Source organism: Magnolia sinica, chromosome 2 (assembly GCF_029962835.1).
Source record: "Magnolia sinica isolate HGM2019 chromosome 2, MsV1, whole genome shotgun sequence".
Lineage (NCBI taxonomy): Eukaryota > Viridiplantae > Streptophyta > Magnoliopsida > Magnoliales > Magnoliaceae > Magnolia > Magnolia sinica.
The window spans coordinates 6,057,438-6,129,526 of NC_080574.1; the positions used below are offsets into that span (position 1 = coordinate 6,057,438).

Below are 72,089 nucleotides of genomic sequence, written 5' to 3' on the forward strand. Positions count from 1 at the left end.
AACACCAACCCAATAATTAGGTAATCAAATTGACGCAGAGAAGGACGTGAGGTCGAGCACCGTCTTCCTCAAGAGGACATGTAACGCCCTGAAATTCGGGGGTCGAGCAATGCTCTACTCCGAGTTCCAACGCATCACTTAAGCAACATGGATAATGATGTTTAGATATAGTCTATTAGCAATGCAGTAAACATGAGTGAGATAATACTAAAACAGCATATCATACTCTAGAGTTAATGTAATTTGGCAAGCGGAAGACTGAAATATATGTATTTAATTATGAAAACGTTTCAAAAATTTCAGAGTATGAGTATGAAACCGGGTTAAATATATACATATGTTGTTTCTAACCATATAAATGTAGGAAGTAAATGTGTTCAACTAAATAAGTATCCCAGTAGTCCCTGCGCATTGGTATGAGATCCACATAGATCCGCCCGATAGTTGAACGTAGGAGAACTCTTCTTCCTCGCCTACGAATTCCAACTCTGCTGTATAGACCTCACCATCACCTGCATCTAAACCAGAGTCTGGGTGGTGTTTAAAACACCGTTCCAGGTGGGAATGAGTAGCAAATTCAGTGAAACTATAAAGTAAAGGATAACATGTTATTAATTCAGTCAAGTAGTAATGATAAAGCAGTACAACAATCATGTCCTAAGTATTCTTGTTAATGCAGGGATGATATTTTATAATGATTTATGCCCTCGCCTGTACTCCCTCAGCGACATCATCCCACGGTCGCGTATACAACACTCCCACCTGTGCTCAACACCATCGCCAAAGGCACATGCTGTAAGACCCGTATCCTAGTCTGTACTGTTCCATCGACTGCTGCGATCCTTCCTGTCGAATTCCGGTAACTTGTGACGTATAATCGACGTTTGCGCACGACCGTAAGTCGAATCCTGTAGATTTGAGTCGGCTTAATTCGAGACTTGTACCATTGTAACCGCACCGTCACCGCGGTTCAACGCCACGACTCTCGCACTAATCTGATACCCTGGCTAAGAGATGTGAGCCGGTGTTTATTTCGAAGAAAACGCCGCGCGTTTGCAATCCCAAGATAATCTCTATAATATGTCTCATCAATCAATCAATCACTTCATGTCAAGTACACATCACCTTTCACCCCATCCCCAAGTAACCACCAAGTCAACTTTCTCACCCTCTCTCTCTCTTGCACAACCATACATGTTAAGTACACATCACACATCACTCACCCTTTCACCCATCCATCACCTCTCTTTCAACCAACTCCTTCTCTCTCTCTTTCTCAACACTCTATTCCAAGCAACAAAAAAATCACACGTCCAAGCATTCCATGTGAGAAAGATTGATTTTGTGTGGTCCACTTTTCCATCCCAAATATATCATCCTAGCCATTCAAACCTCATCTTCTACTATCAAAGTGAGACACAAGGAGATTGGCTTTCCAATGAACCAAGAAGATCGAAGGTGGGTGCTTTATAGGATAGATTTTTTTTTCATGTTTTGATGATGGGCCAAGTGAGGCCTACCGATTGATGGTATGGATCTCACTTTAGACCCTAGATGTGGTCGATGGCCCACCTTGATTCTCATGATCATTCCATGATGGGGCCATTCTCCATGGACCCTATCATGATGTTTACTTTCCTAGCTTGAATAGGGGTCATCTGGACCGTCTATTTTAGTGGAGAAGAAATTTCCACCGTTGAATTTTGATTTAATGGGCCCACATGTATTGGGACCCACTTGATGTATGATCGATTTCAAGGGAGGGCTCATAGTGTCGGGGTCCCTCCATCACGCGTGTCCCACTCTCTTTCTCTCTCTCTCCCTCTTTTTCATTTTCTTTTTATGTGATGATGATGTGGTTGTGTGGCTCGTCAGGATGAATCCCACCATGAGGCATGACTTTTATCCAAGCCATCTATAAGTGGGGCCCACTTTATATGCGTTGTACTGACACCATCCATCATGTGGTGGCCCACCTAAGCAGGGCCCACCTCATCTACTTATGTACCCAACCCGTCCAGCATCCAGGGACGCTAGACGTGAACCAGAGAAAAAAACAAATATTAGCTTGTTTCAAGCCTATGGGGTGGCCCACTCATATAGGCCCCACCTTGATGTATGTATTCCATCCACGCCGTCTATCCTTTCCCTCAGGCCATTTTAGGCGTTGAGCCAAAAAATGAAGCTGATTCGAATTTCTGGTGGGCCATAACATAGCAAACGGTGGTTTTCACCGTTAAAAATTCACCTGACTCTTCTGTACCCCAAAATATATTGAATATTGGGCTTGTCCTGCTTGTCTTAAGCTATGGGGATCAATGGCGGGGTCGGATTTCCCTGATGTGGGCCCCACCTGTGAAAAACCACAGGAAACAAAATAAATAAATAAATAAAACATGCAGCAGCATTGCTGCTGCTGCTGTCAGAGGCGCAGGCAGTGCTTGCGCCAGGCGGGTGGGTGGACGGTAGGCAGGGACCCACGGCTCCAATTGTGGGCCCCACCATGATGTATATTTGTCATCCAACCCGTGGGCCCCCTCCAAAGTTCAGCCACATCCAAGACTTAGGTGGCCCACATCATAGGAAACAATGGTGATTTAATGGCTGCCATTGAACCCCTTCTAGGTTTCACAGAAGTTTTGGATTCAATACTTGTTTTACTCTTCATCCAGGTCTACGTGACCTTATCATTAGGTTGGATGGAAAACAAACGTTATGGTGAGCCCCACGTGGGACCCACGATGATACATGTGTTTTATTCCCACTGTCCAAGTGGACGGTGGAACCCTTAATGATGTATGTGTTTTATTCACACTGTCCAATGACAGTGGGAGCCACCATGATGCATGTGTTGCATCAAAACCTTCCAACCATTTTAAAGCTCATTTTTATAGCATGTGCTAAAGAATGGGGCAGATCTAAAGTTCAAGTGGACCCCACCATTTTAAGTAGTGGTCAATGACGCCCACCGTTCAAAAACCTCTAAGGGCCATAGTAGCTTCCCATTAAGTTGATATTTGTTTTCCACTTCATCTATCACTATGTTAATTTATGATTAGGTTGGATGGAAAACATATTTTATGGTGGGCTTTAGGAACTTTAAGTGGTGGAAATCATTATCACCACTCTTATTTGGGTTGTGGCCCATTTAATGTACATATGGGGCCCAATTGGTGTGACCCATCTGATATACATAAGGCCCATGTGAATAGGCCCATTCGATGTATTTGTGGCCCGTTGTTGAGGCCCACTTTGATATATATATATATATATATATATATATGAGGCCCATGTTACGAGGCCTATTGTGATGTATTTCAAGGCCCAGGGGTTATGACCCATTGCAATGTACATAAGGCCCATTGATGTAGCCCACTTGATTATATAAGGCCCATATGATACGGTCCATTTGATGTATTTGAGACCTATGGGTCGAGGCCCAATGAAATGTATATAGGTCCATTACAATATGTGATTCCTCCATGGTTTGTGTAATGATGTTTTATGGCGGGCCTTGCCTTGGGAGCAATGTTGGTTTGACGTCCACATTGTAAGAATAATGTTGGTTAAAATTCCACATTATAACTCTCCCTAGGGCCCATTGGTAGGCCCATACTTGTTGATGGTTCACCACTTTGTAACATGCTTAGTATATCTCTATGATTCATGCCCATACGCATCATATGTATGCTTGATATGAGGAATGTTTGATCATAGCATAAGTTGTTAGGTTGAGATATTTACGGGACTCCTTATGAGACGGAGTGCCCCACATGATCGCGTGGTACACGCAGGATTGTTGCATGACTGACAGTGTGACTCATGTATTTCGCATTGTGTGTCATGATCACTGCACGCCCTAGCGACATCAGGGTCATGGCTCCACAGACACATCGTGGATGGCCGTATCGGATACCGAAAATACTTGGTTCTAGTACTGTGAGTACTTAGGATGTCCTTGAGTGAAAGTCCTAGAACCTTTTTGGTACCAGGAGATGCTCCAATGTCTAGACCGAGTGGATATATGAGCGCCCGAGTGCCGAATACCAGTAGGTCGCGTCTCCCACTGTGTCGTGGTCGGTTGGAAGGGGGTGTGGCCTTATCCGCCCGAGTGAGGGGGCTATCAACTAGGCTGAGTTTGACCAGCCCGCAAATGAGTCCGCTATCAACAAGTCGGGTAGGTATTGGCAGACTACTGGTCAAGCAGATAGTGTGGTCTCTTCCACTTGCTTGACTGTGCAGCTAGGGAGGAGGCAGTCAGTGTGAGGTGTATTAGACCCCGGTAATATCCAGAGAGAAACTGTACTGATATGTGTACTTGATGAGTACTGACTTGCTTGTATTGCATCTCGCATGTGACATTCGGCTACGTAGGCCTCGCATTGCATCGGTTTGGCTGATAACATTCATGTCTCGCATCGCATGGCCTTGGTATGGCCGATAGCATTCATGCCCTGCATCACTTAGCCTTGGTACGGCTGGTTGTATTTATAGACTTACCACATATTTTTGCATTACTCTGATATCATACACTTGGCGCTTACCTTGCACACACACTTACACCACCCTCTAAGCTTTTGTAAGCTTATGCACGACAGTTGCGTGCAGGTAGCGTTGGACAGCAGCAGCGCTGAGGCAGGAGTGCGCATCGGTTTATTTTGAAGCCTTTTGATCATCTTGTATTTTTTCTTTCCGCACTTTACTTAAAGTTTTTGATATAGTGGATATGTGGTGATGTTGTTTTGTGACTTGGTTATGCTCCATTACAAAAAAAATTCATACTGAAAATCCTCCTTATAGGATCTCAGGATCGGAATCTGGCATGTGAGTGCCAGAATCCGAGAATGGGGCACTACGGAGGCTGTCGGCGCCAGATTCGGCGATCGAGAATTTCGTGAGCCCGTTTTTCGAGTTTGGAGAGTGACACATGCAATGCGGTGCATGTGCGTGTTAGCCAAGTTCTTAATTAGACCTATTCATACAACAAGTTTGGGAAGCTAAGGTACCTCCCTTTATATCATTTACCCAAACAATGATCCATTTATGGTTGTCAATCCTATTTAATCACATATAATATGCAAGTTCGAGAGTTTACACTCTAGGTCGCTACGAGAGGCTCGTCACCGTCAGCGTACGCTTATTTTGTACTTGAGGTCATATTACCAACGCCCTACCAACTGGCGGTATATTTTCGAAGGCTCGTCACCAACCCGTCTGGAGACCACAGCCAGGCTGCGCCGAGGTAGGCCAACAACTCGAATACAGTGTCCCATACCACCGTATTCAGCTCACGAGTTTTGCGTTGCTCACTAGTCACTACGGGGAGGCTCGTCACCCCAGTGTGTCGACTACGGTGTCCCATACCACCATGTCCGGCTCATGAGTCGTAACGGATCATGGTACTATAGTTGAAACGGGCTTTTATATTAGTAAGTGGTACCTTAAATTCAAGCAGTAGCATTCATACATTGTAAACACACAATACGCCCATCAGTTTATTAGACAAGTTCGATTGGTATGAGCGTACGCTGAATTAATCGACATGGTACCACTGTCGACAATTATCGTATGTCTCGGATTTACCGAACGCATCAAATGTGGCGAGACTAATTTTGCCACTCAAACGGGAATTGTTACCGATTGCCTGGACTACGTAGTAGTCCCTATCATACTCAAATGTAGCATGTGGAGACATGTGATAATCATATAGGCATTTAATAAACAATCCAAGTACAACACTCATTCAAGCATTTTATCGTCATATTGAACATGTTACTGAATATTTCAATTCATCCATAAATTGCATACTTAAAATTAAGATTACGTGAAGGAAATTATACATATAGATAAGGTAATTGAGAATTCTATCTCAATACCCTTATTAAATACAAGTTATCAAACAATATCTTATTCAAGCATTTTATCAAACACTTAGCCTACACATTATACATAGACTAAATTAGTTATGTCATGAACTATAGCAATTTCCTACACAACATAGGCTAAAACACATATAACAAACATGGATCTTAGATTAGAAATCATGACAAGCACAATTCACCATTTCATGTTCAGTCAAACATTTTAACAAACACATGGAATGCATTTTGTATTATACATAAACTAAATTAATTACGACATACATTATGGCAAGTCCTGTCACAAGGGGATTTTCATACATACAACAAACATGAATCCCATGTTAATAGTCATGGCAAGCTCAAATCATGATTTTATATTCATTCAAACATTTCAACAAACACATGAAATGCATTTTGTATACAACCTAGTTTACACATATATGATATATTGAAAACGTTGTAAGTAAGATCATATGGCAGTAATCAAGTTAGACATAAATCATTAGCTGACATTGAAAGTCTTAAAAATCATAACCTAAACGTTTATAGTCTACACCTTTCGCCGATACGCTGATTACGAACTCGGTTCGAACCTTACATCTTTGTCTACGGCACAATGGCTACCTAAATCACGAAAGAGGTTAGCTATTTTGCTGATTATTCTACTTGGATTCTTAAAACAAGATTAGGGTTAGGATTCCTTACCCAAATCAAAGTTAGAGATGATCGTGAAGTAATGTGAAAGGGTGAATTAAGGCGTGATGTTGTGGGAGAGAATCTCAGTAACGATCTCCCACTCTTTCTCCTCTCCTCACACTTTTCTCCTCTTTTCTCTCTTCTCTCTCCTAGGGTTTGGAGCAAATTTATATGTGAGATAGATGGGGTGGGTTAAGGGTCTTATATAGGCCTAGAACTGGTTCAAATGGCCCTAGGGTCATGGTATACTAGGTTATAGCCAAAAGACGTTAGTTTCGGGTCAACAAGACTCATCTAGAGGTCCATTACCTGTCCATGTCAAGGAGTAAGTTCCTTGACAATGGATCTAGGCCAGGATATGATTTCGGTTCGATCGGATTAGCAGATCGACCGTGGAGGACCCGTTTCAGTTCAACGGTCATCGGCACTCGAGTAGGGCCAGAAGTATACTGACATGTGTAGGAAATTTTTCCTGATCCAAGGGTATAGTTGGGTCAGAATCTAATGGTCTGAAACCTTAAATTTGACCTGCAAATGAACAACCCAATTTACTTAAGTTTGAGTTCATTTTTTAAAGATACTCGCGTTTCTCACACACTTTGCACCAGGCTCAAGTTGTGTGTTTCTGGATACTGTTTGGATTCGATTCCTACGATGGTTTTCAAGCCCAATAACGCAGTCATAACCTTATAGTTTCGCGGTAATCGGACTTTTAACGCACGGTCCGGGCCCGATATGGAGTTTCAATGTGCTCCTAAGAGCAACTGGGTTTTGAGATTGCCCCTAGGTCTTTAGGTAATGTTGATTTAGTGATTTGAATGGTTTTGGATGTTGTAGTTTGTATAGAAAGTGATTCAAGCCAAATCCATTGATCATTTAGTTTAGTACTTAACTAAATTCTGCCCTAATTACGACCGAATAAGGTCCTAGGGTAGTTCTATGCCCCTTTTTGGAGTTTTTAATTAGCATATTATTTTAATTATTTTTATAATAGTTCATCATCAATTCTACTCCATATTTACCAAATTTCATTAGATTTTATATTGTAGAAAAATTTTAAAAATTCTAGGAGTAGCAGCTGTCTGGACCAATAATTTTTGGACAGTTGTCACACCAACCTAGATTTAACTATATTAAAATTTTTATTATATTTTTTTACTTATTTTTATATGAAACTAAACTTATCAAGCTTTAATCTAACTTTTGAATCACCTAAATCGGAGTTATAACGAGGGAGATATAACTTTTTGAAGTCAGTCAAAAAACTGTAAAAATTCGCAGCTAGGGTCCACCAAAACTTGGTGCACTGGCGAGGCATCGTGGTCGGCGCGATGCCATCGCGGTCCGCTGGACCTAGGGCGATGTCATCACTGCCTGGGCGAGGCCTCGCACTCGCCCGGTAGTGGTTCTGCAACTCGCCTTCTTGAAACGGGCATATCTTTCAATCTGGAATGAGTTACGCGACGTGCCATATATGAATTTGGGGTAGAAGAAGTTGTTCTATCCAAATAACATATTTGTTTTGGGAGATTCCATAAGGTTAATGGTCAAACACCCATTTTATTTATAAATTTACTATTTATAGTAAAATGTAGTTTAAGTATTGTTCTTCATCATTTATACTTTAAGATTAATGTTTAATATGAGAGTACTAAGAAAAATTTGAAGAATAAGGTAGTGAAAGGTGAGATTTTGAAGGAAATGGGTTGAAAAGGAGATTTGTAACTTTGGGATTGAGTTCTGAGAAGTAAATAAGGTGTTATGATAGACCCATTGTCCAAGAACGTCTAACTCCAAGTTGGCAAAAATCCGGGACGTTACAGGATAACTATTCCGAATCCACAGAACTTCTCTGAACTCCTCACAGAGACTTCTCGAATCCACGAGGAAAGAAAGTGAAAAATATAAATAAATTCTAATAAATTCGAAATTGATTAATAAATAATTGATAATTGTCTAATGTGTCTTCTTAGACCATTAATAAAGAAAAAATAAACTAAAATTCGTAATTACCAAAAATAAAAAAATTCTAACTCTAATACAAATCCTAATTCTAATAAAACTCTTCTAAAACCTAATTTCTAAAAATAAAAATTCTAAATAAACTTTCTCTAAAAGAATCCTAGTATAATTACAAGTTATTTTTAGAAGGGAAAAAAAAAACTAAAACTCTAAAAATAGAAGAATATTGAAAAATTCGGAATTACTAAAAATAGTAATTTTTTTTTCTATAAGTTCATTTTTGAGCTGAAAGTATGCGTTTTCTGATGAAACGGACAGATGCGACCCACTTTGCAAGTTGGTTCACCTTGGATGACCCGTTTCAATAAAGATTGATAGGTTGTGCACCCCATAATGAAACCTAGATCAAAAGTTACGGTCAATCTACGATCCAACTTCTTTTGGCCCAACCATGCTGGGAATATATCTATGACACGTTTTACATCACAAATAAGCTTAATCTTTGATTAGTGACTTCTTCAAGCTAATCACCCACAGCCTAATTTGAGTTAATAATTGTATTCCACGTATGCAATTTCTAAATATTTTATTAGCTCCCCTGTGTCATCTTTCACACTTTTCCATAGTATCTAATTTCTCTTTTTATTTTGGTTTGGGAATATTTGGAAGTCCTTGCACCAAGCATACCTGCGGTTGTGCTAAACGTGTGAGAGACTTGAGCCGTCTATGTGATTGGCCACCCAATTTAGAGCTTGTTGCCTGAAATCAGGCCGTTTCACTTCTCAGGTGGGTCATAGTGTGCGAAAACCAAAAGGATGGTTAGATAATAATAAAATATGTTTTTAGCCGTTAATTAATTTTTACCGTGTGGTTCATTGATATGAAAAGGCCCATGATTTCGTGGATTGGCATTTTCGTTTCTTTGTTGGGTTGGTAGACAGGAAAATCTGGAGGAATGATCACACACAACTACACATCTCAAATGCGTGGGACATCCAAGCCGTGGAAAAGGTGGGAACCATGATGAAGGTCACCTGGCAAAAGAGTAAGGCCAATCCGCTCGTCGGGAGGAACCCTTCGTTGAAACCAATGGACAGAGAGATCTGACACAGCTAGAGGTGGGGCCCACCTGATGCGTGGATTGGTCTGATTTTCGGTGGGTGCGGATTGGGTATAAATCCATCTATTTTGACGGATGATTTTAGAGCATTAGCCCCATAACCAGGAAAATCGAAGGTTTAAGTGAACCACACCACAGGAAGCAGTGGGAATTAAACTCCTACCGTTGAAAACTTTATGGGCCCACCGTGCTGTATATTTTCCATCCAAACAGTTCATAAGGTCCCGTAGACCGCGGTGAAGGGAAACATAAATATTAGCTTGATCCAAAAAATTGTGCCCCAGATAGTTCTCAACGGTAGGCTTTCAATCCCCACTGTTTCATGTGGTGTAGTCCACTTGAGCCTTCAATATCCCTCTTTTTGGGACTCATGCCTTAGAATTATTTGTCAAAATGGATGGACGGCGTGGATGAAGTACATGAGCCCCACGGAACCCCTGACAGGACCTTCCATCTCTAGCTGGGTCCTGGTGAGGGGTGAGGATTAGGTGAGACCGCGGACTAAGCCTAGACGGTGCGTCCCTTATCGTAGGTCCCACCTTTATATAGATATTCTGTATCCACACCGTCCATCCGTTTTTACAGATCATTTTATTAATTCATCCAAAAAATGAAGTATATCTAAATCTCAAGTGGACCATACCATAAGAAAAAGTGGCGATTGACCATTAATGGGCCATAGAAGCTTTGGATCAAGATGATATTTATTTTTTCCCATTCATCCAGGATTATGTAACCTTATAAACAGATTAGATGGAAGATAAACACTACAGAGACAATAATTTTCGCCTGAAGAATTTTTTTTTACGTGGGACGTTCAATAACCACTGTTTCCTATTGTATGGTACAGCTGATAATTTTATCTAATTCATTTTTTGTATAATACCCTAAAATTGTTTGGAAAAACGTATGGACGGTGTGGATACATAATAAATCTATTAAGGTGGGCCTCACGGTAAGGACCGCACCGTCCTGAGTGAGGCCGGGGTCTCACCTAATCCGCTCCCCTCGTTAGGATAGTTACCAATCCGAGTCCATTTTCGGCAAGGTTATCTCCATGATGGTTACAACCTTTTTGTACGGCGGGAATGTCATGCACCTGCGTCACGTGACATGTGGGCGCCTAGCATGGCTCCACGTTATCATTCATGGATTAGTGTGCGTCCATTACCACTTAACAAATGGAATAACTCAGCAAAGCCTTTGTGGCAGCACTCTTGGAGATTGATCTGGACTGTCCAAATCAGTGAACTACCACTTGGACAAACCACAGCTCAAAAAACAACGCTGATCGGGAGTTAGTAGCTTAACCAATTCATCTCTAAGTTTTGTACGGTCAAGAAAAGTTTATAGAAACAGTCCAGATAAAAACCTAAAGATCTAATGGGTAGAAAGAGCTGATGACTCAGATTTTTGAAAGTTAGCCCATCCATAAGGTGGACCATCATTTGGTCGGTCCGGATCCATCTATTACACACTCCCCCATTCTTAAAATGAGGCAGCCCAATCTCGCTACTCCTCAACCACTCATAAAGGGTTTCTTTGGATGCCTTAGATTAAGAGATCACATGGAAGAATGATTCCACGGTCATGAAGTGCTTGGACGTGACTTCATAATATCTGCTCCAACATGATTAAAATTTGAATTAGCAGTGGCAAAAGTACATTTTCTGATGAGTGGTTCACATTGATTAGGGTCAATAAAGCTGACTTCATAGTTTGCATCGATGCATGACAGGTGTACTTACTCGTGTTAGATGCCAGCTTGGTACACGAGAGCTTGACCCACTGTTCATAGTATTGGGCAGATGGGGATCATGCGCTGGCCCAGAAATCAGACAGATGGGCTCATTAGGCAGGTGAACTTGTATTAGAAAACTGGACGGTTATAGATAAAATAATCAGTGGTCTGTATCCAACGTACATGTGTGTGCTCCAATTTGAGTAGAACGGCCTGATCTTTGGTTCGTGCATGGTCACCATTCACCCTACCCGACTGATGAATGGCACAGATCTTGTACAGCTGTGCCATGTTGGCACGTGTCGAGAAGTTCCTTGTCCATCTCACGTGAGGGAGTATACCAACCGAATTTCGATACCTTTTGAGATAGTAGCATCTTAGGGATGTGGTTTGAACGGTGCCGTCAATGACTTTGAAAACGTGCGGTCGTTGGTCCATCTATCGAACAAAAGATACTCATGCCTGTGTGGGTCCCTTGCTTACGTGGACATGCTAGGATGCGCCTGGATTACCTTTTTACCAGGCGTGCAATCGTGCCGGGCAATCCTATGATTCATGAGGAGTTGCAGGATCCCCAGCCCAACGGTGCATGGTGTACGCGACTTTTCAGTTATGACAGGTGAGGCCATTCTTCAGTAATCCGGGCCGTTGGACTCTTACGTTCATCGTGGATGTACTATTATCTGAAAATTCATCAGATTGGAATATCATAAAGTTTCATTTTGTTTGTCCAAAAAGTAGAGGGTTGAGAAGAGATCTTGCCAATGGTCCACATTTGATATAACATGAGAATATTTTTTATACAGTCCATCAACATTTCTGCAGAATATATTAGTGGTCTGGATTTGTGAGACCTGAGCCCCACTCATCAGTATTTAAAATCAGAGCACATGTGCCAAGTTTTCACCAGCATGCATGGAGAGCATCATTTGGCACCATTCATTTAGCTCTCAAAGCATGAGCTATGCTCACCCATTTATGCACACTCTACTTGAAAACTTTAATTTTCAATGTCGTTTGATAATATGGTTTTATAAATCTAAAATTTAAAATTTTTATATATTTACATCTAAGTTTTAAATTATTTTATAATATATTCACAAAATAATAAATGTTATGAAATATTTTTATTCAAAATATGACATGCATACCGCGTAAAGACACCATTGTACTAAGTTTATCATATCACAACATTAGTTAAGAATAAAGTTTATTCTAAGTTTTAAATGACCTTAAAAAATAGGCTTACTAATTCATAATTGAAACAAAGTTTTATATTACATTTTGGATGATTGTTAATTTTCCTATGGTGTAACCCACAAAAAATTATATATGTTTAATTTTTTATATCACGTCATTATTATACTGTAAATGCAACTAAAAAATAAAATAAAAATTCAATGGTGTAAATCAATATATACTATTACCTAAAAATGCACCAGATTGGAATATCATAAAGTTTCATTTTGTTTGTCCAAAAAATAGAAGGTTGAGAAGAGAATTCGCCAATGGTCCACATTTGATATAAAATGGGGATATTTTTTATGAAGTCCATCCACGTTTCTACATAATATATTAGTGGTCTGGATTTGTGAGACCTGAGCCCCACTCATTGGTATTTAAAACCAGAGTACATGTGCAAAGTTAAGAGGCTGCCAGAGTTCCTCCATATTCATCAGCATGCATGGAGAGCATCATTTAGCACCATTCATTTAGCTGTCAAAGCATGAGCTCTGCTGGCCGTTTCTGCACAATCTACTAGGAAACTTTAATGATATTTAGGGCTCATTTGGGAGCATAGAATTGAAATTTTAAAATTAAAACTTGAATTTTCAATCTCGTTTGGTAATATAGTTTTATAAATATAAATTTTAAAATTTTTTTATATAAAAGTTGAATTTTCACATTTAACTTTTTAATTTTATTTTATAATATATTCATAAGATAATAAATGTGGTGAAGTATTTTTATTCTAAATATATGACATACATGCAAGATAAAGAAACCATTGCACTAAGTTTATTATATGACAGTATTAGTCCAAGAATAAGGTTTATTCTAAGTTATAAATGACCTAAAAAAGTAGGCTTACTAATTCATAATTGAAACAAAATTTTATATTACGATTTGGATGATTGTTAACTTTCCTATGGTGTAACCCAAAAAATGATTATGTATGCTTAATTATTATTCTTGTATACTACATTATCAACATATAGTGAATGCAAGTAAAAATAAAAATAAAAATAACAGTCTTAAATAATAGTAACAGATGGCCAAAGTCTTGAATTTTATAAGTTTGGATTTATCTTAGAATTAAAAAAGTATGGAAATCTTAGATTTTGAAATACTTTGAACTGCACAATGCAAAGTGAGACTACTTTTATTATTCAAGAATTTCAATTCCCGACTGCCTAAAATTTAAGAATCCGATGGAGTACTAAGTGCTCTCTTAAAGTCTGTCTGGATTTGTTGAAATATAATTTGAAGAAATATCGTTTTACAGGATCTGTTTTTTTTCCCCTCAAATTTCTTAAAAGGATAATTTCCATTTTTGTCTGATTTAAAGGAAAATGTACTATTTTTGGCACCTTACTCATACTTAAAAATCCACCTTTTAAAAAACTTAAAGAGCACATGAGGGAAACAGATTTCTCTAGAGGGTTTTCGAAAATCCCTGCGTTATCAAGCCTTCTCCTCAAATACACCCGGATCCATAGCTCAACTAACAGATTGAGTGGAGATACCTCGTTTCAACACTTGAGGTCTTGGTATCGATCCCTAGTGGGGGTGGCTAGCATGGAGTGTGTACTGACATGGGTGTGTACTAGGTAGCTAGCAAAGCTAAGCTTGTTTATTCGCGCGGATGGATGACTATATGTGGATGAGATCCACCCCGTCTATCAAGTGCCCCACATCATGTTAGATCCTGACGTAGAATTTCAGGCTGATCCAAACCTCAGGTGGGCCTCAACACAACAAATATTATATAACATATCTAAAACTTCTATTCACATGGTGTGGTCCACCTGAGTTTCGGAATAACGTCATTTTTAGATAGTAACTTCATTTTGTGGAGGAAATTTATGTGTATGTATTAGACGGCATAATATAAACCATGGTTGGCGTCATACACAACTAACGTTGGGCATCACATCCTAACTTTTCCTTATGGTGTGGTCTGCCTAAGTTTTTAACCGAATCAAGTTTAGGGTGCCAAGACAAAAGAGGCAACGAATCTGATGAACGGCATGGATCTCATGCACGCTGTACCCCACGTGCTGCTCCGTTACATGTAGGCCCCACGCTTATATGACCGGACTATTCTTTTAAGTAGTGGGTGTCACGTATGTGGCGCCCATCACGTTACACACGAAAAATCCAGTCCGTCTATCAGGTTCTGTCCTTAATATTAACCTTAAGTAGAAAAATCAACTAGAGCCACAGTTCAAATGGGCCACACATCATTGAACAATGGAGATGGGATGCGACCTTAGGTTTGTGTGTGGGGTCACCAGAGAGTGTATCTTTCATCAAACACGTTAATCAAGTGTATCCTCACCAGTACGAAGATTAAATAGAGAAATTAGCCTAAGACAGAACACACGTGCCACACCATGTCAGCGGTTTTAGGGGCAACTTTACATTGTTCTCTTCGGTTTGGCTTGTACGATTTTTTAACCGGCTTTATCTTCTGTATGTACGGACCAGATAATGGTCCTCACTTGTTGGATGGAGTGGATTTTACATATAAAACAAGGTGGACCCCACACAACTTGGTTTTTTTTTTTTTTTGGTTTAGCTAAGAATGAAAAAAAGAAAGAGAAAAAGAGCAGACATTGGAGACGAATTCGGCCTTCATCCGCTCAGTTCGGAGATTTTTGACAATGTAGTGCCTTCATCTAAGGTGGGAGAACGACCTAGCGTTCATGAAATCTATGCCGTCCATCAGGTACATGATCCGTTGCGAGGCCTGGATCCAAAGCAGGCTGGTTGAACATTCATGTGGGACCCCCTCCCCTTTAAAATAAATAAATAAAAAATAAAAAATCTTTAAAACCTCTAAATTCACGTGGTATGGTCCACTTAAGTTTCCACATATATTGTGACTCTTTTTTTTTTTTGGTAATTCTTTCATCCTAAAGAGGCACATGAGATGAATAGATTTAATGGCATATAAACACCAGAGTAGACCATCTCCAATTAATGGTGATCGTCCCATCCAAACAGGTCCATGCACCCTTCCTACCTGAGTTTTGGATTACCATGACTTTTGGGCTTAATGGTTAAAAAGAGACAGCGTACTAATACTAAATGGACAGGGTGGGGCTCATTAAAGTTACATCCACGTGGCAACTTAGCACATGCGCAGGTTATTTAAACAGGACTTGGGACCTCAGAACCAGTTACGTGAGTTTGACCCGGACCGTAGATCCTACCCTGATGCTTGCATTGTATAAAGCTGTTCATCTATTTTTCCAATTTATTTAAGAGAGTTCTCTTAAAATCTAAGAAAAAAAATATTTAAGGTAGACCACACACAGGAAATAGTGTTTATTAACTGTTAAAAACTTTTTGGAGGCCACAAAAGTTTTAGCCCAAGTTAATCTTGTTTTCTCCTTCTAAACAGGTTGGGTGGTCGGGTCCTTGCGCATGCCTTAGTAGTAGACTTTCAAGAGTTTCAACGCGAGGTCATGAGTTCAAGTACCCATTGTGTTGTGAGTGCAAGGTATGAGTGTGTATGTTTTAAAAATAGAAAAAGTAAGATGGTCAACAAACATTGGTGGGTGTTCAACGGCCACCTTTCCCTGTAATGTGATCCACCTAAAAATGTAACTTGTAAAAAACATACATATGGATGCTGTGGATATACAATGCATATATCAAGGAGTCACACCGACATTGCTGGCTCTGGACTACACCGTGATGTATGTAAGAAATCCCATCAGTTTTGACAGCTCAAAAACTTAAGTGGGCCACACCATAAAATGGAGAGGGAAATGCCTACAATTGCAACCTTTCTGTGTCCATCGTGAAGTTTATCTGTCATCCAAACCGTTCATATTGTTATTCCCACTGGGATGAAGTGACACACAAACTATTAGCTCGATCCAAAACTTCCGTTAGCCCCAATGGTAGCCATTTCCTGACCCTTGAGCGTTGGATCTGCCTCAAGGCAAATTTATCACAATCATCATTATGTGCTTACCCAACTTTTGACTGCAGCAACTTCATGTGAGGTGGGAGGCAACCGACGTGCCTACATGCAGGACGCGATTTGCCTGTAACGTAGAAGTTCCTGTGGTGGGAAGCTACGTGGGGCCACAGAGATGCCCGTGATAAATCCACTCTATCCATCAGTTTTGTAGGATCACAAAAGGATAAAATTCCTAAAAATAGGCAAATGTAAAAATCAGGCGGACCACACCACACATACACGGTTACAAATGAAATGTCCACTGTTGAAGCTTTCTTGGAGCCGACCATGATGTTTATATTCCATCCAAACCGTCCATAGGTTTACTACCACTCAGATAAACTGTAACTACAGATATCATCTTCATACAAAAATTTTGTGGCCCCCGCAAAGTTTCCAATGGTTGGCAATCAATCCTGCTGTTTCATATTGTGCGGCCCACCTAAGTTTTGGATATTCCTGATTTTTGGACTCCTATATTAATACTATTGTGATCTTACAAAATTGACGGACAAAGTGGATTTACCAAACGCATCTTTGTGGGCCCCACATAGCTTCCAACCACGGGTCCTGTGGCCGGGGGCAGAGGCCAGTCTCGACCACATATGCATCTAAAAAAAGGCCTCATTTAAAAGATTTGCTGAATGCGGACGAGTGTATTTATTATTATTATTATTTTAATTTTTATTATACTTGCTTAGATCATGTTTACATGGGGGCAGCCTCAGTCCCCACTTGTTCTATGAAAGTGCTTGCATTTGTGCTTAGTGGACTATGTTTCTTCCATGAAAATGCTTGCATTTGTGGTTGGTGCACTATATTTCAAGATACACTCTTCCACGAAGATGGTTACATTTGTGGTTGGTGCACTATCAATTGTGCGACATGCATGTCAATTCCCACGATTGAGAGTGAGATGATGGGCCAATATGTCAATGTATAACGATCGACACGAAAAGCAGATCATAAATGCTATTTTATATCATTTATGTTTTCTATAAACATTGTTAGCCAATCAATAGAAATACTAAGACCTTTTTTCTTTTTTTCTTGATTTAAATAAAATTAAAATTTTTACAAAAAAAAAAAAATGCGAAAACGAAAAACTGAAATTCTGTTTTCCAACTCATAAATATCATTTTCAAGAAATCATTTCTCTCCCTCTTTTTATCCATGGATTCAAACATGCACTTGGATTTTGGTTTTTGTTTACATGCGCTCTGACATACGTTTAGCTGCCAATGTTCACTCACAATGTGTGTACAGATTTGAAGATCCCAGCTACCAAAAATAGGAATTTCATTTGAATGTGAGCCGTTGTTGCGCGTACTTTAACTGCTATCCACAGGCACGAGTATAATGGTGAAGATTATGGAAGCGGATTGGCTGGTGTGTTGACGTCACCAAGTTATGTGAGTCCCATCATGAGGTATGTGTTATATCGCAACCGTCCTTTCATTTTAGGAGCTCATCCTAAGTCTTGAAAAGAAAATTATAGCCGTGTGACCTTGTGAACAGATTGGATAGAAAATAAATGCTATGGTGGGCCCTACGGATGTTTTAACTGTGAGAATTATTGTCCTGCTGCTATTTCTGGTGTGGTCCACTTGAGCTTTTTATATGAATTTATTTCTAGTATTGTGCTCTAAAATGATCTCACAAGATGGATGAATTGGTGTGGATATAATAAATACATCATTTTGGGGCCACGTAACTTTGATCTCTTTTGAACCATTGTACAACACTTGTCTTCACACGACACATACCCACATGGTAAGAAGTAGCGGTGGATTCAACGCCTGCCATTGAAACCCCTTTGGGGGGTTTGTAATTTTGGATCAATATGATTTTTGTTTTTTCTCTTCATCCAAGTCCACGTGATCTTATGAGCAAATTGGGTGGAAAGTAAACATTATGGAGGCCCCAAGAACCCTCTGCTATTTGTGATGTGGTACACTTGAGCCTTGTCAATTATTTATTTTTGGGATCAAGATTTTAAATGATATTGCCAAATGAATGAACGAGGTAGATATGATAAATACATCATTGTGAGACCATGTAAGTTTGATCTTCTTTGAATCGTTTATACAATTTGGAGTTCGAGGAGTGTCAGCGTACGACACGTGCCCACACTAGCTAAGTTGCTGGTGTTGCTGGTGTGTGGTACACCAGCCACCATGCAAATGCAGCCTTAAGGAAGTGGATTGGCTCTTGTACCACACACCATCGATGTGGCTGGATGTAGCTGGTGCGTTGATGTCACCAAGTTATATGGGTTCTGTTGATGAATAAATCTGGACGACTCTCTACTTCGACTCACGAACTCCGAACCGCTTTAGCTTCTCGAACCTGTATACTTGCAATGAGCAAAGGAGACCTTGGTCTAGGCAGGGGACCCTCCGATGCCTAAGTTAGGTCAAGGAAATCTGGGTCTAAGTTCGAGTGTAGTAGGAGAGTGCAAGATGTTGCGTACATGTAGTAATAAAGTCTCTTTCTATTTATACTTGCCTATCGGACGGTCTGGGTCCATTAATCTCGGTACGATTCACTCAATTAGTGGGATTCTATGGTGGAGATATTATCCGTAATTCAGAGATCGTGTAGCGTATCATGCGTATCTGCGGGCGAGGCAATCGGTTGTGTCCGTTTAAGGTAATTTCTCAGTTTAGCGCATGGTGCGTCCAAATCTTGCCTCGGCCTCGACTTGGGATTCAAAGCCAAAGGGGCCTTGACTCCGTGCCTCAGACCCATACCAGCACACATGAGCTTTTGCCATTGAGTTGTTAAGCGAGGACCGCGTCCCTAGTTCGAGCCGAACTCTAGCCTAGGTTTATGGTGGAACCAGCCTTACTTGTCGGTCGAGTATTCTGGAGATCTCCCCTCCGAGTTCCGAGATGGGCGGCGGACTTAACCCGTTGAGTTGAGTTTTTTCGCAACGGGTGACACGGATGTGAGTGGTCGGACGATTCGTTTCTGGTCAGGCAATAGTGGGGCGGTCCGAGATCTTGCAAGTAGGTTCTGGTATGATCTTCACATCGATCACTTCGGTCTGAATCATCAACTCCAGTGCTAAAGCTCAACTGAGGCCGAACTGAGCACCATCCTTTAAATCAGGCCTGTTTTACTCTTATGTATCCGATCCGGTTAATGTGGCGTCGAACCTTGGAATTGAAGAAGCTCGGATCTTCCCATAATAGGTTCCATCATGAGATATGAGTTATATCCAAACCATCTGCCCACTTAGTGGGCTCCTTGTAAGGCTTGAGCTGGAAAATAAGATAGATCCAAAAATCTAGTGGACCATACTATAAAAAGCAGTAGTAGATTGGATATTGCCACTGAAACTCTTTTATGGGTCACAGACATTTTGGATCAATATGATATTTGTTTTTCTTCTCTTCATCCAGGTGTGTGTGAACTTATGAACAGATTGGACGGAAAGTAAACATTATGATGGGCCTTATGAATGTTTTAACTATTAAAATCATTGTCCCACTACTATTTAGGTGTGGTCCACTTGAGCCTTGGAAATTACTCATTTTTGTAACAAGATCTAAAATGATCTCGCCAAATGGATGAACGGTGTTGATATGATAAATACGACATTGGGGGCCAGGTAACTTTGATCTCCTTTGAACCGTTCGTACAACTCGGAGCTGGAGGGGCGTCAGAGCTCGTCTCCACACGACACGTGCCCACACCAGCTAGGTTGCTGGTGTGTGGTACAGCAGCCAATCCGCTTCGGGGCCTTAAAGATCATTTATCTGATCGATGTGATTTTTACTTGGTGACCCTTGAAATGTGTGACGCACCTGACACGCATTTTGGATAAATGCAACTGGGAACACTGTGTTTCTACAGTACTGCTCCAAGAGCAGATATGTATCTCATCCGTTCACATAGAAAGTAGAGAAATGATCCAGTGCTCTCACAGAGTGCATCGGTCAATTTGATCTCCCTGTGGGCACCGTCACAGGTTTCATAAACTACTGTATGAAAAATCACATTAATAGAAAGATTCCAACCATTCGACGGATAACTTATACAATGGACTGTTACAATTATTCGGAGAAAATAGATCCAGTTAAGGATCTTTTGGATGACTGTAAAGTGCTTTTAAGTAGGAAGATGTTTACGGGTAACCAGATTAGAGGCCGTTTAAATGGGTATATCTGCCTATAATTCAATTACAACTTTTATTGTAATATGAAACACAAGAAAAAGTCATTTTTAAAAATTTTCATACTAAAGAGAGTTTCTCATCATCTCCCCATAGTCACGAGGACACAAAATGAAAGAAGAAAATGAAAAAAAAGAAAAAGAAGACAAACATTTTTCTCTTTATTACTATTGCTAGGGTTAAAACTTCTCATATGCGAATGTTGTCAAACTTGAGTGATGTGTTTGAATTAATGGACCCACTTCTTTTCTTTTTTTTGGTTAGCTTGTTAGTACACCTCGCTGTGAGTTCACACTTCATTGTTAGCCACCCCAACTAGGGATCGATACCAAGACCTCGGTGGTGAAACGAGGTATCTTTCACTCAATCTGCCACTTGAGCTATGGATCAGGGTGTTAATGGACTCACTTCTATAGCCCATCAAATGATTTATTTACCGTAAAAAATGACTATGAGCTTTATTGATTTAGACTTATCCCAATGATGCATGTTACATAAAAACTATCCTTTAATTATTTTTTAAGGCTTTACAACTCTAAACTTTGTAGAGAGTAAATAACTAAACATAAGTTCCCCTAATCAAATTTCAAGTAAGTTCTAAACAGATTTCAAGTTGTCAAAGTATAGACAATTGTTTCCCCTAATCAAATTACAGCTTAAAGTCAAACAAAACTGCATGTAAACTCTTTACACCTGTAACCATATTACTTGTAATCTGATTACAAATTAACGACTTTATAGGCATCCAAACGACCCTTTACCTGTTTGGGAGCAAGTAGCCTTAAGGAAAATAATTATTTTCCACTTACATGGTGCTTGTGTTATTATTTTAGAAGGGAGTTTGGAAATTGACCATAATGACTACTTTTACTTGAAAATTAGCGTCTTATATATATATATATATATATATATATATATATATATATATATATATATATATATATATATAAAATATCCTCACAGAAAGCTAGTCCATGGTCATTTCCACCAAAAAGTGAAATTAACTTGAAAAACAGGGAAAAAACAAAACTTAAATTGATACCATTCTTTATACAGTTTTCCATATTGACCAATATCTAGAGTTCTTTTTTTTTTTTTTCCAATCCGCATCAAACAAACCCTACGGGATTTTGACTGCAAAATTCCTCAAGAATCCTAATGCTCTTTTTTCTTTCCTACAAAATGGTTAAGTCAACCACTGTGGGGCCCACGTGGTGCCTGTATGACATCCATCCAGTCCAATAGGTATACCCACCATGATGATCAGGCCAACTAAAAACCAGGCCAATCCAACCATGGGGTGGGCTACATGTGAACAGGGAGGTCTTTGGGTGGGTACTTTTTCTTTTTTCTTTTTTAAATGGCATGAACCACCTGATGATTGGATCGGCCTGATTTTTTTTTGTTTTTCTTATCATCATAGTGGGGTGCTCCTGTTAGATGGGTTAGATGCCACACATCAAGTCACCTACTTATGATTGGCTTCACCACATTTTCGAAGAAAACAAAAATGCAACGAAATTTTGGTAATTTTACTTTGCCTAAAATCATTCGGGGTTTCAACAAATAAATGCATTCTTTGGTAAAATCATAATTATCGAAGGAATTGTAATGTATATAAAAAAAATACTTCTAAATATAAGAGGAACATCCATGCTTGGAAAATGATGATGATAATGATGAGAGGGAAGGAGAGAGGGAGGGAGACGTTTGGAATACAAATAACAATAATTGAAGCCAATATTACAAAAATACAAGAGGAAGATGATTTGAACTAGCATTTGGAGGTTTGAACAAGAGAAACAACAACGGTCACATCATCCAGCTTGCCGCCACTATATGCGGTGTAACCGGCTGCTTTGGCTGCATCCGCAAAAGGACTTCTTACAGACTGTGACTTCCCTACCTGATGCGCCCTCCTTGCCATCATCTCTGCTATTTCCTGATTCCACATTCCCCATCATTCTTCTTATTATTAAAAGAAAAACCCGACTTGAATAGATTTCATTTCACATGCAAAAAAGATGAATCATTCTTGAAGACGTCCAACAGCATGCTGCCCTCCACAAGTGCCAATGAGGCACGTGTCTGAGATCAGGTCGGCCTCTGGGTGAGCATGTCCTAGACCAAAATTCAGGCCAGTCCTGAGTCCACTGATCAAGTGGGCAATTTAGAAAAAGTATAGCTGATGGTCCCAAATTCAACTTACATGCTTGGCCAAGTGATGAGTGGACTGGCTTGATTTTTGGGCAAGCGCATATTCACTGAGGGGCCCACCTGAGGAACAGAGGGGCTCACCTGAGGGGCCCACAGTGTTTGTGTTTGTTCTTTTCCCCAAAAAATTTAGTGTAGGCTTCTCCACCATGTTGCGATCGAGAAGCAACATCAATCTTTCTTAAACCTATTTTGACTATATTGATTATCTTGGAACTATTTTAGTCAACAAAATCAAACTGACCACTTTCAAGCAAAAATTCATCATGGAGGAGGGAAAAAAAAGAAGAAAGAAGGCTTAAGGCTGGTCTAAGTTCAGACCTTTGGTCTCAGTCCAGCTCGCACTGATCTGGAGACAATTAAAGCTATTTCTTCCTTGTATAGATTGTCAAAAAGGCCATCCGTTGCAGTGACAATTACATCACCTTCATTTAAATCGATCCTATAGCGCTGAAAACACAACAGAGAATAAATAATAGCATTAACATGGTTATCAGCAGCGTTGTTTCCCAATAGTGTCATCTTTCCTGCCTATAGATAAATTCACTAATCATTATGCCACAGTGACACAGTGAAAAAGGCTTCGGATACATAATGGTTCTGAAATAAGGGAAATGCCAGTAGGGAGGACAGACATGGACAGGGGACCCTGCAGCACACACCAATCTCACACACATGTCAGGAAGGTCCACTCATCAGGTGAGTCAAATGTGTCCGTTGAATAAGGACTGTTCACTTTTGGCGATTTTAACAAACCATCCATTTTTCTCACATACAAGTGGTCCACCTGATAAGTGGAGCGTCCCGATTTTTGGACAGGCCATGTTCAGAGTCAGCCCCACCTGATGAATGTCAAGGATCTCACACAAGACTGCTGCAAGGTTCCCCCTCCCTACCTCACTTGTGGAAGATCTCGTAGCATGACTCCTGAATTATTATACCTCAATGAATTTCGAGGGGTTGCCGCCCTTCTCAATCTGAACGGGAAAATTGAACTCATAAACCATTGGGGAGGATCGTTTGAAAACTTCATTATTTCTTATAATGATGAATCCTGAATCTCCAATATTTGCAACATGGAGAGCCTGTTGCAAATCCCATGTTAGAATGTCAGAGTGAACAAAGTAATTTCAGATGTGTGCAAAAAAAAAAAAAAAAAACTTGATAAACATTGAATCTCTATTGACAATATGGAACAGGCATCCGATAAGAATCTTTGGAGAATGAATTTGATGCTCCCAGGGTGCTTGGAGAGTTGGTGTGCACATTGTCTCCGACCATCTAAAGACCATAAGAGGGATCTGTAACCACTTTATTACTTGAATTTTTAGAAGCCATTTTGAAATGCATATTTTAAGATTCCCACACACAACTGTTGGATGTTGAGAGATGTGAGAGCTGGCTCCTTAACTTTTAGACTAGTATCGATTAGCAGAAAGAAATAGATATTTTCGCACAAGTAATGCACCCAATTGGGCACCATTTGGCAGAGATTCCAGCATTCAGTAAAAGCAGAACATAATAAGAACAAAGCTGCTTTCAAAGCATAAACTAATTAAACGTGTTACTTTCAAGTCTTTTATATATAAAAAAGGAAAAACGCTGAGAATCGAACAGCACTACCACTAAAGATATTGTCCAAGAAACAGAAGGAAATGAAGATATAAAGATAATGGGTTTATCCTTGCATTAAACCAGCATAAAAAAGGATATAATCAAGATAACATAGACGTGCTATGTGAGGGGTGCAGCACTATGTCAAGGAACCCAAGTTCATCTCACTCGTAGTTAAGAAAAATGATCAAATCAGTTCGAAACCCATCCAAGTCAAGTGGAGGTGGATCCTAAAAATTTTGGAAAGTACGGGGCATTTGAAATTCAGTTAAGACCCAGTTGGCCTATTGTAGCTCGCCCATGACCTCGGTGAAAAGAAATTAAATCATACTCTGAAATCATTTACTGCAACTGAAAATAAGTCAATGCATTGAGTCCACTCCGATTGCACAATTAATGTGTTGCAAACTATGTCAATGTTAAGGACTAGCACAACAGAATTATCCCATGCATAGACAAGGAAACAATGGTTGGTAAAACTTCGTTTTGCAGAATCCATGCCATTCCAAGATCAATCAGCATCAGCACCTTCATTTCCAAACTTTGAATAGAGGATATGCAAACATGAAAGTTGAAAATCCCATAGCTTACCACTGAATATTAAATGGCAAGAAACTTCGGAGATTATGTAAATTCCTTATTACTGTCTAAGAGGAGGCCTTACGACCTACAATTGCCTCAGCACTACTGTGAAGTGATATTGACCCCAAGCAAATGGCAAGGGGTCCAAAACAGTTTACCAGTTCAGAATATCTTCTCGAGATGCACAGTAGTTTTGATGGAGGTATACCAGAAATCCACTGAAATACAGTTAAATTATGAAGATTGTTCTGACGGTTATATCTTTCAGGTGAACTGGCTATGTAATCTAACCCATACTTTAGTCTCCTTGACATGGCTACAATTGGGATTCAGTAGGAACCTCCTTGAGGCACATGTTTTACTAGCAGGGTGGATATGCTAGGGAGTATTCAGGAATCCTAAGAATCGGACTGATACTTTGTCGATTAGTGCACGGCTTAAATGAAAGCATCATCTATTGGGAAAATAATATACCTGGCCATCAAAATAAGCAACCAGTATTGTAGATGAGCCAGGAGAACTTGCTTCTGCAGCGCTTTGAATGAGGATTTGGTCTGGTTCAGTTCGTTGAACTCCTTGACATTCTGCTACTAACCTTGCACAATTGTCCATCAGTTCTTGAGCATACAATCCTGCATTGATCCCTGAAAAAGGCAATGCAGATCATCTTGAATTTAGTAGTATTTCCCATGGTTTTTTTTTTTTTTTTTAATTAAAAAAAAAAAGCCAATACCAATTTGACTACGCACCGTCTAGATCAAAATGAGCCCCCACGCAAAATATCCATCTATTCCGACCGAGTCAGAACCATTCTGACTGAGTCAGGGCAAGTTGTAGGGTGTCACTCAAATGGCAAGCAAGTTGCGCTCAGAAGCTGACATATAGATCACTGGAATGACCTAATAGGATTATCATAGGCAACAAAAACTTTTTCTTTGAACAGGGTTTCTCCATGGCACATAGTGGAAAAGGGACCAAAAACTCCAGATGTTCAGAGGTTTAGGATGACAGAATCTTGCACTTTGAATAGAAGAATATCAATCCTTCTACACTCAATTGCTCTATAATACCCCTTAAATGTGAAAGTTCACATCCAGGAGGTGTCTATGGTCTACACAAATTGAGGAACATGCACAACCATTTTGAAACTTTAGGAAGCCTAGTTAGTTGATACAGATGACTCATTATACCGTACATTTGAAAAATATTTCCCGTCCAGGATCAGGTGGGCTTGTGAGTTGTTACAGATCGAAGGCTCTAAAATGCCCAAAAGGATGTGGGCGGAGGTAGCAAGAAAAGACTGGAAGACCCATGGTCTAACTGAAGTTATGGCCCTTGATAGCGTGGAATGGTGGAATCAGATTCATTTTGCCGGCCCCAATTAATTGAGATAAGGCTTAGTTGATGAAGATGATGATAATGATGTGGAATAAAGACTTGAGGGTATATCTAGAGTTCCAATATGATATAGATACACAAAATATGCTAGCCAAAGCAACAGCAAGCCTGCTTCCTGATGATAAAACAAAATGAAATTTTTATATAGCATTATGTCATCATAACAGGATTACCTTCTAGTGACCATTGACCAACTCCATCAGCTACACCTAACCAGTTCTTACATGCCACAAAATAAGCATCCTCCCCACCTGTCAATGCCTGGCATTGTTATTCTATATTACTAACCTGAGTATTTCATTTCATGTGAAACAGCCAAGTAATTGAATACCAGAGGTGGCTTACATACTGGCTTCTCTACTGAACAAATATGCATAAGAGTGATAGGAAAAAATATCCAAAAACTAATTACCTGGTCTGCAGGCAGTATGATCTACATGGTTGCAGCATGCTACATTTCCGATGAAATTAATAAACTTAAGATCTCTTACATTTAGAAGTGAACATCTCACCCTCCAAATAATCATCGCTAAGAAGTTTCTGAGGATTCAATGCTAGCATAATGGGTCACATATGGCATCAGCAATAGGAGCAGTGGAAACTATGGAATGGACGGTTTGGATCAATCCAATGGGCATCAGGTGGGGCCCACAAAAGTGTGGTTCGTATAGTTCATGCTCATGCACCAGAGTACCATAATACACATGTTGAAAAGGGACACAGGCTAGGGTTTTCTTCGCTTGCAAGAGAAGCGTGGCGGTGTTGGAGTTGGTGATGAGTCTGGCAATGGATAGGACTACATACGTATAAAGCAGCAACCATGGACCCCTCTCCCTTCACCAATCTTTGAAAGCAAGAAAGCCCAATTGAACGGAGGATGAGGAGCGGAAAACTGCCAGTGACGTTCATCCTCTCTGGTGAATCCAAGCAACGCTGGTTGTTCGTCTTCCCCAAGTTTCAGTAATCGCAAAATCCGGTACATTTTCATCCCAAAATCTTTTCATGGTTGACGCACAATTATCTAAAATTTGATAACATGTGGTATCAGTGTCAGGGCTGTGCGTCAGCCATGTCTAAGTTCATGATTAATTCTATCCGTGTTCTTGCTGTGGGATGAATGGATGCTTGGGTAAGAAAATCTTTCTGGGGAGCCCGTATATGCTGATTTGGGCTCTACAGCCCCTTGTACTATCTCTTCTCTTTTCCTGTAATTGTGGCCATGGCGACAATGGGCTTGCCTGCTTAAGCCTATAAATTCCTAACACATGTGCCACACATGACTTGTAAAGGTGAGTGTGGAAGGTTTGATGGGGCCTAGGTCTAGTATGACGGAACGACCGTGGTCCCTGTGCAAAATCCCACCTCATGGATGGTGATAATCATATACCATCACCATCGAATGGCCATAAGATGAAACAAGGCCCAGATCTGAGGATGGTTAGGATCTACATTCACATCAAGACTTTGATCTGCACACGCTAAATTACATATGACGTGCATATCCTCAATCCAAATAGTAAAACTGAGGGACCCACTTGGAGTGGATCTCAACCCTTCATTTATAAAAGAAAACATGGTTGTTGTTGCCTTTCAGTCTAATATTTGGGTTAAGATCCATCAACAGTTGGGACAGTATTTTTCGAAGGTTTGAATTGTTGCACAACAATGCTATGTGTATGACCAATTTTTTTAATGGTGCTAAACTCATAGGGTGTAATTCCTCTAGCATCATGGTGCTGCTTAGTGCACTCCTTGTCCAACAATTTCAAGAATGAGATCCAAGCCACTGATCAGGCATGCCCTACTGTGCATATCGTTTGGCCGAAAATCAGATGGGAACACTCATCTTTAGGCCATAGGTGTATGAAATAATTGGTCAAATAGACCAATGGTCCCAATTCAACATTATTATATGTGGCCCACTTATTAAAAAAATTGGCTTGTGAGTTGTTACCACAAAAGTGGTCTCCATGTAGATGGTCAACAACAATAGTCCATATTCAACTATAAAAAAGGGGTCCATGCCACAGGATCTAAGGTCCAGATTGATACCATGCTTGGATTGTTCACATATTAATGGACTTTTATAGGACAGTTTCCATTGTGTTATTAAAGGGACTGATTTTCAATCCGTAATCTTGCCTGGGTTATAATTAATAATCCATGTTCATAATAAGTTATAAGTTTTGACAATTTCAGTTATATGAAGATGAATGGGACATGTTCACTAAATCTAACCCATCAAAATCATTAAATAATTGATTATATATGTTGTGTTATACATTGAATGAACATCATTAATAATATTTATGTTGACAATTTATGTGGTTGCAGTATGCGACCTTTCCAACGAAATAATAAAATTAAGATCTCTTATGTTTAGATGTGAACATCTCTCTGCGAAAATAATCGTCTATGAAGTTTCTGAGTATTCATTTAATGCAACCAGGCCACCTATAATCCAATTGAGACCTAGATACAATTGATCATGTGACCAGGCCCATTTTAAAAGTTCATACTGCAAATGAGGCAAAACCAAGGGCATAGATCAGGCCTATCTGACCGTCCATATTGAAGGTTTGAAGCATATCAAGGTTCCAAAGTGACCTAAGCAATGCCTCTAGATCCTTTCATCTGATACCACAATTAATGGGAAAGAACAGCAAACAGAAACCCAGATTCTAAGTAGACAAAGTAGCTACAAATATGATTTCTCCAACACTTGGTAGCTTTGACCGGTTGTAGTCTTCTTTCTAGTCCTCAATATGCCACACTCAGGAAGCAACAAGGTATTCTGTAACGGTAACGGTGGCCGTTACGATACAGGTCATAATGGCTGCTACGGCCCCCAAAACGGCCACCACTGTTACCTTTACAATACGGGTCATAACGGCTGTTACGGCCCCCATAGCGGCCACCACTGTTACCTTTACGATACGGGTCATAACAGCTATTACGGCCCCCATAACGGCCGTTACGGTCTCTCTTTTTTTATTGAAAAAAAAAAAAACCCCAAAAAACTTGTATTTGCCCCATAACAGACCATTACGGGGTTGTTATGGCCTTTACAGGGGACGTAACGGGCCGTTAATGGTAATTTTTCCATAAATAGCTATTACGGCCATTACGACCCCATAACGTGTAACAGTTGCCACCGTTACCTTTACGTAACAGTCTTTACGGCTCCATAACAGCCTTTATAGCACGCCATGAATGAATGGTATACGAAGCACGGCATGGCAGAGAACATCAAGAAGAAGAGAGAGAAACGAATAAAAGGGATTATGATATTTAGTCTCACCACAAGAAATAACAAACTAGAAGAATCTCATTTCTAGACCTTTAAGAGTCTCAATTCTACTAAATGAGTCCAATCTCAGGAACTCAAATAAAAAGGCCTTTTCGGTAGCAGTGAAAGCTCCTATTTGGGATTGTGCTTCCCTTTTCTGTTTTGTTTTCCCCCAAATTCAGCAACCCCAAATCCTTACTCTAAAACCCAAAAATTTTTAAACCCCCAAATTCCCTTAACCCTGGCCTTTTTTTCCAACACCGATAACCACTTTCAGATCTAACCTCTGCCCCCTATTACTTTCCCAAAAACCCAACCCCTTCTTCCCACGTCAATAACCACTTCTAGAGACAACCTCAGCCATTTTACTTTTTGGAAACCCAATAGCAGCCGGATGTATACCACCCAAATTCCAATGGAAGCCCCAAGAAGTTCGTAACACAAGTTACACAACCATGAACCATACCAGTCCCAGTTCTCAATAGCAGCCTATCCCTATTGTCAGTTCTTAAACCCATTGCATAACTCTACCAGTCCCAAAATCCAACTTTCAGCCTTCAAAACACACCAACTTTCAAAGCCTAGCCCATATACAGCTATTAAACCATTGCAGCCACTTATAACCCTAACCTAATCCAATTATTTCAACTTATTTACAACCTCAGTCCCTTAAACCCATTTCTACAATTTAAACCAACTACTTTGAAAACCCTAGGGGTTGTTTGGTTCATGGAAATCCAGCCCATGGGAAATGGATTCGATTAGTGAGGAGTTGAATTTGTGTTTGGGTCCAGGGAAAGGGTGGGAAATGAATTCTTTTATGATTCCCAAATTTTGACCCTTTCATGATTCCCATCTTTTTTATGGGTTGTTTCTTTTCATAGGATTTTTCTAGATTCAGATTTAGAGGAGCTTACTCTTCTCCTCTCATTTGCAGGGAGTTTCCCTGTCTCTTTCTTTGTCTTCGGAAGATTCATTATGCTGGTTGCTGTCAAGCTTGACGCTGTTTATGGTGCGATCTTTTTACAAGTCTCTTTCTGCATCATCTTTCTCTTCATGTTGTCACACCAGCTAGGTTTGGTTCTATGGAGTGCCGCCTAAAGTTGTTGCATTGGATGGCTAGTGGGAAGGAATAGAATTCTAACCGTTGACAATCTCCAGAAAGGAGGAATGCAGATTCCGAATGTGTGTCTCCTTTGTCCTCAAGTGGAGGAATTTGTCGATCATCTTTTCTTGCATTGCGCTTTCACTTCAGACATTTGGTGGAGTGTTCTCAGGTTGGCAGGTATTTCTTGGGTAATGCCGCAAGCTATGGATGGCATGTTCTGAGGGTGGCACGGGGATTCAGGAGGAGCTTTGGGTAAAAAGAAGTGGATAATTCTTCTAATGGTTGTTCTCTGGGCTGTTTGGGCAGAAAGAAATAACTGTTGCTTCCGTAATAGTGTTTCAGCTGTGGGGGTGTTTTCGAGAGTCCTAGTTATGTTTAGAGACTGGGCTCCTTAGTTCTTGTTTTAGTTCAGGGTTTGGGCTGATGTGGAGCAGTTTGGTGTTTTTGGTTTAGTTTCTTTTTTCTGTTTTCTTTGGCTGTTTGTTAGTTTGGTCTTTCTTTTTCTTGTCTTTTTGTGCCTATCAATAAATTTCTAATTTTTCAAAAAAAAAAAAAAAAAAAAAAGAATGAAGGAAAAAAGGCCTCTCTCATAACAACTCTTCCCTGGTATCCAAACACAAACTGGATTCCTGATAACTGCTTTCTCAGTACCCAAACATGGTACACAAAATCTCTTTCACTGGAAATCTATTTCTTGGAAACAGATTCAAGATCTCCTTTATGATTCCAGGTCAAACAACCCGTACACCTGCTAAATTTAAATGATGCCACAATCTGAACTTATTCCTATCCAAAAGTGATCCCGAACAGTATCAAAATCTGGTCAATCTCAGTGAAACCTATTTCCCCAAACCTATCCACTATCAGTCCAAAGTACAAGGCCAATTTTCAGCCCAATCTTAGCCCCCGAATTGTCATATAAACAGCCCTCAACAACTGCCCCTATCTACAGTCAAACAGACCCAAACTTTCTGTGCAGAAATCTGCCCAGTAATCTGTCAAGACTAAAAAAGCTTTCTAGAAATCTGTCCTCTTCCAGCCCCAAGTACAACACCCAAAATCTGTCCAGAAGTTTTATACTTAACCGCAGGTCATCTTCTAAACCTTGAACAAACCTAAAACCTGCACCTAAGCTTTAATCACATCAAAGATCCTTTCAAAATCTGTCCCTAAACTATCACATGTAACCTGGCCTTAAATCAGCTCTATTCCTTTGTTGTTGAGTAGGCATGGAATAGAAACACCTTGCCACTAGAAATGGAAGAATAATACACAATGCAAAATTTGGGCTGTAGAAGTAATTTGGGGTTGGAGGAATAAAAAATATACATTCTATTTATTGTAAATAATGAAAATAGAACTTGAAAAAGGCCAAGAAATTGTTCATCCTCAATATTGATTTTGTGAAACAGTTGCAGAACAAATAATAACAATAATCATGTCCATAACCACTAACTACGTCACAAGATTCATATGGAGCAGTTTGAAGTCTAACAACCGTAGCACTTAAATTTTTTAGTTCCTTTTAGCATATTTGCATGGAATAGAAATAAGGATGCATCTAATATCTTATCTAATTAGTGATACAAAAGAAGGATAAAAGGTTTGGACAATTTTTCAGTTAATAATTGGGAATACCTTAGAAGGATGTGGTAATATAGCGACCCCTGAAGAAAGGAAAGAACTCGGTAGAGATATCTCTGTTTCCCTAAATAGAAGATGAAATAGATGAGGATGGAAATAATCCTCAAAGTATCTTGAATACAACCAAACAAAATAAGCCAGAGAATTGTGCAAGACAAACATTTGTACTTCTAGCAAATGAAATAGAAATCATTTCAAAATTCCTCCATAAATCTCAGGGAAAAAGAACTAGTTAGTTTACAAAATATAAAAAGGTAGAGAATAGTAAATTATGCTGAACTGGTTACTTGAAAATTGGATATACTAAAAAAAGTGCATAAAAAAAGTTGGCCAATAAGTACATTGAACAAGTTTTTAAGACTCAAAATTGGTTACCAACTTGGCTGTGACCAAAACCAAATTGAGTAGCCAAGACATATTTGGATCAAGTCGCAATGAAATCAAGCTCAGTCGAGTCATGTCCAATCCTTTGTTTTCTTTGAGAGGATTCATAGAAAAATAGAAGAATAGGGAGAGACAGAGAAATTTATAGAACACAAGAAAAGCCATCGACGTATGATAAAAGAGCAGTTGATGTATTGTATTATTATGTACTACGTATTAATAATAAAGTAAACATGCTTTCAAACCCCTCCTGTCAATAACTGAGTCGGATGATATGAACAAATATCAGCAGAGTCATGTTGGGTCAGTTTGACTACACCAGGCTAGACTTTAAACCTTTGTGGAGAATCAAAATTGCCCTATATATTTATTCGGAGTTATGAAAGTGACTCTTTACATGGTTATTAGAGGTTGAAGTATCATTTTAGATGTATAAGGAATGAAGTGAGCTTTCTAGTTTTATGCCCATCAAATGGGACCCCAACCATCTCATATATACGAGACATAGAAGCTTCATTTTGGCATGCAACTCATACACCCCGGTACAAGTCAATATAAGTCTGTAACAGGTTAAACCTTCTCTATACCCTGCAACTACATTACATTCTTCTGTCGTTTGATGTTTCTACTCCCCAGAAAGAATTTCTTCAGACATTATTCTATTCCACAAGTTTATTTAAATTATGGCATTTCTCACACCTAACATCATCATCATCATCATCTAAGCCTTATCTAATTAATTAGCGTCGGCTTCGCACCTAACATTATCTAGATTGCTAATCCCCTGCATTTTTGCCACATCACCCTATCCATGCTGTGGGTCATTTTGCAATCCAGATTGTCATTTCGAGAGACCCAAAATTATGGTTTTATACTCTTATTGTTGAGTAAGACAATAGAAATATACATATGCAGTGCAAGGCAGACAATTAAATACTATACATGCCATACTTATCGTATTAATCACTTCAAAAATAAAAGTAAAGCATCATTTTGTGATATATAACTATGTAGAATATCTTAGTAGTCTGTACCAGAGCAACCTGAATGATCCTACCCCCAGCATACTGTGTGCCAGAGGAAGTAGCGCATGGCATACCCATCCCATACGGTGAACTGGAGTGAACAGTGTTCCAGGTATACTTATCCCATCCATGTGATTCCAAAGTTCAACTTACCTAGGGTTTAACCATGTTAGACAGGAACTAACTACAACGAGATAATAATATTCTAGAGACAGATGGTGATTACATTAACCTAAGATTACCACACAGTCTTGGCATATTAATGCCGCTTTAAATTAGAAAGGAAGAAACAAACATACCCTTTAGGATCAAAAGCACTGGTCACATCTTGAATCTGTGTAAGTGTTGAATCTGCCACTTGTACACTCCCATTGTTTTCATCCCCTCTAGTGTGTGCTGCCTGAAGATGAGATGAACTCATCTCCTCTAACTACAAAAAAAATAAATAAAAATAAATACAAATATGCAAATCACTAAATTCCTCCTGAAATCAAGGAAGTCTAGAATAACATTATTATTATTATTATTATTATTTTCCCTCTGAACATTACATTTTCACATGAAGATTTATTTTGAAATCACTGTGAATTTAGGATAGAGATTAGGCTTATAAAAGAAGAAAGCATGTAGATACCCATAAATTGAAGGCCCAGATACAGACACTTTCAGTTAGAAGAAAACAACTACAATAGTTGGGAAGCATCCCCAAGCACGTCATAGGACAAGCATACCATAAGAGAATAAGATAATAGCACAGATTGCAATCTAGAAAAGAATCATTGTGAAAAAAAGACATCTAAACCTTACCTTAAAGGAATCAAGGTATCCCGTATCGGTATCGGTTGGCGTAACAGTGACCTCCAAAACTGATACGGATACGGGGTCGTAACGGCGATACAGGGGCGTAACGGCCCATAACGGCGTAATTTTTTTTTTTGCCAAAAAAATATAAAAAAATATGTATTAAATCCGAAATATTCTAAGCATTCCAAATATGCATTCATTTATAAATTGGAACATGTTTATGGTGGTGTAACGGTCCACTCTTTGGTGAGAAGCTGTATCGGACTGTCTGATTAATTTTTGAACCAGGTAACCTGAATTTGACTACAAAATGTATATATTTAATTTTCTAAATATCTAATTTATATACTTAACAATTTAATATCTTTCTCCCAGTAGTTCTTTAAAAAAATTAAATTAAATTCAGGTAGATGGCGTTGCCAATTTCAAGCTGACTTGGAGGACCAATCTATGCCCCAAATTAGCCTCAAATTCATGCAATTTATTGTCATTATCCCACTTATGTATTAATGGACATTTATTGGATAGTGAATCATGAAAAAAATCAAAAGACCCTGTTTTAAAAAATAATAATACACAAAATAACAATTAAAACTATTCAAATAACTTAATTTTGGCATTGTGAGTTAGCAATTGCAGTTTATAATTTAATTGGTAAATTTTAAGTTAATATATGTCTTTCGTACAATTTTTTAAGGGCTCAAATTAGGCGAGACTCGGATTGTGAAGTGTAGCACACATGTCAAAGTTTTTTGGGTCCCACCCATGATGAATGTGTTATATCTAAACCGTCCATTCATTTGACGAGATCGTCTTAAGGCTTGACACGAAAAATAATACTGATCTAATTATCAAGTGGACCACACTGCAAAAAGCAGTGGGGGATTGAACGTCTACCATTGAAAACTTTTTTGGAATCACAGAACTTTTAGATCAATATGAAATTTGTTTTTCCTCTTCATTCAGGTCTTTTTGACCTTATGAACAGATTGGATGGAAAATAAATGTTAAGGTGGGCCTACGAATTGTTTAACGGTGAAAATCATCATCTCCGCTGCTATTTTTGGTGTGGTCCACACGATCTTTGGATACGATTCATTTTTTAGGTAATGCTCTAAAATAATATTTAAAAATAGATGAACGGTGTAGATATAATAAATACATCACTGTGGAGCCCATAAAACTTTGATCTCCTTTGAACCGTTCGTACAACTCGGAGCTCAAGGAGTGTCAGCGCTCGTCTCAGCGTGACACGTACCTACAACAGCTTACGCCTGCAAAAAAAAAAAACAAAGGAGAGAGGAAAACCGAAAAGAAAAAAGAGGGAAAGAAGAGAAGAAAAAAGAGGGAAAGAGGGAAAGAACAGAGAGAGAGAGAGGGGGGGAGAGAGAGAAGAAGGAGGAGGAGGAGGCCGCAGTCGCAGTCGCAGCAGGGCCGCAGCTGCAGCAGGGCCATAGCAGGCCGAGAAGAGGAAGAAGAAGAAGAAGAAGAAGAAGAAGAAAGAGAAGAAGAAGAGGAAAAGAAAGGAAAAAGGTAAGGTTTATTTATTTATTTATTTATATTTTTTTTCTAAGGCCCGTAACAGCCGTTACGGGTCAGTAACGGCCGTTACGTGTACAAAAACGGGACTCGGCCGATACGACCCCGTATCACATAACGGGTACCACCGTTACCGTTATATATCGGCCGTTACGGCCGATACGTAACCGTTTTGGGACACCCTGAAAGGAATACATATTACTTGTTGATCACAGAAACCTACCTCTATACCTTAATGTCTAAGTAGTACAACTACTAGTAACATACAAACTCCAAACTCCAGAAAAAATAATAATAATAATAATTAATAAATGAGAAACATTTCAATTGTACAGCCACATAAACATATACTATTTAAAAGTGACATTAAAGGCAGTACGCACTGATGCTGTTGCTGGTGAACTTAAAGAAGTGGTGTCATGCAGAGTTCATTCTATCACCTAGAAACACCTATCATACTCATGTATAATAGGAAGTAAACCAACAGAAAATTGCTTGCCAGCTACGGATCAGACCAGATAAAAAATCTACTCCTTCCAAGTTCTTGGAAGAGTTGATGGAGACGTGGCCTTTCAGGTTTTTCAACGTGGATTATTTGATGCTTCTTTCTCAGGCTACATGGGGGTTTCTGTGGTTTGCGCTGTTGCCAATAATGTAGTCGGTCAAGATGTGGTCCTTGGATAATATTTTCACCTACCAGACAAAAGGATGGAACCCACACCCACATGGCAACTAGAAATTTAAAAAAAAAAAAAAAAAAAAAAAAAAAACTGATTCATGTTTATACCATTTCTATGATATATATTGATGGTGATTTTAAAGTACATTTATTTGGCTTCAATTTTCTGTAATTTATACTTGCATTGCATTATATCTCATCTTTTAACTTATTAATAAACTGGAAGTTATAAGTTAGCTTTGTGATGAGGGGCCTGTCCATCCTGCTCGAAGATCCTAGTCATGCCCAAAACCCACCCGATGGTACTGGTGTGTAGGCTCAGGATCATTAACATAGAATAGACTCATCTCCTGTCAAGTCTTGGTATTTAACACCTTACATCCATGTTTGTCAGAGAAATACGCGTTCATGCCACTAAGACATCCGTCCATGAGGCATGGAAGATCGATAAAGGGGAGACCTTGAGCAGAAAACATCTCTAAAACAACAAAAAAATAATCAAGAAAACAGTGCATAGTGCCCTAGGGAGACTGGGTAATGCGGGATCTCGAGGGAAAAGCAAGGAAACATAATTTATTTGCCATAAGGCTCATATCCAAGTCCCTTTTGAATGATCATAGTAGCAACTGGTAAATTACAGGTGGATAGAAATTAAGGCTGCATTTGAATGCACAAGTGAATTGAATTGCAAACATTCAATTTAATAAAAAAGAAATGACACCTGGTTGAGGGTTCGAGTACCCATAGGTGGTGAAATTCCACTACGGCGTGAGTGTGTGGTGGTGTGTGTGTGTGTGTAACAATAATAATAATAATAAATAAATGACAAAAGTTAATGATGTCCCATAACATTCACAATGACAAAGCACTCCTCAAATAGCAGATGCTTCTTTCAAGTCCAACTAGAACATGATGCGTTCTAATCAGGTGGATCACAGATCTCCAACATGCATGCAAGAAAGGAAATTACGATTTGCTAATTTCTACTTCACTAGACCAATAATTGCAATACAAATTGATATTGTATCCAAAACTTCCCTAAATATTTAAAATGGGTCATTGTTTAAATTGACTTTCTCTTACTTATGTCTTTTATTCGAACATATACGAGAGACCCTCATAGATTTTCATACTCATAATCAAATGCACAACGAGAAATGGGAAGAAAAAGAAAAAAGAAGATATGAAAAAGCAAGTCGGACCATTATTGAGCTTTCAACAGATTCATGATCTGATTCTACATCCCGAACAGGGCCAGGATCTGCTGCAGCAGACATTTCCAAAGCTTTAGTTCCATCTTCAACCTTCTCCACTGTTTCCGATATATCATCATTTGGGGCTTTCACAAGGTTGACCTCTGTAGCAGAAGAAGCTTCCAATGCCCCAGTATTATCTTGAATCTTCTCTGGCAATTCAAAGACATCATTATTCAGGGCTTCTACTGGGTTGGATTCTGCAGCAGTAGATACTTCCAGCATCTCAGTATGGCCTTGCAGCTTCTCTTGCGATTCCACTAAATTGTCACTCAGAGCTTCCACCCCGTCGAACTCTGGAGCAGCAGATACTTCCAATACCATAGTACTGCCTAGAATTTTCTCTGGCAATTCCAACACATCATTGTTCAGGGCTTCTACAGGATCGAGCTCTGCAGAAGTAGATACTTCCGATGTCTCCATATTGTCATGCATCTTGTCCAGCAATACCAACACACCATCGCTCTGAGCTTCCACCAGGTTGAGCTCTGCAGTAATAGACAATTCCAAATCCTGATTATCATCCTGTATCTTCTCCGGAAATTCCAATACATCATTATTCAGGGTTTCCACAGAGTCAAGTTCTGCAGCAGCAGACACTTCCAACACCCCAATATCACCTTGAATCTTCTCTGCCATTTTCAATTCATCAATACTCACAGCTTCCACCAGATCAGGTTCTACAGAAGCAGATACTTCCAATAGCATAGAATCATCTTGTATCTTCTCTGATAATTCTAGAATGTCATCATTCACACTTTCCACTGGGCCCCGCTCAGCAGCAGTCGAAGATGCTACTGACGCTTCAGTAACATCTGCAATCTTCTCTGCTAATTCCAATGGGTCATCATTTAGAGCTTCCAATATTTTACTGCCATCACCATCTGAAAGAAGAACATTCCCTTTACCATCCACCGATGCTTCATCAGCAGGATCCTCTCGAATCTTCTCCACCAATTCCAATTGATCTTCATTCAGTGCTTCCACCAACATACTATCAGCACTACTTCGAACATCTTCATGGTCACTCTTAGGATCCAAAGTTTCCTCTTCTTGTGGAATTTTACTGAATTCTGTCAAAGAAGGTGTGCTCTGCATTCTCTCCAAATCCAGACGGTTCTCTTCTTTCAAATTTTCATCAATTCCGGTGGCAATCATCTCCATCTCGAAGTTTCCATCGGCAGATTCCTCACCAATTTCCTTCGGACAATCTTTTTTGACTGTTCCATCAGACGACTCCGCTTCCTCGACAGTATCAGCAACATTAGAAGCCGCGACTCCACTGCCTATCTCAACCTTAACATCATCAATACCAGCTTTCTCATCCGTCGGGTTTCCAAACCGGAACACGAAGCTGCCATCAGGACGCTCTGCCGAAATCACCAAATGTGGGGTGAATAAGCAACAGACGACCACACAAAATCGTACGGATCGGGACACGGAGATCCGATCGCTTCTAGAACCTCTAAGCGGGATCATTTTTTGTAAATTACGTTAAAATTCAGTTAAATTTGCAATAATTCAGAGATTTGGTACAGTACCGATGGTCGAGATGAGGTGGAGGTCGGATGGAAGTGAGGGTTTCGCAAGGATCTGATGAACGGAGGATCTCCTTTGGGTCGGCGGTCGGAGGAGGGGAGATATCCGATTGGGTCCGTACGACTTCGGAGAGATCTTACAGGGGATGTAGAGGGCGTGGAAACATAATGAATTAACGGAGCGGAGATCGAGAAATGTGGAGAAGATATCTGCCATTTGTTCGACGGTTTTTTTTCTAGGGCTAGGGTTTGGAGATGGGGAGAGACTGCATAGATGCTATTGTTGAGAGAGAGAGAGAGAGAGAGAGAGAGACTGGATAAGCTGGAAACGGATTAGATAGTGACCCGGCCACTAGCCAATGGCTTGTGGTCGGTGCTATATGGGCCCCATCATGATGTATGTGTTTCATCCATGCCATCCGTCCATTTTTCCAGATCATTTTATGGCATTTTCCCAACAATGAGGTAGATTAAAATCTCAAGTAGACCACACATTTTTGATTGAACTCTCACCATTAAAAACTTCTTGCCGGCCACAAAAGTTTTCGATCAAATCTGATGTTTCTTTTTTCCCTAAATCCAGTTATTTACGACCTAATCAACAGGTTGGATGTCAAATAAACATTACATTGGGCCCTAGGAGGTTTTTAATAGTGGACATTCAATCACTACTGTTTTCCAGTGGTGTGGTCCACATGAGTTTTATGTATGCCTCATTTTTTGTGTACAAAATAAAAGGATCTTTAAAAATTAATAAACGGAGTGGATAAAAAAAATACATCATTGTGGGGGCCACAGAGCACCGACCATTAGCCACCTGGCTAGGGGCAACGTCCCTAGCCAAACCGCGTCCGGATTAGCTAGCCGTTTTCTGTTTCTTGAAAAGCTTTGATACTCTGGCGGAGTGAGATGGTTGGTACCAAGGTACTAAACGATTATATAAATGGCATATGTCCAACTTAATCAAACCGTCCAAATTGTAAGGCCCAACGAACATGCATCATACACCACAATTTACTCTAATTTGATTTCATGAATTTCAGATTGGTGGACATTTTTGTTAACGGTTGAGATGAGAATTATCTGACAGTATGAATTCGGCAAGCGAGTGTCCACGAATCAGAGGTTAAGATTGTTCAGACTTTGTTATTTGATTAGGACGATTTATGTGATATGGTTTCCGAAAATCGGACGGTTCAACTTGACTTATGTCATTCCAAGTGTACAGTTTCTGAATGATTGCGTGTCAAGTGTACAGTTTCTGAATGATTTCTGAAGATCTGCAAACCACTCATTTTATGGGGATGCATGCAAGATCAGAACCTTAATTGCACGATGGGAATGGGACTTCAAAATGGGAAGTCATCGTCTTTTTAATAGGAGAATCAGAACCATTGATCTGGTGGAGCACTGCATGGACAATCTGTAGCCCATATTTGATGGTGATTTTGACCATCTTGGCCATCCGATGAGTTTATTTATTCCATTGAATCGAGGCCGTTCATTTTTTTTCTCAACCTTTTGTTAATCGTCCAGGATACTAATTAAATGAGACACACCTGATCTTTTAGATTTTTGAGCCACGGCCCCTTCACCTAGAACCCACCAGATCAACAGCTCTGATCGGCCTCCAAATGTGCTGGTTACGCTTTGGACATGTTAGATTCCAACCAGTAGATTACTGCTAACGATCCCGCCCCAGGTCGCCCCAACCTTGCCCCTTCATGGGTCATTCCCTTTCTTCTGGTGACCGTAAAATTGCACGTGTGCTAAGCTGCCATGACCACTCACTCAGTTTCAAGAAATAGAGAGTGCTACCTACAGATGTGGGCCTAACCCATCTAGGCCCACTAAAAAAGTACCTAGGCCCAACTCATCAAATAAGTTCTGGCTCAATCGTCTAACCTGTCTAACCTTCATGTTGACACAAGCTAAGGCCTGGCCCGATTTGCTACTTGGCATGGGTTTTCAAGCTTAGACCTAGATTATTGGCTTGTACCTCTACCCAGAATGAAATGGGCCCGTTTGTGTCCCATTAGTGCAGCCTATCTGTAGCTGAAGCGGACCCAAAATCAGGTAATTTTGAAAACAAGGCCATCACATACAAGTGGACAATTATATTTCTTTAGTGAAAAATGTTATGTTGGGCGTTTATAGCGTCAGAAAGGATCAGGTCTAGTTGGGATGAGAGTCAACCCAAGCCCAACTGATATAAGAGATGTCAGCTTGAGGCCCCAAGATCGACTTGAGAGGCAACCTGAGCTACCCAACTGGAGCCCAAACGGAGATATTGAATAATTGACCTTAACACGAACCGCCTAGGTTTGATGTGGGTTGGGTCAGTTTTCTAAAGAATGCACCATCCTAACTGATATCCCATCTTCTTGTTCTAACGCCCTTATCAGTGCCGTCGATAAAAACAATCATGTCACTTGCTATCAGTCTATAAATTCATGCTTGTCCCAATGAGCTTCTTCATGATGTTTTTTACTTCGTTGTTTTTCGTGGTTGCATTGGGTTTGGATGCAAGGCCCCAGCGGCAGAAATGATGGGACCCACACATGTTCAGTTATGACTCATGAAATACACACGTGTCTATCCCTTTGGTTAGCTGAGGTGCTTCACTTGGGTCATGCGAGTTCGCTGCATAGCCTGCAGCAACATTTGTTGTAGCCTTGGAAGTACTAACCTTCATGGCGGTGAGTGAAGGCATGGTGCGTGTGGCTGGAAGGGGAGATAAATCCCACGTGGGAACGTGTCTCTACCAGCTCGCCTAAGTAGCCGGAGACCTTTCCATGAATCAATCAATTCTGTTTACGGCTCAAAATTCAAACACTCATAAATAAATTGAAAAAGCACGGCACCGCAACATGTGATAACGTACATCTTACCGGCCAACATTCCCACTTGTGTAGAAACCGTCACGATTACTCATGCAGAAGATCTGGAGATGGCCCACCTAGCAAGTGCATTTCTTTATTAACCTAGAGATGAATCATTTGATATGCTATTTATGTCTTTTTACACCAGATGCAGGTGGTTTGAATCATGACAGATATATATGGCCATGGTCCAGTAATCCAAACCACTAATCTTTTGTGTCCCTGTGGATAAAAATCTCCAGAAAGAAAAGTATTAAACTTTCATTCTGTGGTCTACAGATAGAAGACTAAGACGATATGCAACAACGGTCCACATTCAACTGAAGAAATTAAATTCCAAGATTGGTTGCTGAGATCTTCCATGGTTTCATTCATGTCAGTCTAAACAATCAATGGTGTAGATTTACTGAACCACACAGGACCCACTTATCAGAATTGAAAACCCGTGTACAGTACTGTGAAAAGATGCGCATGGGTCTAAGACAATTCTTCTAATCCAGATGCTAAAGCTACAGAGGAATACATGATTATGCATGGTCATGGTCTATCAAGATGCTCCAATCTTAAAATATCTTGGACGGTCGACGATTCTTTTCACATGCCCATATCATCAGTGACGACAGTTTTTATGCTGAGAAGGCTGATGTCTTCCTTCGTTTCCATCGATTTGAATAAATTCCTAATTTGCCATTGCGTATATGCCTTCCGGTTGCAGTTGGCTGCAACTGTTGAATTGAATTCCAATATTTGCACAACGGCAGTAGAGCACGACGGTATCTGTTGCAGCTAGGATACATGTGAGCTCACCTGGCACGTACCTGAAATCTGAACCACCCACATAGTGGGACACATTGTAGATGGATTATAACCTGAAAATTACACTAAAGTATGAGTTTAACGAAAGGGATGTGGGCATTTATTTGGAGCAAATGGTCCAAATTTACCAAAATAAAAAAAATGGCCACTAATAGGAGGTTAGGATGGTCTAATCAGTCTGATTTTAAGTATATGACTAATTTAAGTGGGTCCCACTATGTGGGTGGTCCAGATTCAAGTTATACCACGTGTAGCGTAGGGATCTCATCTGTATCCCAGCTGCAGCGCATACGGCTGCGTTTTATCAAACTCTTACGTGACTCAGCAGTGGTGGTTTAGCGGTCCAATAATATAACTTCTTTGTCGTGTCACAAGATGTAGAAAGAAAAGGACGCATCTATCAACCGAAGTGGATGTAAATATCAAATTCACATTGTTTTAGGGGAGTCATACTATGCTCATGCGCCTATAAATCTTCACACTCTGGCACTTAAAAGATGTGCACGTGGCATACATTAACTTAACTTAAACAGATTAAATTGTCAAACCCACCATGGCTAAGTCACAATGTCATTATCAGATTTTTGAACAGTTCTAACTTCTAAATCTTGGCCACTTTTTATTTTATATTTTTATATTTTTATTATTATTTTATTTAAACACGCACACCCACCCCAACTCACTCAAGCCAAAGTGGGATTTCACTGGATACTTAAACCACTAACCGGTTGTTGAAACTCCTGAGAGTCTACCACCGGATCAAGAGTAAGGATGCTAATTCATGGCCACTTGTTTGTTACTAGCACTATTGGATATATTTCTAACCATCCAATAAATGTCCACCAATTTAATAGTTAGACGATGAAATGAGTTTTGTTTTATTTTATTTTATTGTTCATGGTACATCTAAATTGGGAACCATAAATTGGGTTACTTTTATGCCACAAATGCAATTTCTCAATACTTGTCTATCACCCATCCCACAGCTCTCACGGAGTATCAATGATTTTCTGATTATTTGTTAAGTATCAGATTCTCCCCTATGACGTGGATTGCAAACTCTAAGCTATCCCCCCTAACACTAATTAAATGGTTAAAAACAATCCATGTAAGTCACACCGACTTTCAGTGTATATGGCGGTCTACTCATCTGATTGGTTTCAGGTGATGGTCAGGTGGGACTTACCAATAAATTAATAATTGGTTTAGAGTGAATCCAAAATTTGGTTAGGCTAAAGAGCTCAATGCAACTTACAACGACATTTATACTAATGTATACCTAGTCAATGGCCAATACTCATGCCTCAATAGTCTAGATGTGGGGATCATAACTGGATTGAAATTGTTTTCAAATGATTAAAATATTATAGTAATTTGAGTTATATTAGGGAAGAATGGAATGTGAGTTATATTAGGGAAGAATGGAATGTATCTTTTTATGTTATACATTGAATTGTATTCTTATATTTGTGATTTGTGAAATGTAATTTATTAGAATATAATTGTGAGTTATATTTAACTGGAATAACCATTGACATTATTAAAATATATTCAATTTATGTAGGATATGTTGATGATGTATATATTGCTCTCACTTCAAGCACAATGAGTTGGTTGATCTTTCGACTGAGATTATCACTTTTTAAATTCTATCATATTTGCTTTTATATATTTTTTTAAATTCATATATATGAATCATTGGTTTATAGGAGTCATTTATGTAACCATTTATACATTTAAGATTTATATTCAAATATCATTTATGCTGATGTTCATTCTTAATAAATAAATAAATATAAGTATGATGAAATGTTCGCTGTTTTTGACAGTTAAGGTTCATTATTTTAAAAAATAAATATTAAACTTAGATTACAAAATCTGGAGAGTCACATTATCTTAGCCACATATGAGTGGATGACATTTATGGACGGTCAACAAACAAACAAACAAAAAATACATCCAATGGTTATATTCATGTAAACAAGTTGTCCACAAGTAAGGGTATAAGATTGTTTATCCAATCTAAATTTGGAACCGTGACTAGCAACAATGGATTCCTTGATTAATCAATTTAATCTGATTTAATATATCCCACGTCTATGATTCCGAGTGCTTGCGCATCAAGCGTCCCTGCCCACCTAAGAAGGATGTAGTTCATATTGACCAAAATGCCGCTTAATTGCATATTCTAGGTCGGGTCACCTGACTAAGTGTAGCAATCAGCATCGCTGAGAATCTTTTCTTCCAATCAGCGGCTGTATCCTATCTGCACGTGTCTGTTATGAAGAAAGTGGGCCACGCCCGGTGCTACTTGTGTATCCGATCCCCTTTGGACTGATTCTGGAGGTCCGGGACATGAGCTTGGGTCTACATTTGAGGTGAGATGACATTGTACGGCCCAACTTGTCATCCCAATGTGTGGATAGGATCATCCAACGGCGGGATTATTGGGTATGGCCCATCCACCGTAGGGTCCAGCGAATGAGGAGTCCTATACCACACCTGTGATACAAGTAATAGTACCGACGCGGTACATTTTGAAAGCACCAACTTATGGTGAATTAGTTCCTATTTTTCTCATGGAGGTCTATTTTGGCAGTTTGTGAATCGGCATGATAGCGCGGCCTCCCCTCCCCATGTGTAGCGGATTGGGTGGTGACCCCGAGGCCACCGATATACCTGGTGACCGGACTCTGGTATTCCCACCGTGATGTGTGTATTTTATCCAAACCGTCCATCCGTTTCCCCCACTGATTTTAGAGCATGAGACCAAAATTGAAGCACATCCACCACAGGAAACAGTGAAAGTAGTAGCTTTCACGGGTAAGCGTTCAAACCCCACCGTTTCCTGTGGTGGGGTTGGATACGCTTAAATTTTGAGCTCATGCCTTAAAATGATCTGGCAAAGAGAATGAACAGTGTGGATAAAAGACATACATCACGTGAGCCCCACATAATCCGGTCACGATATCGGTGGTGGTGGCTTCACCGCCCAATCTGCTTCCGTCCGGGTACCACGCAATCATGGCGATCCACCGAAGGCGTGGTAGTACGACAATGAAATGATACGACTCACACGTGTTAGAGTTGGGAACCATGCAATCGGACGGACATCCAACCCCTCCATTACAGCCATTAGTGGTCCTGCATTTGTGCTCAGATCTGGGCCCTTTGTAAAATATGTCTGCTATAAAGTGGCCTAAACCATTATCAATAGGCTTTGATTCTAGAGCCTGAGCTTTCTCCAACAGGTCTCTTCTACGGCCCAGGCCCGCCTTTGGTGAGCCAAGCCTAGTATGATTTTCACGTTCCTAAGTTTTGGTTATGCACCCACGTGTTCCAGTCTGTCAAACGTGTGGAATATTCGAGATTTGAATTGGGTAGGCCCCACTGTATATATGACGCTGACAAAAGGGGATGGGCAGCTATGGTGTGGCCCGGCATGCGTGAAAAGAACTAAACAACCAGTCCATAAGATTTTACCAATGTTCCACGCTCAATCGACACGTGTCACCCACTCAATGAGTAGTAGAGCAGCCCTATTTTCATTGCATGCTCCCCTGCGCGGTTCCATTAAATTTAAAAGGGAGGGGAAACGCTATTAAGAAAGTGGTTTGCTAAATCCACGCGCGCAAGGACCCCATCCCATCCACATCTACGCAAGCGTGCTAATGTCGAGTACGTGTGGAAGTTGAAGATTTCCATCTGGTTGGAAATAATACAAAGATCTTTCTCCTAAAAAAATCAGACAGTTTTATTGATCGAATGGCCCACAATCTACGAAGTTATAAAATGGCGGTTAAAAGAGCCCTTCATTTGTCTGTTGGGTTTTAAAAGGACCTGACTTTCAGGCCAGAAAATTATTGCACTGACATTAACGTCGATTAGAACTGGATGATTTTCTCGGAAATATATGAGAAGCTTTGGGGACCAATACATATTTATACAACTGTTTTTTGAGTCTATCCTATATTATTATAGGAGGAGAATTTGGTACATCAAGGTCCACATACTATATATATGACTACCATTGCGTGGGACCTACTGTAAGCTCTTGTTGATCTGAGCCGTCCAACTTCATTATTTGAACGTAAGTACCCTGTGTGGTCCACCTTAAAGATAATGTTACGCAAATACCTACTTGGGTGGTGGTCGATACTTCTCGCAGCTGGACTTGCGGTCTGGTTATTAAAGGTGACTTCTTCTTTTCTTTTTTTTCACTGTTCTGACGTGTGCTATCTCGTTTAGCTGCTTTGTTGACGTTACTCCCCTTTGACAAACAGCTTTCCTTCACTTCCTCAACCTACCCATCTAACCAACCTTGTTGGTACCATAGAACCATAGGGCAAGTACGATCTAGAGAGAAGCGGATTGGCTGGTGTACTACACACCACCGATTTGGTTGGTGCGTTGACGTCACCAAGTTATGTGGTCCCATCACGAGTATGTGTTATATCCCAACTGTCCTTTCATTTGGCGGGCTCGTCTTAAGACTTGAGCCAAAAAAAAAAATAAGACATATCCAAGGATCAAGTGGACCACGTTGAAAAAAGCAATTCGAGAATGAACATCTACCATTGAAACCCTTTCAGAGGTAATGAAAGTTTTGGATCAATACGATATTTGTTTTTCCTCTTCATTTAGGTATAGGTGACCTTATGAACAGATTGGATGGAAAATAAACTTTATGGCGGGCCTTATAAATGTTTTAACGGTGAGAATCATTGTCCCCACTGCTATTTGTGGTGTGGTCCACTTAAGATTTGGATATGAATCATTTTTTGGTTCATGATCTAAAATGATCTTGAAAAATGTATTAACGGCGTAGATATAATAAACACATCATTTGGGGGCCATATAACTTTGATCTCCTTTGAACCGTTCGTACAACTGGATCGGCAGCGCTCGTCTTCGCTCGACACGTACCCACGTCAGCTAGATCGGTGGTGTGTAGTACAACCAGTCACCAGCCAATCGACTTCCGCTCAAGAGAGACGGCACTGGGTCCCGCCTGGGACGCGGATTGCGCCCTACCCTAATCCGTCCGGGCGGAGATCCGTGGTGCCCACCATGATGTAAGTGTTTTATCCACGCCGTTAATAATTTTTAACAGATCATTTTAAGATTTGAGATAAAAAATGAGGTAGGTACAGGTTTTAAGTGGACCACAAAATGGGGATTGAATTTCCACCATTAAAAACTTCTTGGGAGCGGGAGAAATTTCGGATCAAGCTGATATTTGTGTTCACTTCATTCACGTCTACATGACATTATGCATAGATTGGATGGTAAAAAAATATCACGGTGGACCTTAGAAAGTTTCAACGGTGGGCGTCATTATCACTGCAGCTTCCTTTGGTGTGGTCCACCGGAGCTGTATACCTGCTTCAACTTTAGGATAATCCCTCAAAATGTTCTGATAAAAGCGATTAACAGCGTGGATAAAATACTTACATCAACGTGGGCCCCACAGAGCCCTGCCCGGACGGATTACCGTATGGGCGGGGGTAGGACGCAATCCGCGTCCGTCCCGCCTGATGGAAACTCGGACCCATACTCGTTCTGAAGTTACGCACATTTGGATGTACACGGCTCCCACATGCGTGCGAAATTAGCAAACCTGATTGAAAAAACGAATTCGTTATGCTTCTGTCGGGTCTCTGAATCCAGCCTTCTTCACCTCAGTGGGCCCACATGCCAAGATGGCCTGATGATCGAACCGCTCTTATTCTCATATTCTCTTCCATTGGGCCCATCGTTAGAAAAATATGATTTACTAAACTGAATGGATGATTCTGACCATAACTATGTGGAGATGAATTTATGACATTGAAAAGAAGATTCTCAACGGCCCACATTCAACTTCATAAATCGACGGTTAGGATCTTCACTGAAGCGTGATTGTAAGATCATAGCTTATTTACGATGGAACCAAAAAAGATGGGCGGTTCAAATCATGAGAGCACCAAAACAATTTATGAAATTTTGTCATCGAACGGCCACAATCAATCAAAGTAGCTTTCATCATTTTGTCAATATGATGGAAAAATGATACCACAGAGAATGGGTATAAAGAAAGTGGTTGCTGTGGGGCCCAACTTCAAAACCAATTGTAACCGTAGAAAACGAGGGGTGACGTTGGCCACAGGATTACAAACAAAGTTGGCTTAGTTGTAAAGTGGGGAGTGGTTGCGACTGGTGGGTGGTGAAATGGTACCTCCATCCACATCGTTTTTGTGTGTCCACTTCGACATATTAGTAGATTGATTTGGACAACAAAACTCTACTTTAATCATATAACTAATCATCGAATTAGGGTTTTTGATTATTGGGTGGTTGAGATCTCATGGTCATTACCTGTGCGTTGATGACCGGACATCGAGATGGATGGCGCACACATGAGATGTGGATGGCATGGGCATTGAATGATCATAGAGACCCTGATTTTTGGAGCGTCCCATTTTCATGACAGAGAGACTCTGCTGGATGGTTCGGATGCCATATGCACACCATGTGGGCCCTCACGCAGCTAGTTTCACCGAGTTATTATTCATAATAGCTGTAGAGTAACGGAAACGGATTGGCTACCGGCCAATGGCTGGTGATCGGTGCTCCGTGGGCCCCACAATGATGTATATGTTTCATCCATTCTGTCCATCTATTTTTCTAGATAATTTTATGATATGGGACAAACAATAAGGAATATAACAATCTCATGTCCACCACATTACAGGAAGCAGTGTTCAATGAATGTCAACTATTAAAAATTTTTGTGGGCCATAAAAGTTTTGGATCAAGTTGATTCTTGTTTTTTCCCTTCATCTGTGTCTTTATGACCTAATCAACAGATTGGATGTCAAATAAACAGTACAGTGGGCCTTAGGAGGATTTTAATGGTGTATATCCAATCACTATTGTTTTCATGTGGTGTGGTCCACCTGAGATTTATATCCCTCTTATTTTTTGTACCAAGACATAAAATGACCGGTAAAAATGGATGAAACACATACATCATGGTGGGGCCCACAGAGCACGGACCACCAAGGAGAGTAGCCAATCCGTTTCCGTTGGTAACCTACCCCCAGGTCCTCTACCCTTTATTCATTGAGAACTGGCACAGATAAAGCATGTGTCACGTGGGGGGAAGGTCCACCCTCTTTATGTGCTCGGGGTCACTCAAGGTCTGTCGCGAGACGAAATGGCCATAGTTTCCACGAGTGGACACGTTCTAGATCCTACGGCTATGATCAAACCGTGTCCGTCATTTCATCCTGACGCCGTGCAACAGGCTCCAAAGCATGTGGAATGAGGCCCACCAAATAAATCTTCTAGATTCGTTTTAGATTATTTAGGCCATTCAACCCAGCATGGTAGCTTTTGTTGGAATCATGTATTTTCTTCCGAGAAATAATGGCATTTAGCAGTTGTTTCAGAAGTTATGATGCAGCCATTTTTTTCCCGCTAACATTTCTCATTTGTCATACGTGGAATATCCAATCCGTGCAAAAGGTGGGCCAGTCCATGATGATCAACTGATATGAAAAGCAGACTCATCAATTCATTGGGTGCAGGTCACACCTGTACACGAGTTATACCTTTGATCGTCCATTGATTTTGAAGTTATGGCCTGCCTGTGCACGTATGGGATATTCTACATGTGTAACATGTTGGCACGAAAAAAATATGAATGTATCCTGACTTCCCATACAGCCGCGGTACATGATCATCTCTCCTCTTTATGAAATGAGTGCATAGGAACCGCACAATCGACCATTCAACCGTATGTATGTACGTCATTCTCCATCATTTTCACGTGGGACAAGTTGGCCCCGCATCTTGCCTAGCCGAGCCATTGTGGGCTCCTACCCTAATGGCGATTGATTTACTCTTTTCTTAGCCGTCTATTTACAGACTATCAATTGTGGGGTTAGTATTGTACATCTTCATTACCATCATTCCACGTAGGAACCGATCAAAATAGGTTACATGTGATTTATGTAATTTATACAATTCTTTGTACTATGTATTTGAAAATTTATAGAAGATTTTTTGATAATACAGGTGAAACATATCAAACAACACTATATTATTGTTTCATTGATTGATAAAAGAACACTAGCGGGGAAGCAAAGGACAAATAGTGGAAAAAGAAACAAAGAAAGTAATGTTGAACGGTTATGATAATTGTCGGAATGTGAGAAAAATTAAAATAGCTTAATTAAGGCTATAAATAACAAAAGAGTTAAGTAAGAAAAACTCATCTTATGCCGATCAATTCAAACCAAACATGCATTATCTTTTATATTACTAGTCAATATACATCTTTTAGTATAACTGTTTAGTTTTCCTGCCAAGTATATTACATTTCTAAGTGTAATTCTTCACTATCATTTTGCTGTTTACATTGCATAGTGTAATTTGTAGTGCTAATCAAATAACTAGTAATTTTAGCTGTAATTTGATTCTACAATCACACGCTGGATTCAGTTATGCAACAAGAGATATTTTTTGTAACTATATATTCATGACCGTGTGTAAGAATTACATTCTCATCTCACTTTATATGTACTGAAAGGTCTTTTTGTAGAAAAGGCAAATGTGTAACTCATAAGATGAACCCTACCATCTGAATATCGCTTAAGCGAGTGGTCGAATAGGTAACCGATCTCATAAGATTTCGATCATATACTACATGTATGCCTATCTTAACACTTGAGGTTATAGTTATTTAGTTTAAATTGAGCTACAATTTCAATGCATGCTGGATTCCAACTACCAAAAACTAAATAAAGCAACCAACAAGCGTTGCTCAATCTTAAACCATCATATCAACAGTATGCATCAATAAACCATGGGCCTTAGTTGTTTCTTGCACTAGGAATGGATGGCACGTGCATGAGCACGTGATCAAAAGAATGATGGACCTCACACAGGCTTGTTTGTACACGGGGGTTCGACTGTCAATGGGTACCCTGACCAATGGATACCTGTTGGAGCCAATAACGGATCGTGGTTCAAGGGCTATTGAGAAACCGTGACAGGTTCAATTAAGGGTGTGTTTGATTTTCCAAACCTTTGGTAATTAAATACACTGCAAATGGGTAATAATTATTTCACCGGGTAATTATGACGTTATTATTGATGCTTGATTTGACACTTACTTTTTTGAACTCTAAAACGAGGACACTGCCAAATATATGTAGGGCCCACCGTGATGTCGGTGTCTTATCCACACTGTCCATATGTTATGCCAGCTGAATTTAAGGCTTGACTAAAAAAATGAGGCTGATACAAAGCTCAAATGGCCACACAACAAGATTTAAGGAATCGAATATCTCTATTAAAAACGTATCAATGTGACCATTTCCTTTAGTGTGGATCACTTGAGTGTTGGATCTGGCTCATTTTTTCGCTCATGCCTCAAAATGTTACGCTAAAATTGATGGACTACGCAAATATATATATATATATATATATATATATATATATATATATATATATATGTGGGGAAAAGGTACTATGCGCTCGACCTCACGATAAGCTCCCATGAGGTCGAGCTGTGTGGGCCCCACCATGATGCGTGTCGACCATCAACACCGTGCATTTGATGGGTCCCCTCTAAATTATGGGATATCTCAAAAATCAGCCGTATACGGAACTCAGGTGGGCCATACCATCTAAAATCATGTGAAGACATGCCAAAAACATATAAAAGTACTTGGTGGGGCCCACCTGAGATCTGAACCCTCATCCAAGTGGGACACACATAATGGATGGGCTGGATTTGCAAACCACATCTCGGTGGGGCCAAAAAATGATTATGAATGTTTTAATGGTGCACAGCCCCTCCCCACTTTTGTATGTGGTGTGGCCCACACAAGTCACGGATTGACTTGATTTTTGAGACCTAGGCCCATGATGGAATGGTGCATCTGACTGATGGGGTAGATGTTTGAAATGCATCACGGTGGGGCCCACACAACTCGACCTCATGGGAGCTTATCGTGAGGTCGAGCGCATAGTACCTCTTCCCTATATATATATATGGTGGGGCTCAGAAATTTAAGCTAGTCTTTTTAACTTGGTTATCGAAACATAAATGCAAGTGCATTTTCAAACCGTTGTAAGAATAATAATTACTAATTCCCAAAGCATTTATATGCTATTTGGAAAATCTAATAAGCCCTAATATTAAGGTCCCTTTGGGTTTGGGTCAGGTTTATGAGCAGGGACTCTGTTAAAATCAGAAAAGGTTTGGGTCGGCTTCAATTGATTTTAATAATATTATTACAAAAGTTAAATATATATTAATTATTTTATCAAGGTAAGAAAGTTCCTAAGCCAAGTTCAAAAAGAGCTCATTTACCGATCATGCACGTGTTAAAATAGAACATTTGTCTTCAATCTAATTTATTCATGTGATAGCCAACCATGCAAATGCTCTTAGTTGACTCAAACGCAACTCCAAACCTAAATCCAAAAGCTTACATATGCATCCGTTATTGATGCGCTTTGGAGTTCGGTCCTTTAAAGATTAAAAAACGTGAAAGGACTCGGACCCAGTTAGCCAGGTACCTGTGCCATAGGACCCAAACCGTTGACAGCCCTACCAGTGGGTACAACACCTGATCATAGTGGGGCCCACCTGATTGTACGCATTACACCCGTCCATCAGAAAAATCTCTAGATGTTATGCCCTGTCTACAGAAGAAAAGCCAGGTGAACAACTCAGGTGGGTCACATCAGATGGCACAATGGGATAGGACACCAACCACATAAGTTTATGTATGGGGCCCACTATGATGTGTATATTCCGTCCGGATGTAGAGGAGGCAAATTCGTCTGGCTGATATTCAGCATAAGATACAAGGACAGACAGCCCGTAGGCGCCTGTCTTCACTCCCATTTGATTAGTGACAAATTCCTAATCTGTCGTTGTGTACACATATTTAAAGATGTAAGCACTGAGATCTAACAGTCACGTGTGTATCTTTTAAAAAACTCAAAACGGGCTTATGAACAAAGACAAGCATCATGATTTTTTTATGTTTTTCATCTTAAGCATTGGGAGTCAGCGCCAGCTCACATCTAAGCGTATATAGACTGTCCAAATTTAGTTATAATTGCGGACACACACACACACACATATATACATATATATGAGAACTGTTCGCCTGCAAATTCTGATTGGGGTGGACCCCACGGTGATATGCTTCTCACATCCGAGCCAACCATCATATGCATCCTATAAAGTTTGGCCTATGGCCCAAAAATACGCCAAACTAATCCATAATTCAGATGGGCTATATTACAAGGAAGCAATGAATGAGGGAATGCCCCCACATTCCAATTGTTTCCCACGTGAATCACAAATGAAGCTGGATTTTTTGGGACATGAGCCAGAATTCAGGCCATTCAGACCCTTCGCCCAAACTAGATGAAGGTTCAGGCCTAAAATCAGGTTGAATAATGAATACGACTCAGCTGCGGCCCTTTGAAATTCAGGGCAGCTAGTTTTGGATAGGTCTGAATGGGTTGGATGGTGTGAATGTATATAGTGTAGGCCCTACATAGAATGTCGTGGATGGCACACATGTAACAAATCTGAGCCATTCATTGTAAAAGACTGCCGACATGGTGTGTACCAAAAATCAGGATAGTACACTTTGGAAGTGAGCCGCATATGCACCATAGATTTCGACCATAGGACTTTTTCTTCTAACAGACCAGTTCTCTCTTGCAAATTTGAATTGCCTGATCAGTAGACCAATATTATTTTTTGTCCATGGCATGCTCGCAGTGCCCCCTACCTGATGAATGGTCTAGATCTAAGACATGAATGCAGTCCCTGAATTTCTAACACGTGTTCTGCCCCCACACATATGAAGTATAATGCAAACACAGATAAAACAAGCATGAAGTACCATTTGAACCAATCAAGAAAGACCCATCTTGTAATTAATAGAAATTAGCCAGCTTAACACAAGAAATTGATGGTCCACAAAACAAATGATGTTTAATTACTAAAAAGAGATCATACCCGTTCATGATTTTCCAGATTCTTTTTAGTATCCAATTCTCCATTAATGCCCCACCAAACTTTCGGGCGGTCCCTGTAACTGATCGATGATTGAAAGCAATGCTGAGGTGGTGGTCCCCACTTGGAACAAAATCTACAACTGGTGATTAGGATGCTTATTCACTGCAAAATGACACATGATGGGAGATTTCTCCTAATAATATTCCTTCTAGGGCTCAAGCCCAGCGAATCTACGGTCCTGATCCGGGGCCACAATGTTGATTTGTGGGTCCCACTGTAACACAAGTGGGTAGAAGTCTTTTTGATGTGGTTGATTGACTTGCAAGGGAAGAGCATACCTAGTGGGTAAGTGGGAGGGGTATAATGAGGCTTTTTAATAAGATCACAAGGAATTGATTTGGCCCCAATAAACCTATTTGCAAAAGAAAGAGAAATGATTTAGTGGGCCATGTGCATGGAAACCTTCCCATGCAAATAGTTGCATATGGACTCATTGGTAGTCCTACAGCCCATCTGGACCGTCCATTAAGTCCAGTCAACTCTCCTTCTCCCACCGTGAAAAAACCACAGCAATCAGATTGTCCTAAACATCTGCGACCTTCAGACAATCTTGCCCATCCATTATCCATGCCACTGACTTGCCAGTTTGGATTGTCAAATCATTATTAGTTTTTCAAGGAATCCCATGGAGAGTGTAATTATAAACCTGATGGACGGTCTGGATAGGTTGATGTGGATACCGATTAGTCCAAATGCAACTTTGTGCATGGAAGGTACTTATGCACTTGGACCACGGGTTCATTACTCCACAAGGAAAGGCATGAAGTACAGTAGCTCTCCTTTAATAATGCAATGGAAAGCTGTCATGGAGGGCTTAGATTATTCGATTGGCTTCCTGATCCTAGGCAGAGGTGAGGTGAATGAGGAGACACCCTCCAAACTGCAAGCCTTGAAAGCAATTAAAAACAAAGCACAAGTGCCTAAGCCACCACACACAACAAAAGAAATACTATTGTATCCAAGCAATGTGATAAAAATTTTAAAAAAAAGAGTGGGCCCGACTTCTTTTTAGAGGAAAGTTTATGAAAACCAATGCCTTGTAAAAGCATTTCCGTTATTCGATCCCATAAATTGGCCACCCAACTGGGCAACTTGAGAGCTATGTGGCCCACCAAACATTATATTAAAATTTCTGAAAAATAACCAAATCTACTACCTTTACTATATATTCTAGATTTTAGTGCATTTTTTAAAAAAGAAGGGAGGATAAAACAATGTAAAAGAAAGGCAATGGGCAACCAATGTAGAGACTAAGGAGAAGTTCGTGTGTCCCACCGTTCATTTTGGAATGTATACCATTTTAGTCCAATCATTTATTATTATTATTTATGCATTATTTATTGGTCATTGTTATTGTGTATAAAAGGAATAGAAATGTTTCGGAAAGAGTTAGTGAGAGATTTCATTAAGGTCTTTATTTATCTGAAAAATGAAATTAAACACATCTAATGTGAAATACATTGTGAGGCTTAAATTATCTGGTACTTACTACGTAAACTTAAAATATTGTTATGGTCGATAAATAAATTAGAATAGCTTAATCCGTGAGCTACTATATATGGTATAGCTGGAATGTATGGTGAGTCTCTACATGAGACAACCTACAAATACACACACACACATTAACTGAATCTTGAATGTCTAGCTAAATTTATGTGTATGATATTAATCTACAATATACTTGATATGCCTGTCCTTAAACCTAAGAAGACATAAGGTCTTAGTGGGATTTAATCAAGAGTGCGGATCGTTTGTATTAAAGGCATAGGAAAATTTAGTGTCCTCACTTCTCATTGGTCCATGTCATCGCCAATGACTCAAGGTAACAAGATACACTAGATTTCTGTATACCAAATAGCTCGCCTGCTACACCACGTGACTTTCAACACGTGAAACTTCTTTGGCCCTACAATGATTTATTTTTTAGATGCACATTGTTCATCAATTTTTATAGATAATTCAAGAGAATTAGTCAAAAAATGAGGCATATCCAAAGCTCAAGTTGACCGGACCACAAATAGCAGCGGGAATTGAATGACAGCCATTAAAACCTTCCTAGGGCCCACTCTAGAGTTTATTTGCCATCTAATCTCTTCATAAGGTTATATAGACTTGGATGAAGAGAAAATACAAATATCAGCTTGATTAGAGCTTTCCTTGGTCTTGAGAAGTTTTCAATAGTAGGCATCCAATTCCAACTGTCTCTGTAGTCAGCCCACTTGAGCTTATGATCTGCCTAGTTTTTTTTTTACTCTCATTCCATAAAATGGTATTGAAAAATGGATGGATGGTGTGGGTTTGATACATACATCATGATGGGGTCCAATTCCAACTGTTTTTGTAGTGGGCCCACTTGAGCCTTGGATCTGCCTCAGTTTTTGTCTCATTCCATAAAATTGTATAGAAAAATGGATGGACGGTGTGGATCTGATACATACATCATGATGGGTCTCATGGAAGTTCCACATGTCAACACTTCCAGTTTTCTTCTAACGTGGAATTTGCTGCACCGCGTGACCAGATTAGGTGAGACGCTGGCGTCACCCAAGATGGTACGACACTTACCATAGTGACCACGTTAACATGTAATGTATTCTGTATACACAAAGTGCATCCGTTTTTTCATATTATTTTTAGGGCACTATCCAAAAATTGAAGTAGATCGAATTATCAAGTGTAACATACCATAGGAAACCGTGGTGATTGACCATTAATGGGCTACAAAAGTTTTGGATCAAGCTGATATTTGTTTCTCTCTTCATCCAAGCTTATGTGAACTTATCAACAGTTCATATGGCAAATAAAGCCTACCAAAACATTAAGGTGAGCTCTAAGAAGTTTTTAATAGTAGGGTGTTCAATCACTTGTTTCTCGAGTGATTGTTTCTCGAAGTATGGTCCACCTTATAATTGGATCTTCTTAATTTTTGGTATCATGCTCTAAAATGATTAGAAAAAACAAAACAGATGCACATGATGGATAAAAAATACGCACATCAAGGTAGGCCCCAATGTAAGGGCTGCATTGTCTTGGGTGAGGCCTGGGTCTCACCTAATTCGCTACCCTGCACAACACAGCAAGCAACGAGATTTCTTAAGGTGTGAAATCTACGTGGGGCCCATGATGATGTATTTCTTATATCCACACCACCTATCCAATTTTTCAGATCATTTTAGGGTACAAACCCAAAGAAAAATGCAGATTTAAAGCTAAAGTGGACCACACCATTGAAGATAGTAGGAATTGATGCTACCGTTGAAAACTTATCAGGACCACAGAAGGCTCTAATCAAGCTAATATTTGTATTTTAATTTCATCCACGTATGTGTGATCTTATGAACATGTCAGATGGAAAATAAGCCACATGGTTGGCCCTAGGAAAGTTTCAACAATAGTTTGTTCAACCCTCACTTATACGGTGTGATCCACTTGAGCTTTGGATGTACCTTATATTTGGGCTCATGCTTTAGAATTAGCTGGAAAAATTGATGGACTATGTAGATCTAACACAAAAATCATCTTGGGACTAAAAAAAGTTCCACACCTTAAAAGTTGCAGTGTATAGTTGGCAATCTATCTGGGAGAGAAATTGTGTGTATCTTGTAAGTGAGTCATCAGAAATGACATGAACCAATGAGAAGCCACAACACTTGGATTTTCTATGCTTTTAACATAGAAGATAAGCTTGGTTGTAATAGACGAGAGCAACTTAGAAAGCCTCGTAATGTTCCATGCCACAATAAAGCTTCTTTGGTATATAATAGAAAAGTTAAGATAACTAATTCGAAAGATAGCCATCATGTGTAAGGTACGAGACTCAATAAGAAGCTGACTAACAACTTGTACAACATAGATAATATCAGGTCTAGTTTTTATTAAGTAAACTAAATTGTCGACGAGGTGACGGTATAGGGTAGCCTACGCCAAAAGGTCACCATCTTGTTTCTCATATTGAACATTTAGTTCCATTGGCATCTAAATGGTTTTATTATTAGACAAATTTGTAATATTGATGAGATCCTCTTGGCTAACGAGTATACCATGATCGGTACGAGAGACTTCCAATCGAAGGAAGTATGTAAGATTACCTAGATCTTTCATGTGAAAGGATGACTAAAGAATTTTCTAAAGCTCTACAATTCCTACTATCTAACTATTTTGGTTATTAGTAAATCATCAATATATACAAGAATGATCACAATACCATGGGAGAAAGACCAAATGAATAAGGATAATGACCACTCTATTGAACTCCCGCACCAATCACGACCTCGTGAAATCGCTGAAACTAGGTACAAGGTGTTTATTTTAACCCATACAAGGCTTTTCAAAATTTGTAGACTATTTTTTTCTTTTTTGACCTGTATTAGAACCAAGAGGTTGAGTCATATACACAGTTTCTTTTAAATCTCTATGGAGAAAGGCATTTTTGATGTCGATATGTTGAATAGGCCAACTACTAGTTGTGACAACTACTAGTAGTATGCAAACAGTCTTCTTTTTTGCAATTGGAGGAAAAATGTTCTTATAATCAATATCATACTCTTATTTTTAACCTTGGCCGACAAGACAAGCTTTATATCTATCAAGAGAACCATTAGATTTTAACTTGATAGAGTAAATCAATTTACTTTGAATCACAAGCTAACTTGGTGGGCGAGGAACAAGATTCCACGTGTAATTATCTGTTAGGGCCTGTAATTTTTCGGCCATGACATCTCTCCAATACTGGTGTATAAAAGCCTAAGAATTTGAGGTAGGTACGGAGACACACTCGAGACCAGAAAACATAAAATGAATAAGTTGGTTTAGAGGATGTGATATACAAGTAGATCGACGTACTTCTGAAAAGGAGGGATCAGCTATAGGTCGAGTAACGGGAGAAAGAAGTGGATGGAGGGGGAGGGGGCACTTCTTATATATTGTCATTGGTGACAATCCTATACAGGAGTGGAGGCATACGTGAAGTAGGGGGTATATCGGGGAACATGTTAACCCATGACGGATAACAGAGGTATTTCTCAAAGTCAATGAATTTGGAGAATGGAATGGTACATGTTCTATATATATATATATATATATATTTTTAAAAACATGAAGGTAGTGAGCATGAGGGTCATAACACCAGTAGCCATTTTAATTATCTCTAAATCCGAGATACATACAACGGACAGACTTTGGAGAAAGTTTGTGTCACTCATGTAGGGAAAGATAAACATAACAAATACAACCAAATATGCAAAGTAGCAAGTAAGTAGGCATGAAACCAAATCAAACAAAATAAAGACAAATATTACCAAAAAGTTTAGTCGGCATGCAGTTTATGAGATATACAATGTAACAGTACTTTAGCTTAGAAGATACGTGGAACAAGAGCCTTCGTCGTTAACGTATTAGTTGTTTCAACAATATGTTGATTCTTTCATTCAGCAACCCCAATTTACTAAAGTGTGTCTAGACAGGTCTTTTAATGAATAACTCCGTGATCATGTAAATATATCTCAAATTTTGAAGAGATGTACTATCCGCCTGAATCAGAGAGAAGAACCTTAATCTTTTTCTAGAAATGGGTGACCACTATAATGTAGAACTGTTGAAATAATGTGAATACTTGTAGCTTGGAGTGCATGAAATATATCTATATATATTCGGAGAAATCATCTATAAAAATCACATAATACCCCATATCAGACATGGATAAAATTGGAGATGACCCAAAAATAGGGGTGTACATCGAGTCAAACTGAGTCGAGCTGGCCTCAGCTCGACTCGGCTCTAACACTAGCTGACCCTCGAGCCTGAATGGCCAGCTCGGCTCGGTTTGGTCAGCAGCTCGGGTCAGTTCGAGCCGAGTTCGCCATTGCAGCATTTTCACAAACACTCGGACTGCACCTTCAAAATCTCATTGTATTTGAGACAACAGTAATAGTTTTACAGGTATTTTATCAAACACCTTCTAAGCAACATAAAAATCAAGAAAAAAGGGTGTTGGTTTCATATACATACCTTCCTTGCCACTAGCCACACTTTTTTGAGTCATTTCATCAAACACTTGGTGAGCAACATCAATATCAGAGTAACTGAGTCTCCGAACTGGTTCGATTCGAGTTTAATTCGAGTTGGGTTCGATCGGAGTCGAGTTGAGCTGGGGCCAGCTCGAACTCATTTTCGAGTTCAAAAAATCAGATCAACTCGGCTCGAACTCAGCTTCAAACCAAGTCGAATCGAGCTTTTTTGAGTCGAATCGAGCGAGCTAACCGAGCTAGCTCAGTTCGTGTACACCCCTACCCACAAACATCAATATGCACAATTTAAAAAAGTAGCATTTGAGTGAAAAGTAAAAAAGAGAAAAATGAAAAACACTTACTTTTAGATAATTAGCTTGAAGAGCATGAAATATGAATTGTATATTTATTAACTTTCAGCTTATCCAAAATACTAGAAGAAAATAAGTGGGAGTGTCTATCGAAGTGTGGATGACCTAAATGACAATGCCTAAGTTTCCACACACTTTATTCACTTTGATAATTTCAGGTGAAGAATAGGAAAAAAATATGAAACTGGTAGAAGAAAGGTGTAAAATTCCAATAAGAAGAGTCGCCCTTTCTGCTTTCCTCTCTCAACGACTTTTCTTATTGTTAGATTCTGCACAAAACAACAATCGAGAAAAATATCACTAAGCATTCGTTTTGTACTAATTGACCGACAGAAATAAGATTATCACACAATTTCATTATATAAAAAACATCTGAGAGGATAAACGTATAATGCTGAGAAGGAGAGAGATAATGATCCAACAGATGAAATGGATAAATGACTGTCATTTTGTAGTAGAAATAACTTAGATACCTTAGTATGGTTGAACATTATAAAGATGAAAGGCCAGTGCCTGTCTTGGACGATTTGTTGGATCATTGGGGACAACCGGCAACAGATGTGGCGGGGGACGGTGCATCTTTGGAGTAAGGGGACCACCAACATGGGTCGATATAGGGTTTTGGCAATGGGATACATCTTTGTCCAGAAGGATGCACTTTTTGCATTTGTATTTTCCCTCTCTCAGTCCCTTCTATTCTATTACCTAATTTTCTTGGCTTTTCACCCCGTAGTTATGGTAAAAAGAATTTTTCTTACCTTAAAAAAGAGAGAGAACCGAGTAGACCCAGAAAACTAAAATTGAGATTTTTTACTTAAAAAACAACCTTATTACTTAAACTGAAAATTCTTAAAACTCATGTTTCAATATTAATAGCTAAGAAAGTAATGATCAATAATTCTTTTATTTTCTCATTTTATTTATCAAACGGTTCTTGAAGCCCATCTCACTTACCATCTCTGAATTTTTGCATATACGACATCATATGCTGAGGGAGTATATATCAAATAACTCCAATTTTCTCTTATGCACTCACCACCGAAAATCATGCATGTAGCATATGTTCTAAACACTAATATTTCATTCATTGAGGTCCTTTGGAATAGTTGATACCATCATGTGATCCTGGGCATCGATGAGAAGTGAGAAGTATTTTTTAAAAGTTGGCTTGGATAGGTGAGCCTGCAGTATCCGATGGCCTATATGACCTTGGGACCTTGGCAACAATCGATGATGAACATTACACGTCAACAAGTTAACTACTACAGGAGCTAGAGTAGAGAGATCTTATCACCTCTTAATTCTAAGATAAAAATGGCCTATCGATTACATTCGATGTTAAATTGACAATGAGGTGAGGTACATTGACAATGAATATAGAAATTTTTTGAGAGAAAAGATTAAGGAGTAATTTAAATGAGATTAAACTTATCCTTATCTCATTTATATTTCTCTTATCCAAATTTAAAATTCAAATTCGTATTTAGATTTTAATTTTAAAATGTCGAACAAATTTTAAAATTATGGAAACAATGTGGGGAAAGATATATATATATACGACTCATCAAGTAGTGGTTGTCCACAAGCCACATGGGCCCATATATATATATCCCACCCTTTTACCAGTTTAATCATGCCATGCCATTGGTAATCCTCCATGGCCGTGGACTTTCCGTCCCACTCAAGATAAGGTGCACGTGATGGAATATCCAGAGATCATGCACGTGTGCCAACTGCTGACGCATGAGACCACAATCACAGTAAAAAAAATAAGAATTCAAAAAGCGTTTCCCACACATTAAAACATGAGCAGTAGTACTCCTTGGTCTTATGGTCCACTGGACCTATCATGCATCAGGGTGATGCATCAATTGGAGCCGTCCGTCCAGCCATACTATCATAGATGGCCTATATTTCAGAACCTGAGGTCTTCACCACATATAATTTTGACCATTAAATACTGATTTGATCCTTTTGCATTGAAGGCCACATATTAGATGGATAGGATCATCTTTGCCATCCAAAATGCCGAAACCTGGTCCCACATGGACCTACCTTGTTCCAGTTCAACCCACTCCACTCTATCATCTCCCTTGCTAACCTACATCTGGGGAAGCGGATTGCGTCCTTCCCCGCCTGGACGGACTCGGTAATGGGACCCATCGTAATGTGTGGGTTTTATCTATGCCGTCCATCCATTTTTCCAGGTCATTTTAGGATAATATCACAAAAATGTGGCAGATGTAAGGCTCAAGTCGATCACGCCGGGGGATAATGACGGCCACCGTTGAAACCTTACTAGGGCTCACTGTGATATTTATTTTCCATCCAACCAGTTCATAAGGTCACATAGAATTGGATGAAAGGAAAATATATATATCAGCTTGATCGAAACTTCTGCAGCTCCTAACAAGTTTTTAATGGTGAGGGTTCAATACTCAGTTTGTGGTCTACTTGAGAATTGGAGCTGTCTCATTTTTATCATGATAATTTAAAATGATCTGTAAAAACGGATGGACGGCATGGATAAAACCCATAATTCATATTTTGGGCCCCACAGAGCCTTGTCTGGACGAGTCCGTCTAGGTCGGGCAGGACGCAATCCGTTTGGTGCTTACAAGTCTGTAGGTTGATTATACAATCAAGATCAATGGTCCGAATATTTTTGGCAATGGCCCACCCACCAAGTTATGATCATCAGGACCATTCAAATCAGTGAGGATGGTACCAATTGGACAGTAAAAGTAGTACGTGTGTCGAGTTCAATGTAAGATTTACACACGAAATCAATGCTTAAATATCAAAACCGGAGTTACATGAACCTTGAGCCGTGAGTCTGGACGATTAGGTCCCACCTCTCGGTGATCCACAAGTTGATCTGACGGGTCCTAACGTGGCTAGACAATGCCCTAAAATTATACGTATTGGAATCTCGTAGCCGTCCAATATTTGGTCTTTTTTCCTCAAATGTTGACATCAGTTGTATTTTCATCTTAACTGTCAAGGGTCTAGATTGTTCAATCATGTGGATTTGTTGTGAATTCCCCATCCACGGTGGTTCTCAGCGGATCAACGGCCTGGATCATCAATCCATGGGTTCCACTCGGCCTGAACTAGTCCGCGGACTCCTGAAAGGAATTCCTATTTCTCCGATTGGGCCAGGTCTGTAGGTGACGAGAACCGAACACGAGGTGTGTCCCATCATCAAACTATACACAGTAAAAATCATAGAAAGGTGATCTGTTTGAATTCAGGTCCATTTTTCGATTAGCTGTCACCATTTTTTAGTGGACCATCCATGACAATGTGTCTTCCGTGGTGCACCTCTTCGAGCGAACTTTTACCTGTCCACGTGACCCAGACGAAGGAGTAAGATTTCATTTCAGTAGTCCGCGGACTACCTGCCGAGAGAGGACTGGAAAAAAATTAGCACTTTAGACTCTTCTCTTGCATGCCTTTGTTTTTTTTTTTTTGTTCCCGACGCTCCAGAACTTATGCTACTAAAGCAGATTTTTCGGGTACATAAATAAGGTTCAATACCAGTAGAGGTTTAATTTAGTAAGTAGATTTTGTTTGGGTCGATTAAAAAAAACGTAAGTGGTCCGTCGGGTCTATAGTAAAAAATTATCCGGAGGACTGAATCCTCTCGTACGGGAGTTTCCGGTAACACGTGTTACAAGGAGTTTGTGCAACACGAAGCCCAGTGGGACCCACCGCGATGTCCATGTAAAATCCACTCTGTCCATCAGCTTTTCCACCGCTAGGTACTTTCAAAGCACAAAAACGAGGCATATCCAATATCCAAATGGGCCACACCACAGGAAACCGTGGGAATGAAACCACCCACCGTTAAAACCTCTCCTGGGCTCGCCATGATGTTTATATACCATCCAACCCTTCTAAGGTGATTCCTACTGGGATGAAGGGAAAACAAAAATATCAGCCTGATCCAAAACTTATGTGGACCCAATAAGGTTTCAATGGTTAGCGTTCGGTCCCCATCGGTTCTTGTGGTGTGGCCCACTTGAATATTGGATCTAGTTCCTTTTTTGGTATCTCATCATAACATGAATTGGAAAAACTGATGGCCGGAGTTGCTTTTACACGGACATCGCGGTGGGCCCGGCGGAGCTCTGTATTGCAGTACTCCCTGTGAGAGAGGTGTTGCAGGAAACTCGCGCCAATACTCTTCAACACCTGTTTCACCAAGCGCGGAAATTATCCATCTCAGTAGTGCATTTCAATTGTATACGCAAGATCCACTCTATTCATCAGATTCTATCATCCATTTTAGGTCTGGAGAAACAAAATCAGCTAGATTAAAGACTCGTATGGGCCATACCACAAGGAAACATGGGGATTGGATTCCAACCATAGGTTTGTCTTTGGGCCTACCAGTGGTGTATATCTTTCATCAAACCTGTTAATAAGGTTTAACTCACCGGGAAGAAGTAAATATATAAATATCAGCCTGATCCGAAGCACAGACGAGCAACACCATGTAAACTTGAGGTTTTAGTATCACTTTTATATTTCTCCTATTGTTGTGGTCCACCAGTATATTTTATAGGGATTATATTTTTCCTGTAAGATTCACATAAGGGTCCTGATCTGATGGACAGAGTAGATTTTCATATACATCATGGTGGACCCCACATAGAGTGGGTGTGTTTGTGCAGGGTGACGTCGACATTTCCAGTCCAGTTTAGATCTCCATACCGATAAAAGTGGTGGGGCTTTCGGTGCATTTCAAGGGTACCACCGCGGCATCGAATACCACAATCCTCCAAATGAATCTCTTTCGACATTTTAAAGCGTGGGGCCCACACACCATGCAAAGCTACTAAAAAATACCCAACTGAATAGAGATTCACACCCATAAGTACATATCACAGGTAATCTCTCATCAATCGCACAGAGAGCAGAATACAATGGTAGTCATTGGATACTCGCAGCGCATGACGCCTGACAATTCAGGCTGTCAGATATTGGACACGTGGCACATATAAACTCAGATCTCTTAAGCCGAGTATCTTGTAGAACTCACTCTCTCCGAGTTACCGTCTGAAGATCGGGTCGGCTGAAGGATCATAACTTCTGATTCGTGGGCACCTGTTCGTTAAAATAAGACCGTTGGATGTTTTTCGTTCTTAATTGCCCAATAAATGTCCACCAATCTGACACCTAGATCCATAGCTCAACTGGCAGACTACTCGAGGTCTTGGTATCGATCCCTAGTGGGGGTGGCTAACATGGGCGTGTACTAACAAGCTAACAAGCTAACCCTAAAAAATAAAAAAATAATAAAAAAAGTTTAAATTTTGGTTCATGGTACATCAAAAGTGGGACACGTGATTTTCACTGTTTAATTTATATTAATTATAATCCACGTGTGCAATTTCGCTAAGTAATTTCTAGGTGCGAGATTATCATCCATCGCATTCTACCAGAGTATCAAATATCTTCTTAGATAAAATATAGAATATTAAAGACATCACTTCCTTGATATTGGGTTTATATGACATCAGCTTCAATTGATGTACCACCCACTTACAAAATTAAACTAAACTAATTCATCATTAACATACTGAGTTATGATTTGTACGACAGTAACGACTGTAGTGTGGGGTCCATATCATATCTGTGGGATAACCAACCCGTCCAAAAGGTTCATCAAACAATGAAAATGGGATGTCTCTAAGTTAAGGCCAATCAAATCATAAGGTGGGACACACCATGAAAATTGAGGTCTTGGCAGACCATTAAAATCATGGTACAGCTCACCCGAATGGTTGGATTGGCGCAAGCTTTTGGGGTGAATATTTGGGACCGTTGGATGTCATAAACATGATCTACGTGGTACAATCAGTTACTTAACAAATGAACACTAAAAGGCAAAAGTAACCAATGGCTCACATTCAGCGAAAAAATTGTCCGTATGGTAAGTGTACTACAGCCGAAGCATCTTTTTAAGTAGTGGCCATCCAATGGAAGCCCCTAAGATGAATGGTTCTGATCATCATACACATCACGTGTATGGTACAAGATCTGATGCACGAGGATCTGGCTTTGGAGGGGGCTAGTCAGCTCAAGATATTCTAATGTCAAACCTGGTAATTTTCCTTCAGAATGTTCCGAGTCCAGCCGGTTAGACCATAATTCATGGTACAAACGGAGAATAACTTCCAACCGATCATGATGCGTCTTACATCCAACCCTTCTAATGGTTGGTCTCACAACGAGGATCAACTTACGCTAAAATAAAGCCCAACCACTTATTATGTGGGCCACATCATAGAAGAAAATCTCTAGCCTCTGATAAATAACAAAATACAAATGTGGTCCACCTACATAGTCAATATGGTTGAATTTCTGCACAATGTGATTCTTGTGATGGGTACAATCTATTGGACGGATTGGATTTCGCATACACATAACAAGTTAGTATGCTAACCATTGGTGGATTGTAACTTGTGAAACAATCGATTGAACTTGAGACCTACTTAATTACCTTAACTAATTGCGGTTATGATTCCTGAATTTTGCAGCAAAGGCTACTCTTGACATTCACGTGTGCAAGATCTCGACCATTCATCACTTGTACAAGATCTCATTCATTCATTAAAAAAAGAAAAAAGAAAAAAAGAAAAAGAGAGTCTACACTCATCAGGTGGGACACACATGTACTAGAAAATGGACAGTTGAAAGCGGATGATCAATGTTAATATTCGATGTACACGTGTCCCACCCGAAGAGCGAGCCAAGCCTTTTTTTTTTACGCCAGAGGGTGGGAATCTGTACGGAAACCCTTCCCAGTCTGAAGCTGATGCATGCGTGCCAACCTGGCGTGGGTGCGGATATTCGGACCGTTCATCAGGTGGGCCATCCATGAACACACCCAACTGAAAGAATCAGGGAACCCAGTCATCACGTGGGCCGCACGTGTTTGAAAGGAACGGACACTTGATAAAAGAAAACGAATAATGGTACATGTTCAACATCGATGAGTCGACCAGCATCCACCTGATGAGCGAGACTAAATCATCTGCCAGGGTGTATTCACGATCAATGGCTCGGATCTCGCACGTGTATGAAAGTTTAACACGAATGGTACGAAATCACAGAAGACCAAAGGAAGAAGAAGACGAAGTAAAAGCATGTGATTGTATAAGTTAGATGGTCGATCGTCATGGAATTTGCAGTCCTTCATACACGAACACAATCCACACATTCAAAGTTTCGTTTTTCAGAAAAAAAAAAAAAAAGGAAGAAGAAGAAAAAGATACTGCATTCAGTTTCTCATATAAGCAGCGCCGTTGATCCGATCATTTTCGAGTGTCCTCTTCCACATCACGCGGCTGCCACCGTTTCTCCATTGTTGGAAGCATCGGATCCTGAAGTATTAGAAGAAGCAACTTCTTTCTTAATGGATGCCAAGGAGCACTTCTCTCTCCGTTCGTCTTGATTCATCTGCTGCTGCCTGCACTCCAAGCTGCAAAATGCCGTGTCCCCCCTGAAACAAAGATTAAAATCCGTCCGTTCAATTGCTGTTTTCCTATTGCATGCGCTCTCTCATTCAAGGGATATTAAAAAAATAATGAAAATAAGAACCTGGTATTGGAAAGAGAAAAAAAAAAAAAAAGAAAGAAAGAAAGAAAGAAAAAAAGATAATGCAGAAGAAAATTAAAATAAAATCGTTTTATGAATGGGTATTGATGTGTTGGATTTCTAAATATTTTAGAAAAAAAAAAAAAGGAAAAAAAACCCTCGAATTTAGCAAATCTTCATGAGAGAGAGAGAGAGAGAGAGAGAGAGAGAGAGAGGCAATTTCACTCGGTACGAAAATAAAAGAGAAAAATGAATTTCTAAAAAGATTTAAAAAAAACTCATACAATTTCACTCTGTATGAAAATAAAACAGAAGAATGGATTTCTAAAAAGATTAAAAAAAAAAAAAAAAAAACTCATAGAGATTTAAACAAAAAGAAAACAAATCATAATAAAATACCACAAGAAAGTTATAAAGAAAAAAAAAAAAATCATGAAACTCCTCAACTCTTTGAACCTCCTCGAATCCCATTCACCTCCAAAATAGCCACAAAACCAAACTCAAAGAAAAACCAAAATCTCGAAATATATAAAATAATAAATACCTCACCTCCAAACATTGACAAAAAGAAACGCAAAGAAAAACCAAAATCTTATAAATATATAAAATAAATAGTAAAAAATAATAAATACCTCATTTCCAAACACCCAGAAAACCAAACTCAAAGAAAACCCATAATTTAAAAATAAATAAATAAATAAAATAAAATAAATAGTAATAGATACCTATACATATAGATATCACGGCCGGGCGCCAGCCTCCTCTTGCAAAGTCCACAAGCTCTCAAGAAAGGTGCAGTCTCAAGAAAATCACCAGTACCCCTCCTATGGCTCTTGGGAGACACCGCAGTCATGTATCCATCCGTCTGTCTCCTGCCCGCACCACCGTCCGATACCGTCTTCTGATGTCCTCTTTGATCGGACGGCTGTGGTTGCATCCCTTCGATCCCGCTGATATCGAGAGTGAATTCCGTCATGCTCGTCGTTCTCCTCATCGGAGGACGCGGGCGCTTCCCCAGCAGCATCTTCTCCTCTCTCTCTCTCTCTCTCTCTCTCTCTCTATTCACGATTCTCGATGGGATCGATGATATCGAAGCGAAGAGAAGGGAACTGGTTGTGAAAGGAGGGATGCGAGAAGGAGGGTGGTGGTGTTATAGAGAGGGAATGGAGGGCTGGAGATTTAGATGGGCAGATCTTGGCCGTTGCTTTGGGGGTACGCTTGGAAGGATCCACGTCAGTGACTTTATTTTTCTTGCCTTTTTTATTTCCTTGCTTTCCTGATGGGACTTGTGGGGCCGAGTATTTTGTTTTTCCCAACTCTTCGGGCTGGCGTCCGGTGAAAACGATAGGGTTTACTGGCTGAGAGACGGGAGGTGTACGGTTTTTACCTGTGATTGGCGGTAGTTAGGAAGATCTCTGCGTGGATTCAGTGGGGGCACACGTGAGCAGGAGTTAGTTTCTCTCTGTCGAGACATAGAATTCCGTGTGTGTCGCCCTCCACTCCGGCCCACTTGCGGAGTAGTCCAATGATCGGAACCGTCTATTTTGTAGAACCAATTCTAGCGGGGCTTCCAAAGGAGACTTACGCTGAAAGGATGATTTTGACCATCAGCACCTAGATGAATTTAAGACAATTAAAAGAAAAGTTTCAATGGCTTGTATTCAAATCTAGATATCAGAGGATAGAATAATCACTGACGTATGATTATGAGAGTTTAATAGCTTATTTACGGTAGAAACGATAAAATGGTCAGTTTAACGCATCGGACCATCTCAGATTTTCAGTCCCAATGGGTGGCGAAACTCGAAGTATCCTGAGTCGCGACAAAGAAAAGCGAGCTCCATGGGCAGAGCCGCAGAGATAGAATGAGTTGTTTCTCGAGTTTTCGGAATGCTAATTCCAATACGCGCCCAATCTTCAAGCGCCAAAACACAGACGCGCCGGACTAGCCAGCGTGGAATTTGTGCGCGGTGATCGGGGCCGTAAGAGAGTGGTCCTCGAATGTACGTATAAATGGACGGTCTGTTTATCAGGTGGACAGCACTTGCATGTATCATGTAGATCCAACGGTCATGCAATGCTCACCTGATTAATGGGCCGGACTGACCATTACCAAGCGACAGATGCACCGAGGAACCATCTATTAATCACCAATTTGCAAGATCCAGCACGCCCCACTCACACGCACTGGCCAGATATGATCAGAACCTTTCATCTACTGGATCGCAGCGGTATGGGTCTTTTCACTAGAATTTCTTCTCTTCCCACTGTCAATGGCTGGAACCATAGGCAGGAGTGGGCCATTGATGAGCCGGACAATGATAAGACCCTCGTCATTAATCAGGCCTTAAATTCTGGCCCAATCTTGATATACATTAGTCCTAAGAAATTAAGGACATGCATCCAGGTCGGTCCCATTTCCGGCCCATTTGTCAACGGACCCTGGCCCAAGAGAAGGCTGCGAGTGTTGGGCCAACAA

The 72,089-nt window shown here is 39.9% G+C and overlaps 2 protein-coding genes across 6 annotated transcripts; both read right to left on the minus strand.

The window, feature by feature from the left end:
• Positions 1-22,314: 22,314 nt before the first annotated feature.
• On the minus strand, positions 22,315-40,136 carry LOC131232883 (probable protein phosphatase 2C 62). 5 transcript variants are annotated; one of them, XM_058229427.1, is made up of 10 exons: positions 39,832-40,135; positions 38,484-39,660; positions 38,240-38,264; positions 34,315-34,415; positions 32,601-32,670; positions 26,739-26,826; positions 25,642-25,811; positions 23,913-24,056; positions 23,293-23,421; positions 22,315-22,699 (listed from the first exon to the last, which is right to left on the minus strand). In XM_058229427.1, the coding sequence occupies exons 1-10, from the start codon at positions 40,043-40,045 to the stop codon at positions 22,532-22,534; spliced, it is 2,286 nt and encodes a 761-aa protein (XP_058085410.1). In that variant the 5' UTR covers positions 40,046-40,135; the 3' UTR covers positions 22,315-22,531. The 5 variants fall into 5 exon arrangements, with proteins under 5 accessions (XP_058085410.1, XP_058085404.1, XP_058085390.1 ...); XM_058229421.1 differs by having other exon boundaries at positions 34,315-34,445; XM_058229407.1 differs by having other exon boundaries at positions 38,240-39,660; positions 39,832-40,136.
• Positions 40,137-69,149: 29,013 nt separating this feature from the next.
• LOC131232909 (FCS-Like Zinc finger 7-like) lies at positions 69,150-70,744 on the minus strand. The gene is made up of 2 exons (XM_058229439.1): positions 70,336-70,744; positions 69,150-69,515 (listed from the first exon to the last, which is right to left on the minus strand). Exons 1-2 carry the CDS (start codon positions 70,632-70,634, stop codon positions 69,353-69,355), a joined length of 462 nt encoding a protein of 153 aa, XP_058085422.1. The 5' UTR covers positions 70,635-70,744; the 3' UTR covers positions 69,150-69,352.
• Positions 70,745-72,089: the final 1,345 nt, after the last annotated feature.

What these genes read in the sequence shown, in the direction of transcription:
- LOC131232883 (XM_058229399.1), bottom strand. Translation starts at nt 40,045, where the DNA reads ATGGCAGATATCTTCTCCACATTTCTCGATCTCCGCTCCGTTAATTCA. An exon ending in TATTACCACATCCTTCTAAG is followed by an intron (nt 26,827 to 32,600) that starts GTATTCCCAATT and finishes TAACAATGCCAG; the next exon opens with GCATTGACAGGTGGGGAGGA. An exon ending in ACCCCTCGAAATTCATTGAG is followed by an intron (nt 23,422 to 23,912) that starts GTATAATAATTC and finishes TTGTGTTTTCAG; the next exon opens with CGCTATAGGATCGATTTAAA.
- LOC131232909 (XM_058229439.1), bottom strand. Translation starts at nt 70,634, where the DNA reads ATGCTGCTGGGGAAGCGCCCGCGTCCTCCGATGAGGAGAACGACGAGC. An exon ending in CGTGATATCTATATGTATAG is followed by an intron (nt 69,516 to 70,335) that starts GTATCTATTACT and finishes TCTTTGTTTCAG; the next exon opens with GGGGGACACGGCATTTTGCA.